Here is a 58,635-nt window from a genome sequence, read left to right as displayed (position 1 = left end):
TCTGCTGCCTGGGGTCAGCCCACCACAATGTCTCTTTCCTCAGTATCAAAAGCCCCTTGCTGAATGCAGTGGTCCAGTAATTAGTAAGTGTTTTGCACTGGGGAGTGAAGTGAGGGAGAGAGAGACAGTACAGGGCTCTTTTTGCATCTCAGTAATGAAGGCCTGATGACAACAAATGGCTTAATAAAACAGCTGTTTTTATAAGACAGAATAAGAAGAGGAATAGGAAGTAAATCTAGTGCCCCTTCAAATGCTGGGCACTATATGTTCATGCAGCATCAGATGGACCCTGGATGGATGTTCCCAAGGGATGCTGTGCAGTTCCTGTCCATAGAGAGAAGTTCCTTCTTTTTGGTCCTTCGAGCTATTAAATAATTCTCTTACAAGTGAACAACTCCATTCATAAAAGTTGTTTACGTGACAACTCCTTCCCGCACTGTTAGATAAAGGCAAGGCCACACAAGTGGAGTGGTCACCAGTGCCAAGTGGGGGCTGCCTGCTGGCTGCTCTGCCACCAGGAGCTGGCTGAGGTGATTCTGCAGTCAAGGGACGCAGCGACACAGCAAAGTGGAGCATGCCACCACTATGCGGAGTGAGAGGGAGATGGGCTTGTATGCCAGACACATGTTTTGTAGGTCTGCCCTAAAAATGGAGAGGAAATTCCTTGTCAAACCAGTGGGTGTTGCACCCACATTTATACTCACTGGTCTGTGGAGATTTTGGTCAGTTTACAAAGAACAGTGCAGAAGGAGGAAGAAAAGGTGGTGAAGATCAGCAATAAAACAGCCTCTCCCATTAATGTTAGTTTGATTCTTTCTATCAGTTGCAAAAACAGGGACTCACCTGTGCTTCAAATGGTCCAGGAGGCAGCTTCTGCCACCAGCTGCAACAGGGTTGCTTCAGAAAATCAAGTGTGAAGTGAAGAGGACAGCTGATTTAGTGATAATATATCTTGGTAGGAATGGTCAATTTCAATGTACTCATTTACTGGTTTTATGAACAGTACAGTGAATATTTCCTTTTAATCTCACTGTGACTCTATTTATAGGATGAGATAAAATGCGATAACTGAAGGGAATTTTGGCTACTGCAGGAATTCACATAACCCTTATGACAGCATTTATTGTGCAATGCATTCAAGGCTTGGACCTTATCTGCACTGTGTCTTTAGTCTGTCTTGCAGGGACTTCCTATGTTTGCTTCAGTGTAACATCATTTGTCTAATGTAGATTATAAAATAATTTCAATACTCATCTTTTAAAAAGAATTGTCAGAACGACAGACCAGGTAGAAGACTTGCAACAATCTGCTACTTTTGCTACTGCAATGATGACCTGTGAAGCACCCCCTCCCCACAGAAAACAAATAAACAAACAACCCCAAACTGCAGAGAAGTTGCCAAGGCTTCAGTCTGGAAACTGGTTGAACATGGATGGTTGATTCCTGTCTCCCAAGTGTCCCTGAAGGCCCTAGCATCCTTCTGCTGATAATATGGGTACATGGATCCAATTGTAGAAACAAGCCTCTTCTAACTCTCCTAATTCAGTAGACCTATTTACAAAGCAAAAAGCAAAACCTTATATAAGAATTTTCTACCTCTCCAATGTTAAAATCCATTTGAAAACATCCCATGTCTATTCAACACCTTCATCTTGCGTAAACTCTATCCAAAGACAGGACAATTCTGGATAGGTACCATCTCTGTCAGATTTCTTAGTTGGAATAAATCAAAGTTCAAGTTACCATTAGAAGTTTAGGTACCGTGCTGTTACCAAAATACTAACTGCTGGGAGCTAGTTTGTACCTAGGTGACTAAAGTTGCTCACATACTCAATTTCAATCCTCTTACAGCATGTTATCATAGAAGATTAATATTAGTCTTCAAAGACCTGGTGTGAAGCGTCCTGTCTGCTGTTGTTTTCTGACTGGGTAATACAGTTCTACCAAATGAAAGATACAGATAGTTAGAGATGTATATTCTGAAGGGGGAACTTTGCCAGTCCATAGGGAAAACTAAATACACCTCTTTTTGTCTGCAGTTCACTCGGATTGATTTCTGGCAGTGTAGCAGTACTGTTTCCATGGTAGGCTCTGCTTTTACACCAGGGCAGTGGTCCTTCTGAGCTCCCTCAAAGCTACTAACTATTGGACAAATAGAAAAGTAGTTTGATGTAAACCCTTATGAGGCTGAACACCTTCATCTGGCTGAACCCAGGCCTGTAGGCTGCTGAACTTTTCCTCGGTGAGGCAATGTTTAAAACCAGCTGTTATCTCCCAAGCTGTAGATTTTCTCTGCAGGACTCTCCTGTCAGAGCCTTGCTGGGACTGTTGTGGTGGGATACTCCGTGTGCCAGGCTGTATGTTGTGCTTAGCCAGGGAGCACCTTAGGTTGGCACTGCTGCCAGAAGACGTTCAGCTGCTTATTCTGACACCTGAGCAGTGCCCCCCTGTGCTGGCACAAGCTGTTGTGTGGCCGAGCAGCTTGAGGAGTTGAAGCCAACCTGTCATTGCACCTGTTACCCAGCCTGGCATCGGTAATCATTTTAGCTTACGTGACTAGATTAATTCCTGAACAACGAGGACCTTTTTAAGTGACCAGATCTGAGCTACGCTCAAGCAGCAACGTGTTGATGATTTATTATTTTTACCCTTACGTTTTCATCTTAAACGAACCTAAATGACTTTAAAACGCCCGGGATTTATTCTGGGAGCTAATATGGAGCACTGGAGCCAGCCTGTGCGGCTTCTTCTATAGGGATGAACCGTTGCTTCACAATACGTATTTCCTCAAAACGATTTCGCGGGGTTTCCTCAAAACACCGCTATTTACGTTAACAACAGCTGCCCTCCCAGGGCACCGGCGGGCAGCCCTCCCTCAGGCCCGGCCTCCCCTCACGGCGGCCGCAGCCCCGGCGGCCGCGCGCGCACGGGCGGCGGGGCGGCCTCGCCGCCCATTGGCGGAGGCGCTGCCGGTCCCCGCGGCGTCACGGGGCTCGCCGGGGCCCCGCCGCTGCCGCCGGCTCGCGGCCCGGTGCCGGGAGCGGAGGGGGCATGGCGGGGGCCGCAGCGCGGCGAGCAGGTCGGGGCCGGCGGCGTCGGGCGGGCGTGAGCCGGGGGGGAGCCGCCGGCCGGGGGCGGTTGGGGCGTGCGGGAGGGGCGGGGGAGGCCCCGCCCGAGAACCGGTCTGGCGGGGCTGCGGTCGGAGGGGCGCGGGGCGGGCAGGCGGCCCCGCTCCCCTTCGCCCGTCCTCGGTGCTGCGCTCACGCCTCCCGTCTCCCCCCCCCCCCCCCCGCCAGGTCCCGGCTGCCCGAGGGAGGCCGCGGTGGCGGCGGCGCCGCATCCCGGCGAGGCGCGTGGCTGAAAGCGACGGCGCCCCGGCGGCGGCCCGGCCCGCCTGCCCGCCCCCGCCATGGAGACGGACGGCCTGGAGTGGCTGCTGGTGCCCGTGCGGCAGCTGGTGGCGTGGGGCGCCGCGGGGGCCATGGTGTTCGGCGGCGTGGTGCCCTACATCCCGCAGTACAGGGACATCAGGCGGACGCAGAACGCCGAGGGCTTCTCCACCTACGTCTGCCTGGTGTTGCTGGTGGCAAACATCCTGCGGATACTCTTCTGGTGAGTGGGTTTTGCACGCACGGGCGTGGGTCTCCACGCTCTTAAGCCTTCGCGCTCGTATTCTGGCTTCCGAGCTCTGATTTAGAATATTCGAGGAAATAATACCATTTATGTACTTCTCTTCCCCTGTCTTCAACATCAAAAAACTGTTTTGCCCTTAGTGGCTGAATCTGCGCCGAGTGAAACGAACTGGGCACAGGAATGCTGCGTGTTGCCCTTGCCAGATCTGATCACTAGTCTTCTGGTGTTCCGAACACAACATTTTTTGACTCATTGGTAAATAAAAATGGTTTATTTTAAGTCAGACCTTTTTTCTTGCTCTTTTATCTTTCCCTTTCCCCCCAGCTCTGTTCTTTGAGTGAAGGCCCCGGTCCTGCGCGCTTGTTTTAACATCTAGTAGGTATTAAAGTTGCTGGGACGCTTGCCAGATGTTCCTGCATTTTCCTGAGATGCCAGCTGGCTTCAGAGGAGGTTCACTTCCGGAGCTCCACAGATGAAAGCATCGTAATTTGATAAGCAGGAAAATGGTGGGCTGTTTTTCAAAGCACATTCTTCCTGTTTCCAACATACTTTTCAATATTTAAAGGCACGTTTTTTTTTCATAGTTTGATCTTGTGCTGTTGAACAAAGAATGTTTTATTAGGGCGTGCGTGATTTCCGTGAATAAATTTTATTAACTTACATTCCTTGTTACTTCTAATAATGTAGGTGCTGCAGCATTGGTAACATATTTGAGAAACCAATGATGAGGAAGTCTGGGAAATGACTGCAACCAAGAACAGTTATTCTAAGAATATTTTGACTTAAAATAGTGCTTCGTAGCCTGCAAAGGACTGATAGATAACAAGCTACTTCCTTCTGTTGGTTTCCAGTTTCTTTTTAAAGCTTCGCTACTTTCTTAAGTATATGCAGCTTTCTGGATTCTTCTTCAGCAAAATCAGTATTACACTAGAGCAGGGAAAACAGTGGACCCTCTGAGACCATAGCTAGCAGTTGAACTGAGGAATCATCACTAGATCAGAGCTACTTGTTGCGTTGGAACTCTGTTTTCTTGGGGAGAAAGCATTTGCAAGAGAAGTGTATGGAATACATGTTGGAAAAAGCAAAAGGAGAGTAGAGGAGCTGACAGGAGGGGAGAAATTAAAGATTTTTTTTGTTTTGTTTTACTGAGGAAGCTGAAATATACAAATGATTTACAGCTGAATGGAGATGCTGGCAGTTCCTAGGTAACCCAAGAGAGTGCATCTGTTAAATGAGATACGGAGTACGGAAGAACTGAAAAATCTTATTTTGAGTTGATTTTAAGTATATCTCATTAAGAGTTGTGCACAGGAATAAATACTGTCAGTAGTGAAAAATTTTTTGATACTAACCTTAAAAGCTTTGTCAGCATTTGAAAAGAGAGAAAATGCAGTTACATTGGTTACGTGATTTATTTTTTTTTATGATTATTTTTTATTTTATTTTTTGCTGCGTGTATTTAAGCTATACGATAGTATTACTCCTTGACGCATAGTAGTTCTGTGTGCGCTCTGGTCATCTCAGAGCTCGTCAGTGACACTGAATGGCTTCATACATATACATAGACATATCTGGCATGGCTACAGCAGGAGCGTAAGGGATGCTGCTGGCTTGTGATACAGCCACTTCCACAGGGTTATACTGTAGGCATGAGCCTGCAGAAACATTTCTATCTATGCTTATAATGAAGTGTTTCTTTCTATTTCTGTTTAGCTAAAAGACAGGAAAGAAGACTTGCATAACGATAATTCAGTGTTCACGGAGAGAGAATATTTAGTTTCTCTACTTGTAAAGATTAGGCATCCCTACTAGTCCACAATAAACACCAGTAAGTCACAAATACAGTATTGAGGGTGGATATTGTCCTTGGCCATATGGTTGGTTAAAGTAAGATAGCAGAGCGAGAGCCTCAGATTTATTGGAACATGTTTTAAATGCACCTACAGAGCAACTTGGCAAAACGATTTTTCTGTTAATTGCTTAACGTCATCTATAGCTGATGATATTATGTACCTTATCTGGGATGCAGCACTCTAGGTAATGTGACATAAGCGTCAGAATTATTTTAATCATATATGTCATTGGAGGGAATTAGAAGGTTTTGGTATATTTGATTTTAAATTTATTGAATAATTTGATCCATTCTTGTGCTTGAACAGAGCTGTTTATTTTGTTTTGCATATAATTTTCCCCAATCTGACTTTCAAAGTACCAGTTGATAAGACTAGTCCTCTTTCTTTTTAGCAAATCAATCCAGACCTTAACACAGGTCTCTCTTTTGAAATCTTCAGTGACATTTGGCTGTTACTTGCAATTGTTTTTAGTTTCTCTTCATTACTTTGTTACCATGTATGTGCCAGATTCATCCTTCCTGACTTCCCCTCCACCCTGATCCAAAAATAAGTACTTAAAATGGTAGTCTTTAAAAACTCTCAGGTTCTAATTGTGTTGCTTTGCAGGCTCTAATTATTTCTTAGGATGGCTGTTTGTTTATTTTTTGACTTCAAAGACGTTTCTCTAACTTGCTGATTGTTTCTGTTGTTACTTTCAGATTTTCCTTAATTTCATATATTTTTCTTAAATACAAGGGTCACAGAGCTGAATGTCACATTTTTTCGACCCATCCACAACAGGAACAGACAGTTCCTGCCTTTTATGCCATGTTTACTATGTGTTTTCACTCTTCTGTGTGCTGGTCTTTCTGTATCTGTGTCAGTCATAACAGATGTCCAGGCATCCAGTCCCACCTCTCCCCTCTGGCTCTACTCTGCCTGTTCACTTAAGCTCTGGGACAATTCCCTCATTTCCTATTTGTGAATGGGCAGATTCCACGCGTTTCTAGAACTCTACTCCTCTCCCTCTGATGTTGTCATGGAGTTTGACCTCCTCTCCAAATAGAGTATTTATTTCCAGTTCTTGGCATATTTTTGTAGGTGGAGTGGTAGCACTGATGGTAGCTAATGAACAAAGCACTTCTGAGAGCAAAGATAATCCTGATTCCAGTTATCTCTTTTCAATTTCTTCTCCTCTGATTACACTGTTTCTAATGGTAAGCCATTTTTAAAGTCAGAGGACTTAGTACACTGCTTCTTCTCCTCATCTTCCACCCACCTAAGCCGTTAGTTTCGTGGCTTGTTCAAAGAGAAGAGTGTACGTTTGCTGATGTTGACAGTAACACGTTATCTACTAAACCACTTTTCATGCTTCTCTATTTCAGAGCATCTCAAAACTTCATCTTTAGAAAGAGTTCTGCTTTCACTTTGGTGTGTTTGGCCTTGTCTGTTCCAGTAGTGACCTTTATGCCAGACCTTCATGGAAAAGCAGTGGGAGAGGACTGGCCTGCAAAAATGAAAACCACACACGGATAGCAGTGTGCATGAGTCCGTTTCACTTTGTTTATGCATACATGGCTTTCATTTAGGAAAAAGAAAGTAGAAGTTTGGGCTTGCAAACTTTTTGTCTAATGTCTTGGCAGCCTGTTAAGTCTTTGTCCCTTTTAAAGAGGATTAAAAAAAAAATCAAAAATAGACAGTCTGTGCCCACAGCATCACACAGTGGGGTCTCCATTTGCTAATGTGAAAAGTAGATTTTGTGCTGTGGCTAGACATTATAAAGTTAGTTTTGGTTTCATAATAATAATCTATTGTTACACAGTTATATAATGCTTCAAATCAGTGCTTACTGTGGGTCGCCAGGGTAGCTGCTTGTTGCAATTGATTGTCAGTATCAGCTGCTTCTTTGCTCTTGTCCTCTGCCTTTGTCAGTCAGTGCTGCTTCTCCTATCTGTCTTCTTCAGACCCCATAGATCATCATTTCTGACTCTCCACTCAGTTCAGCTTCGGGGCTGGTTGGCTTGGAGAAGGTCTGCGCTGTGGATAAAGATGAAGAGGCAGTACAAAACTCACTGCCTTCCTAGTTCTGCTACACATAAAAACCTATGACAAGCTCCAAAAAGTCTGCTGTCAATTTATTTTCCTCTATATTTTTGATAAAGCACTTCAGTACCATTTTTGTTAGCTGATTCTTACTGTACTTGCTAGAGTTAGCTCTGATTTCTTGTTCTGGATCGGTTGGTAAAATATCCAAGGGATACGCGCTTTTACTGGTGCTTGAGCTTGGGGTGGTCAATGATCTGGTGAAGTTGTCTTATTCTGTTCTGAAGTTGAGGGCTGGCTGCCAGCTTCAGAGCTCACTGTGGCACTTGAACACGGTGGTGACAAAGATGAACGTGCCTGCTTGGTTCGTCTGCCCTTCAGTTTGCCAGCTGACTAGCTTTGAATTCCTGTGATCGAGAACAGGAATAAGAAGGTGAAGAGTTGTGTAATCAGTTGGGAGTGGAGCATGCAGAAGAATTTGCGAGAGTTCTCTCTCCCTGCCTTCATTGCCCCCTTCTTGTGTTTGAAACAGAGCTTATAATGAAATAGATTACCGTTTCTTATATTATTAAAACCAGAATAAATAAATAGCTGGAGGAAAAAGAACTACAGATTCCCTAGAAGTCAGCAGTAGGCATTTTAGTTGTATCTTGGGAAAGTTCAGCCAAAAGCTTCCTGCTGTTTCCAAGAGCTTCCTGCTGTTTCCAGAGGGCTTTGGACTTTTTTCGGTTGTGCAGTCAATAAAATGCTTCATGTAGTAGTATAACATAACTTGTATATTTTTTTAAGGAAGATGATCTTCTTTCCGTGAGTTTTGAGATGCAATTCTGTTGGCCAGTGGCCTAAGCCTCATGCAGTAACGTCAGAGAAATCCAAACAACAGAAAGTAACACAAAACCTTCCAATTTTTGAGTTGTTATTGCAAAAGTGTTGCCTTAAGGCAAACTCTGGAAACAAGTTCTGACAGCAAGGGAAAAGGCGGAAACTACCGAATTTTTTACTTTTGAGCAAAGGTGTCCCCCCCTTCCCGTTCCACATCAGTTCATCTGAAACAAACTCGGTTCTGAAAGCTAGTGCCAGTAGAATTGAGAGCTCTCTGCTGGAGTCTGTAGAATCAGCTTCCTGTTACTAACAGGCTTACTGAGACACGTATGCAGCTGGAGGTGATCTGTAGGAAGGTGTTGGACTTGCTTTTGGATGGGGTAGGCTCCTACATGTTTATTTTGCTGCAGCACCTACAGTGCCACTTGTGGATCAGGTCCTGATGTCGGGTGTTGCTTTGACTTCAGATAGTAGGCCAGTGGGGTCTGCAGGATGTACTGTGGGAAGGGGAAACTTTTAAGACTTCTGTTACTAAAACGAATACTGGTAGCTTTATCCATACGGGGAGGGTGAGATGATGCTGTAAATGTAACTTTGAGAGATTGCTTTACCTGTGGTCTGCTAGTGGAGTCTTGCTCAGCTGCTGAGAGCAAAAGTGCTATGCAATTCCTCCTCCTCCTTTTAAATGCCAAGTACAAAATGCACTGCTGTTCTGTACAGAGAGTAACGGTAAAGTAGGATTTTGTATGCCCAAGTGGGAAGCTTGTTTTGGGTGCTCTGTAATGTCCTGGAAGTTTACATGTCAAGGAGGAGCTCACATAAGGAAATCCTGTTTTTAAACAAGTTTCTTTCTTGAGCTTCTTGCTGATTACCTTCTGTGATTGTGTGGGCTGTCTTTTAAGATAGCTGTCATGCTGCTACCTTGGGCTATTTCCTGTGGCCCAGGTGGTGGCATGCAGTGTCCTGCACGCTTTCCATCTTGCTTAGAATCTTTTAACTTCCCAAAGAGTTGGAAAAGTTGATCCAGGGTGGTGAAGCCTGTGGTAGCTTTGGTTGCTTGGTGGTTTCTACTATCGTGGTGAGTAGAACTGCCTTTGTGAGCTACGGCAGTGCTGTGATGGCCCTGTGTAGGGGCACAGCACAAAGAGAAAGCCTTGCCCCAGGCTGGGCACTGCTGGGGATAGCAGCTGGAAGCTGGAATGGTGGCCGTGAGCATAGGAGGAAACAACGCGGTCGGGATAGTGGTGATCTGGCTGCACCAACAGCAGTCAATTTCTTTTTGAGAGATGTTTTAGGAAAAGAGATACTGTTTAATGTATTTTGGGCTTCTTTTTCACAGGACTTCATTAACAGGATTGTTGCAGTAGGATTGAGGCATACTGATGGAATTACGTAGTTTTCCCAATGACTAGTTAGTTTCTGCTGTGGCCTGAATGTCTCCTCCTCTTGTCTTCATCACCTGACCACGCATTAATTATTTTAAGGCTGTTGAAATACTAATGAAATGTAAGACCCTACCCTCTTCTTTATTTTGCACACATAACTAGTACTAGGTCTTCTTGTTGTTAACAGTATTTTTACAGTGAAAAACTTTGTCTCTACGTAATCCAACATTTGAAGTATGAGGTCTTTGAGTATTGCAAATGTCATGGTTGATTGCATCGTCACGTAACGCTGTAGTCGTAGGGTGAAAATGCAGAATAATGATGTCATCCCCAAGGCTTCAAAGGTGTTCTTTTCTATGAACCTCTTCTAGTATCCTAAGGCTCTCCATCTTTCTCTCTTAGTCTACTTCAGTGTTCCTCCCCTCCCAGCTTCTGCCTTGACAAAGGCAAGAATAACATCTGCTGGACAGAAAGGAAAGCATCCTGAGCAAACAGAACACGGGGACAGGTTGCTCTCCCAGCAGTGCTTGCATCTTGTAGTGCTCCTGGGTCAAGCTGGTTTGAGGAATCTTGCCTTGGCAGATCTTAATATCAGTGTGAAGTAGAGCAAGCAGCTTGGAGTGGTGTGTGTGTGTTTTTAATAAGAATCTTCACAGTTCTGGCTTACAGAACAGTTCTTGTGTGTTGAGGGTTTTGATGTGCTTTTTTAATTGTTAGAGATGATCTGCAGTAATACTTCCAGTCTCATTTACGTTAAGGCTGTAGTGATGGCAAATTGTTACAACGAGACAGCAGGTGGCCTTGCTTATGTGTGTTTGTAGTGGGTGGATGTTTGTACTCTAAGCCATGCATTTGTCACACAGCCATTACTGAATCACCGGTAGTCTCATCAGCAGGGAGAAAATAACCTTGCAGCAACCTGTGCTGGATTTACCATCAGAATAGTTTCTAGCTCATTGCACTGCTAGCTCGGCCCCTCTTAAATACCTTATGATTTTAAATGCAAGTGTATTTGTAATTGGAGAGGGTTTTTCTAAGCTTGGCATAAAAAGTTTTAACTGTGTGTGAATTTTAACTAAGTTTTAGCCAGTTTTTCCTCATTCCCTGAATAGGAGACAAATACAGCAGCAGTAAATTCCAGTGGTTCAGGGGACCTTGGCCACAGTCAGCAACAGAGGCTGCATGAGCTTTGGTATCGTGGGCATGGGACATAGTCTGGGCCAACTTTTGTTCCTTCTACCTTACATTTGTTCCCAGCGCAGTGAAAGCCAGAGCACTCTGTGCTTGCAGTTATACGTATCAGTTGTGTTCTTTACTTCCTTCCTCGTGAGGTCCTCCAAATGTGTTAAGATACTGGCTGCTGTGGCCCACCACAAATCCACTGATGGTAGAAGGAAGGGTCGGACTTCTATATACTAGTGAAGTATACGTCATTGTTACTCTTCCAGTGGCGTCTTTGACGATGGTGTGGAGGCTCAAGGCGTTGTAGTTTTCTGGCTGTGCCATTAGGCAGGGAATACTTAGTCATTTTCCTTGGTGTGGGCTGGTTGGCTGCTCTGTACAGGAAGATTTCCAAGGAAGCTGGTCTCCTGTCCCTTATCAGTTGGTTCATAACAAGAAAAAAAATATCTCTCTGTTGGAATGGTTGTAGTGTAAATTCAGTATCATGTAAGAGAGTGTGATGATGAACCTAACTTTTTTTTTTTACCAACAGAGCTCTGCCACTGAACTAGCCCAGGCATAAGAAATGATATTTTACCATAGAGCAGGCACCGTCCAGAGGCGGACATGGTTGCAGATGGCAGTGTAGCTGAGTTCTCTGGCAGCATGATGTGCTTGGAGAAAGGCGTTAGTAACTGCTGTCAGGGATCTTGGAAGGCCCGTGTAACATGGTGCAGGCTGAAGGAGCTGGGGAGTACAGCGATGTGTCTTCACCATTCTCAGCATCTCCGTCCTCAGAGCTGAGCAGAGAGAAGCAGCTCCGTGTGTTGTGTAGCCTTCCTGTTGTTAATCTAATACCTTAATCTAATAAGCGGAGACTGGCCACGATCCAAATTTTTCTTTTTGTGTTACGTTCAGGAAAGCTCAGTAGGCCCCACCACACATCATCTGTGAGCAAATGGAAATTGAATGTGCGGCTGGGGGGAAAGCGGAGAGGGCAAGAGAGGACAAAGTGTGAATGTTCAGTTCTAGTACCTTTTAGACTTCTTCCTTTCCCAAACCTTGGTCCAAATTAGATGTAACCTGATGAGTGAGTTGGTGTTTTTTGCTGACCTGCTGCTCAGATATCTGGAGGCAGACAGAGCATGAGGCTTATGTTTTTTTCCTTTTTCTATAGGAGGAAGTTATGTTAATCCTACTAAGCTAATAGCTGTGGGTATTTTTTTATAGGACAAATGTCCTCAACAATAAAAAATTGAGAGAGATAAGTTTTGCACGGATGTCCTTGTGAAATACGTCCTTGTGAAATCAATGGGCTATATACATGGAGAGAACATGTAGCTGATCTTAATGCAGCATAACTCTCCGGTCTCTGTGCTGTTTCAACTGCTGTTGAATCTGCTTGTCCTTTCAATATAATAGGTTTGCTGCTGGTTTGAGAAACAAAAACTTAAGCTTCTAGTTTCACAATTACTAGGATCAGTCCACAGGGAGGATGTTTTATCCAACAACCTTGTTACTCCTGTAAGGGGATTGTGACTCTGAGCCTGCTATATGGGCATCTAGATTTAGCTAGTGACTTTTTCTTCCTGGCCTTTCACACCTGTTTCAGTAAGGGTAGTTTAGGGTTTCCTTTTTCAGGTGCTTAGGGTGAAAGAATGAAAGTAACTGAATGCAACATTTGTGATCTTTGAGATGTTTTATATATTTTCCTTTCCTTTTTGTTTTTTGTTTTTGTTTTTTAGGTTTGGAAGGCGTTTTGAATCCCCTCTTTTGTGGCAAAGCATTATCATGATCATTACTATGTTACTGATGCTGAAACTGTGCACTGAAGTTCGTGTGTCCAACGACCTAAACATAAAACGCCGCTCTTTTGCAGGTTAGTGACAGGAACTAGTTGTTGCAGAATGAACCTTTTTGAAAGTGTATTGCACTTGTTTTGGACAAAAGTTCTGCCTGAATTGCAACCCAGTCTCCTTTCGTGATGAATCAGTGTAGTGCTACTTGAACTTTTTTTTTTTTTTTTTGAAACCACTTCCTTCCAGATGAATGTTTAACGTTTTAGCTTTATTTTAAACGGGTCTTGGTTCAGTCTGGAAGTAGGAGTTCTTAATGTTTCACGTCATGCCCTAGGATACAGAGCTGGCTGTCATGCAGTTATGCTAGCCTGGATATTTTTTAAGATCTTGTCCTGCATAAGAAATTTTCTTCTAGTATATTCTCTACTGTGTTCTTAGGTGGGAGTTAGATCCTGATCATATACTATTATCTGAGATCTTATTTTGCAGTTGCCAACACTTGCTTTTGCACAGAGTTTATTTTCTGCTTAATAAATTATTGGCTATCAAAACAGGAGGTGTTGTCATGTCTTAGATGCAGAACTGTCTTTTTGTATACCTTTTCCTTTTTTTTAATGTGGGAGTTACAGGAACTTTCACGTATATTTTTATATAGTTGTTTATTTAATTTTTAGGCATTGATACTTCCAGCTGGGACCAGAGTATTATCCTTTATGTAATCAAATATTCTTGCTCTGCAGAATGTCTTTGTTTTTCTCCCCTCCCCCGGATAATGACACGAAAGGGATAGTTTTTGTTTTTTATCTAGAGTGACTTTGACTTACAAAATTTTATTTCACAGCTTATTACCAACAAGATCAGAATTAATACTACCAGCTTTTTGGCAGTTGTTTTACCAGTATGGATGCATGATTTATTCTCTCCATCTGTTCTCTTCCTTCACTCCCTAAAAATCGAGGGTTTGATTTAGTTCCAGATATTCATGGCCTTCATTGGAAGGCAGTGGATACTGCCTGTGCAGTAGGGTAATATATCTCATAGCTGAGGAAACTACTTCCATCCCTGCTCACTGTGGAGTGTAGTGTGAAACTGTTCAGTTAAGTAAATTCATGTGGAAGGGGGGCTGCACTGCAGCTCCTGAACAAAAGCCAACGTGTCCTCTAGTATTGTTAGTCTGGCAGGATGAATGTTTTAAAAACTTAGTTTCATCCATATTTAGCAGCAATTAAATCCGGGGAGTATTTAGGAGGGATATGTATGCTTTCTGCCTCTCAATGCTTGCATTTCATGAACTGGCAGAAAGGTTTCTCTGTTTGCACTTTATGAGGTGAAATTATCCTTGTGCATGTTTATGCATGCTCTTGCAGGCTCCCTCAGTAACCTTTGGACAAAAAGGGAGGCTATTCAGTTTAGTATATAGCCTTCTTTAAACATCTCTTCCTGAAAGACATACATTTTTTTATACCAGGTAATGGAAACTCCTCAAGGTTGTGCTGTGTCATTTGATCCTTTTTCCTGAAACTCAGCTTGTTACGTGTTTTACTAGCTAGAGAGATTGATTTTTACTTGTGGACCTTAATCATTTCTTTTTGTTGGAATACTTGCATCCTCCCACGAACTTTGAGACCAGTTAAAATCCTTTTCTTATGTGTGATAATTTTTCATCACTTACTTAAAAATCAATCTCAAATGTCATCAGGCTGGACAAAACAGACACACTAAGGACATTGACCCTCTGCGAGCTGTAATGGGATGTCTCAGAATAAACATTTAATTGCATACTAAACTCCTTTCAAGTGAGGCAGAAGAGGGTTTGTATTTCAAGCATGTCGAGTGAGATCTGCATTTCTAATCCTACTTCTAATCTTATCTTAAGTTTTATGGTGATTCAGACAAGCTGATAAATCTGTGTACTTACTTTCTTTCCTCATAGTTTACCAGGTTAGTGGGAAGCTAGGTTTGAAGTCAGTGTTTTTCGTGAACATTTCAGAATCCTGAGTGGAAGGTGCAAGATTTCTGTATGATAGTGTAATTTATAATCCCTCATATGGCTGGTCTTCAATTTTAATCTTTTTCTTCTTTAATTTCTATCCTCCCTCTGAATGTTTCTACAAAATAATCCAAAATATTTAGAAAGTGAAGTTGTTCTTACTGCTTTCTTGTATTACTAGCAAATGCTGTGTTTCCTCCCTAGTCACATTAGTATATTTTTATCAGTGTATCTTGAACTATGTGGGAGTTACCTTTTCCTTTTCCTTTTTTTTTTGTTTTCATTATTCTCACGGTAAGGTCACTTAATAATAGTCCTGCAAAGAGAAAGCAAGTTGAAAGTGGCAGAGCGCGTCTTGTGCTGCTGCTGTCTTCTCTGTCTTTTTGTTCTGGATATGTAAATTTAGCCTTAAACTGCACGTACTGATTGGAAAGAGAATAAGCCCTCTTTATATGTCCAATTGTTGTATTACTTTTTTACACTTGACTGTATAGCCTGTTTTTAACTGTTCTGGATTGAAAGAAAATAAAAAAAAAAGCATCAAGAGAACAACCAAAACTTTATTTTAAACCCTGTAATGATAGGGCAGTTTTCTCTTCTGCCTGTGACTACTACCTATGAAAGGTAGTGTTTATGTGAAGAAGTCCTCAGATGAAGTCAACAGGCATGAATAATAGCTTACCGTCTTTTATCCTTTATTCAACACCATTTTAATTCAAACTTGAGTGTTTTACATGTAGATTTCCAGGCACCAATGTTGTGGTAACAGTTTCCCTTATTCATTGCTGGTGTTTAAATTGGTGTCTGTCCAGCTGTATTTATGCTGTCTTGTTGACTCAGTACGGAAAGGCTCAAGGTTCAGTGCTGGTTTATTTTGTTAAAGTTGGTTTTGTTCAAAATGCTGTATTATTTCTGGGTCATAATGATGCTACCATGCTAGAGAGCTACATACTGAAAAACAAAATCCACGTGCCTAACTCATGTCTCAACTCCAGAATCAAGGCCTTTTCAGGAGGCTGAAGCAAGTTGCTCACAAATACAGACTGCTAAAAGCATCTAGTCACTCTTGGAAATGTTGACAGGCCAGGACAGAGACTTTATATGCTTGGAGTGACACTCTACTAAGGGTCTTCCTTTTCTTCCCCAATATAAACCTTTACCCTCTTCTCGACAAAGATTCAGTTGCAGTTATGCCTAAGGCACTGTGCCAGATGTCAAGCACCCTGAGTATATGAACTCTGCTGAAAACCAGTGGGCAACTTTTGTTAAAAACAGGTTCTTAGACATCTCTTTTTCTTACAGGATAGTGAAGGCTCCTTAAGTAGAACTTGTGGTTGTCTGGTCTTATGCAAAGATGATTTTGTCTGGTCATTTGTCCAGTTTTATCTTCCTTCAGGCTGCTTATTTTCTTAACCTGCTTTATAACTTGTATCTTATTATAGCATCTTGATCTCTTGAGGAGCTCTGATTGTGTCACTGGAAAGCACTCTTGCACAATACATGGTTTTCAACTGGCAGGAAAAGGAGAATTAAAAATTTTAGTATGCAGAATGATTGCAGATGGGGTCTACTTTGTCCTTGTTGATATGAGTAGCTTGAGCTGAGGCTTTTTGAAACCATTTTAGAGCAGCATTTTTCCAGGAGGTAATGCAACTGTACTGTATTAACTGATTATATACGTGTGTATATATTCAATGTTTTTGGGCTAACAACTTGTTTTCTCTGATTGTGAGAAATATATGAAGTGAGAGTTAAGCTTTTTGTTCCACTGTTTTTAAGTCTTAATTTTCTCCCCCTGAGCAAATTGCTGTTGGGGATGTTCACTGAGACTGTTCTGGGCCTTCCTGCTGCTCGACCCTATCTTAGTATCACTGGGTGGGAGCATTAGAGAAAGCATGGAGACTAAAATTTCTGTCACATTTTGTTTTGTCTTTTATTTTTTATAAGCAAAATATACTAACTGACTAAACTTGAACTAAAAGACCCACTGTTTCATTTAATCATACAAGTCTATTTTGTCTTTCCTTCCTTTTTTTCCCCCCTCAACTTTTTTTTTTATGTAGCTGCAGATAGTAAGGATGAAGAAATTAAAGCACCTCCCAAGAGATCCTATCTGGGTATGTACTGTCCAAACTCACTCTGCATGAAGTTGCCTTTTCAACTACCTATTTCATGCTTTGCCATTTTTTGTAACCATTTTTAAAAACACTTGCATGATCACTTCTATATTAAATGTTTGCATTACGTTTTTGTGACATACTAAAGCCTGGTGCATGGTTTCGTTTTAATTTTCCCTTCCTCACTCTTAACCTACATAGCGGAAAACATGCTTACAGTTCTGCTTCAGAAATCAGTTTTGAAGGCAGTTGAATTCACTCCATTGTGTGTTTCAATAATACCTTTCTCTTTTTCCTTCCCTAAGGTAGAAAAGCAAAATACTGTGTGATACAGGGATCCATATCTTCATAGTCATATTCCTCCTCTTCTAGCCCTGCCTCTGGAGGAAACAATGGAAAATACAAGAGTATCTTTCAGCATTGTTCAGAATGCTAGATGAGAAATTTCCCACATCTGATGTTCAGCAAAATGCCTGCATCTTTGCGACTTATTTTTTTTTTCCTTGACTTGTTCCTCTCTTATAGAGTAGCCTCAAGATTGTTTCTTGGTAATTAGTAACACTCTAAACTGAGAGCTTCCAATTGTTTTCAGTTTCAGAATTGGAATCTACGTTCTTTTAATTTGCCTAAGAGGAAATATTAGGTGCAAGCTAGCCTTGTAGTGTTTTCAGCTCTCAGTAGCTAGGGAGACAGTTTTTGTCAAGCCATGGTGGTCTTTATTTATTTTTTTAAAACTAGTTGGGGGTATCATGTTAAGGTAGTTGGACCAGCCACAGACACAAAAGCTGCCCAAAGTCAACTTTTATATTGGTTTAAAATGAATTGATGTAGAATCTCGCACTGATACTAGTTATTCTCTGTTGCAATTCTCAAGCTAATAAGGGATCAATTAAAGATATACAGGGTAAAGAAAAGTATTCCTGGTGCAAAAGAGTCTCTACTTCTATATCAACAGTTAATTAAACTTGAGCAAGCTTTGAGAAACACAAAGAGAAGCATTAACCTGAGTACTGTCTTGAAACTGTAAGACGAAACCTGTAAGGGTTAAATAGACTCTTTCATTAATCTTCTGGACCTCTCCTTTCAGATTTAGGGGCAAAATGCATCTTAAACTGGTTTGATGGCAGTATTTTGCAAAGTGCCTTTTCTGTTTGTGCTTTCAAAACATTTTTTCTGGACTTCTTATGAAACTGTTTTATTTTGCTGTTTTCTAGTTTGTGGTGGTTTTCACTAGCTTGCAACACTAACCAATGGAATGTAAACTTTAAACAATTCTATTGTTTTTGCACCTATCTTCCTGTTGTCTTTTACTGATACTCAGAAATGTTTTATTTACAGTGGCAGAGCTAGAATCAGCTGCCTCTGCTCTTAGATACAATTGAGTGGGTTATTTCAAAATGCTTCATGTGGTTAAAATTAAACAGAAAAAAGTAACTTAATGTGACCTTTTATTCTTTTTTTTTTTTTTGTTAAAAATTATTGCTTGGTGATTCAAGTGCTTAAAAAGGTTGACATTTGTAGGAAAAAAAAACCAACTTTAATCTTAGTCTAACTGATTTAAATCTGAAACATTTGGTTAATAAATGGTGACTGAAGGTCATTTTGGAACTGCTTAGCAAAATAATGAGATGAATCACATTATCACTAAGGAAAAGAGTAGTCTCATGCTCAGAGGTTTAATGATAGGTTGACAAGTCTGTTCTCTGTTCAAATGGCATAATTCTTACTGGTGCAAACAAAGTAAGAAATGTTTTGAGGTGTTTGTGTATAGTATACATGCAAAAGTAAGCCCAAGCGGCTGTGCAAGTGGGCTATACAGTGCTTTACATCACAGCATAAGTCATACTTTGACTGGCAGAGGGTTATTAAACTGAGTGAGCTATGTCCTGAGGTGCTGTTTGCTACAGCTTTGGAAAGCTCACTCAGAGTAGTTAAGGGGAGTATTTGCTGTATTCTCAAGTGGTATGAGGACATTCTCACAATGTCTTTTAATGAGTTTTAAGGAAAATTTTGTTCAAGGAGGAGAGATTGGCTTCTTCCTTTTCCCTGTTTATTTTGGTTTTCTGAAAATATTCTTCAATATGCTTTTAGACTCCAGAGATCATTGTATTACTTTCTTTTTCTTGTTATGTAGTAAACATTCTGCCTATTCTTTTTGGCTATCCATGAAAACTATTATTGTAGATGTTGAAGCATTAATCTGAGAATTTACTGTGAAAGTTAAGGACACGATTTATTTATTTTTTCTTGATGAGGTGCTTTAGAACAAATCATAGAATCGTTGAATGATTTGAGATGGAAGGGTCCTCTAAAATCATCTGGTTTGTGGATAAATGTCTTAATCTGTTTCACTGAAATGCAGTAAAATAAGAGTTAGAGGTTGTCACAGGAGTAGCAAAACACTAAACAAGACATTGCTCCAAAGATGTATTGTTTGAAACTGTTTCAAAGGGTCTCATTGACATGGCAGACGAGTCCCAAAGTGAATGTGATTTGTTTGATTTTCCAAGTAAATATTTAAACGCTTTGAAGGACGCTTCCAGTAGATGACAAGAGTTTTCCTCCCTTATGTGAAGCTGGTTTTAAAACTTTCTGTGCTGTTGAACCCTGAACCTTGCTTTTTGCCCAAACAGAAAGTTATCCAAGTAACAATAAGTTTTAAAGCAACAGTAATAAGATAACTAAAATGCAGATGATCTGCCTGTTGCATTAATATTTAAAATGACTTATTTTCTTTGGGTGAAAAATGTAAAATGTCTGTGCAGGTAAGTTCAGAATTAGAACCTGCGTAGTGATGAAGACAAAAGAGCAATGTTAATGAAGTAGGCACAGTCATCTGCTACTCTCTGCCGTTTCCGCAGTGTCCTGGTTTCATCTGGGATAAAATTAATTTTGTTCCCAGTAGCTGGTATGGTGCTGTGTTTTGAATTTAGGATGAGAATAATGCAAATAACACACTGATGTTTTCAGTTGCTTACAGGAAGCAGTGCTTAGACTCAGACAGGGATTTTTCAGCTTCTCATGCTGCCCTGCCCGCGAGGAGGCTGGGGGTGGGTGCAGAAGGAGCTGGGAGGGGACACAGCCAGGACCGCTGACCCACGTTGGCCAAAGGGATACTCCGTAATACCCGATGTCATGCTGAAAAGTAAAACTGGGGGGGTTGGCCAGGGAGCAGGTTGGCTGCTGTTTGGGGACTGGCTGGGCATCAATCAGCAGGTGGTGAGCAATTGCGCTGTACGTCAATTGCTTTGTATATTATTTGATCATAATAATAATAATAATAATTTTCCCTTCCACTTCCTTTTAAACTGTCTTTATTTCAACCCATGAGTTTTACCATTTTTCCATTCTCTCGCCCATCCCACGTCAGGGGGGAACGACTGGCTGTGTGGTGCTGAGCTCCCTGCTGAGTTAAACCACTACACAGTCATCGTGACAGCCCTGTAAATAACTTAGGTGTTCACCTCTTCTTTTGTCCCTTAACTTTACTCAGGGGATTGGTTGGCTCGTGATAAATTGGGAGTTGGCACGCTCTGGGACGCAGCTGATACGTCGCGTGCGCCGTAAAGGCTGTAAGCTTTTTTCAGTCAGCTCTCTGGCTCCCTCTGGTCGTAATATTCAATTTGTCTGGGTCGAACAGGAGCATCCCGCTGGCAGACAAGCAGATGTGCGATGTGGTTGTCTGCGGGTGCTTACAGCGCGCTTCTCTGTCCAGGCCTCGCTAGCCTGAGCAGAGCCACAGACGGTGGAGAGGCACAGTTTCTCTTTGCTAGTTACGTGGGCTTTGCATTGGTTTCACTGAAAGTATGTCTTTCACACCATAGTTTGTAGTTACTGAATTCCCTTTACAACTGTGGGGCAATTAAATACATAACAAAAACACAGTTGTTGCTGGCATGCAGCTGTCACAGCCTCTGTCCCTGCGTAACTGCAAATAGGAGGGGAGTTAAATACCTTCTTGCCAGGAGTACACATTCCCTTGTTAGACTCATGTTAAAGTGCTTTTTTTGGTCTTTTAGGAAGGGAGTCTCGGAGAGGGGTTTGTAACAGTGTCTCTGTGTGAAACTAGGATGCCTTTTTTTTTTTTTTTTTTTCCTTTTCCTTAAAATAGACTTTTAGCTGTTGAGGAATACAGATCTGCTTTGCCTGGTGGAACGACATCCAGCTGCATCGGCAGTTTGGTTGTGGTTCTGTGTGTGGTGGGAACAGTTACTCCCCCCTTCTTTCTCTGCAGTAGTATTTAATCCTTTTCAGAAGACATTGAAAATAAAAATCAGAAATGGAGAGTCTAAGGATAAAGTGGCAATTTTGAACTTGATATAAAAAAATTCTTATGTTGAAAACTATAGAATCTTATTTAAAATATATAGTTTTGGTTACTTCTTAGTTATGTTGCAGTTGAACAAATAGACATCTAGAAAATAATTTCTCTACCCAGTTATGGGTCTGTGCTGGAGACCTAAGATACTGCTTCGGCATTTCATTTTGTATGGCTGGGGAGTTAAACCTGTGAATAAAGTTTAAATTTTGCTTTGCTGTATGTATTTTAACTGGAGGAAGAAAAGCTCATAGCAGCATCCAGCCACATGAGGGTGCTCTCGGGTTTCCCAGACTTGAGCAGAGCCACTCACCTGGAACCTGTGAGGGACTGATCCTGCTTTCAGGCCTGTTGTGCTACCTATAGAAATAGTGAATAAACAGATTTTGAAAAATCTTCTTTCAGGGTGAGTTCCGGACTAATTGATTTAAGCTTACAGTTTCAAAATGAAACATCTAAATGTTCAAATGCAATCCGTTCGTCTGCTGATCCTGCAGATTAGGGAACATCTGTGCAGCAAAGCTCCTGCTTCAGTTGATAGAGAGATGTGAGAAGCTTTTCCAGGTGCTTACGTCTTGAGCGTGTCACATGCCTTTACATGCTTGATCACATCTAAATCAGAATGGTTAGACTTGTTCTTTAAACAAGGGTCATGGAATAATTTGACGTGGAAGGAACCTCTGTGGTTATCTGATACAGCTCCCTGCTTGAAGCTGGTCCAATGGGATGAGGTTGCTCACTTTTGTCCAGGTGAGTGCTGAGTGTGTCCACAGATGGAGATTTCGCAACCTTTCTGGCACCTGTGCCGGTGTGACTGTCCTTGTTGTGATGGAAGTTTTTCTTCCATCTAACTGGAATTTTCCCTGTTGCAACGCATGTCTTCAACCTCCTGTCACCATGTGCCTCTAAGAAGAGCCTGCCTCTGTCTTCTCTGTAATCTGTCATTAAATAGTGGTAGGCAGCAAGAAGCCTTGTCTTCTGGAGGCTGAAAAAAATCAGTTCTCTTAGTCTCTTCATGTATGCCATGTACCTTAGCCCGTTAGTCATCTTGGTGACCCACTTCTGAGCTCATTCCAGTACAGCGATGTCTGTCTTGCACCTGGGGGCACAAAACTGAACACAGTATTCCAAACAGGGGCTCCAGGGTGTTGAATAGAGAGGAATAAACACTTCCTTCCACCTGCTGGCCGCACACTTACTCAACTGTATAGTTCAGTATGCAATTGGCTGCCTTTGCCACAAGGGCATACCACTGACGCATGTTCAGTTTGCCAGGCTCCCCTCCACTTTTCCACAAGCCTCCTCTCTAGTAAGGCAGCCCCCTATAGCCGTACTGTGGCATTTGTTATCACTCCCCAGGTGTGCAGCTGCACTGAACTTCGTGGTATTCCTGTCAGCTCGTATCTCTATCCCTTTGAATACCAGTCTATCAAACGCTCTCCATAACTTGGTATCATTCATGAACTTCTTATCCAGGTTGCTAATAAAACATTAGGGAGTATTGGCCCTAGTATTGATTGTTTAGTAGGTTGCCTTGTAACCGATCATCAATTGTATGTTTTTCCATTGAGAGGAAAAATTCCTAGAGCCTGGTGACTCAAGACAATTTTCTGCACTCTTTAGTGTCCACTTACCAGTTGATATCTTGCTAATAAGCGTATTGTAGGAGACTGTCAACTGCTTTGCTAAAGGCAATAAAAACAATATCCAATCCTCTCTTCTTTCCCTTAAAGTCAGTCATCTCCTAACACAAGGTAATCACATAGTTCTAATGCAGTTTGCCCTTTGTAAATCTGTGCTGTCTGTTACTAGTTGCCTTTTTGTCCTTCCTGTGCTTTGAAATGGATTGGAGGAATCATTTTCTTCCATATTTCTTCCATAATCCTCCTAGCGATAAGGTTAGGGTGACTGGCATGTTGGTTCCACAGATACTCTTCATTGTAGATGGGTGTGATTTTTATTTTATTTTTTCTTTTTCTCCTTTTCCTTTTTCCTGTCATTGAGAACCCATCCCAATCACCATGAACTTCCAGAGGTGACTGAAAACATCCTTGCAAAGATATAAGCCTTTCACTTTCACATCCTTAGATGCTTGCCATCGGGATCCCATGACATGTATAAATCCATTGGCATAAGTGCTTCCAAACTCATACCTTCATCATCTGTGGGTAATGCTTCACACACACAACCCTGTTAGTAGGGTTCAGGAACTGTAGAGGGCAGACCTTGCCAATGAAAGTGCATCAAAGCACAGCTATATTAATGCAAGAAAGCAGAATGTAAGTTTAAATCCAAGAGAATTAGTTGTCTAGCTTTCGTGATATCTTGCTTTGCTGCCTGTCTCATGTCTTTCAGTTCTAAGCAGAGCAGCCGGGTGAGAAGAAACCAGGGTTTTCTATATGATGGCCAAGTTGACGGACACTAATCTCCCTGCAGACTTCCAAAAAATCTTCCAAGTTGAAGTACTTTTAGTTCTTAGTACAGATATGTTGGTAGCACTGTTTTTTCAGTGGTTTGTAACACAGGATGACAAGAAGTACGCTTAAAGAAGTGTTGTTACCCAACTTTGTTCAGACATAATGGATTGGCTAGACAGCTTGCTAGGCAAAAAAATCTGGCTGCAGCACACTTTTAGGATCTTGTTATAGATCCTGGCACATCTATATTATATAGATTTCATGTGTTTCTAAAGAACGTTGTCTTTGCATTTATATAAGTGATTTAGAATCAGCAGTTCAACACCTCAACAGGGTCAATTCATCAACAGTTCTGTCCTGTACAAGAGATGGGGGGATGGCTTGCACTCAATTTCTGCTGATGATTCTTGTAAATAGACTCGATATGAAAGGCAGACATGCTGTCACTCTGGAAAGCTGCTCATTTGATACATGCTCAGGACTCCTACTTCCATTTACAATTTGTCTTAGTCTGTTGGAAATAAGTCCGCCGAGATAACCCTACCCCCTGCAGTATATGGAGTGGGAGCAATGGTCAAGGAGGTGACCCAAAGTCTGGTACTTAGAAGTGCTGAGCTAGGTGGCAGCTCTCACTTGGTCCCAACTGCAGTGATGTTACAGGGGGCTCATGTGACAGTCGGATGTCAGAGCTGGCATAATGCACTTTATGAACTGAGCTGTATGTGGAGCTGATGGTAAAGGACCATCCATATTGTTGCAGTCAGCCTGATTTATTTTTTCCACTGCATTTTGTGTCCTTTACGTTTTATTAACCTTCTGTCATTTAAAGTGCGCTGGGAATGTAAAATTAGTAGTTTCTGCTAAGCTAGAAATAGGGAACACATTTACTAAGACTGCTTTTCAGAAGGTCTTATATATAAATAAAGGTGTTAATACGGCATTTCCTTATGCTGGATATTGAAAGGCATGTATCACTGCAGCATTGTTGCTGTTTCACGGGGGGGAAAAAGAAAAAATGACCTTTTCTATTTAAACCCAAGTGTCATGTTTTTAACTTGTAATGCACTACACTGACTATACTTGAATGAAAACGATTAGGGATAACTTTATTTTACTGAAAGATTCCCACCTTCACGCCCTACGCACTCCCACTTTACAAACAGTGATTTCCCAAAGATACATTTACTAGAAAAGGATTTACAAGCCCTAGGTAGATTTTTCAAGTAAGAAAGAAGCAAAATCTTTGGTACACTCCAGTTAGCCGGTATCCCTGGGCTGTAAGCTTTTGTGAGAAGATGCAGGAAATTCCATTTTATGCCTGAGGTCTGAAACCAGAAAACTAAGCAGTGGATTAGACTTTATCTAGATCGCTCAGGTTTGGTGAGATGAATACTGACTGTGCTCTGTGGTACTGAGGATCAGCATTGCATTGCATAAAACTCCCCCCTCTCTGTTACTGAGTTTTGCTAACTAATTATTCTTTTAAGACAATGAGTTCACAGTTGTCTTTATTAATGTTTATTTTTTGTGTTATTTTTTATGAACCTGCAGGCCCAAGGCATACTGAAGAGCAAAAGGCAAACAAGCACCCCTCTGGTACAAGTACCAAATTGTCACTTTTGATGCTGGCAAAAATTAACAGGTTGTCCGAAGAGCAACTTACAAATGCTGGCAAGAAGAAACTTGTTTAGGAATTATTCCTAGGCTCTGTTCCCGAATGCTGGGGAGATAGGCATCGTTAAGGAAAACAGCATAGAGCTAGGTGTTCAGCGCAATGGCTGTTTGATGGGAACGCTGCAGTAGCACAGACTTGGCTGACACGTAGAAGCTGATAGCTAAACTCTTGGTTTGTCGTACTTTGGATAATGTAAGAAATCTATTTCTTCTGAATGTAGTGAATTTAGAAGAAATATCTTCTTCCTATGCCTGTACTCTGTCTCACCATGACAGTCAACTTCTGAAGAAATGCAGTACATTATCATCTCCCTTCCCTCCCTCCTGGCATGATACATTTTATTGTTACATGCACCCTAAACAAATGATTTTAGAAGAGATAATTGCAGCAGATGTTAGGACAAATGGTTTAGACATGTAGCAATGAGTATTTTTAAGAGGCATGTTTAAAAAAAAAAAAGTTAAAATGAACGTTAAAGTTGAGACATACAAATTAATAGCACTGTGATGTGTCTGGAAAGAAGAACTTGCCCATCTCTTGCATAATGAAATAAACACAAGTTTTTGCCTGTGCTGTGACAAATTACATTTTTTTTATCATGTTAGAAATACATTAGATGTTCATGCATTAGATTGCTTTTACTTGCAACTTATGTCAAACAGTTTTTGTTTAAAAACTGATTTCAATTGAACTGCAGAATAACTTATTTAAATTAAAAAAATTGTAAATAAGCTACAGTATATTGCATGTTTATTTTGTGGGAACATACTTTTTTAAAAAAAGATTGTATTTTTTTAAAATCTATTTTTTGATAAATTTTCAGTAAAATTCATTTGCCCATCTTTTTTCTTACCTCATTCTTTTAACTCTCAGTCATTCTTCAAAGACAGAGAGGGAAGCATGTGTTCATTCAGTTCCCAACCATCGTTCCCCATTATTTGAATAAATAAGGTATTTTTATGGAAAAATCTTAAAAAAATAATTGTTCTTGCAGAAGCAAACAAAGCTTTCTGAGGTCTGGTTCCAGTGAAATAGTTGGTAATTATTTAGATTTAGTATTTGACTCTTTAAAGCTATGCAGTAGATGCACAGTGATTTAAGTAATATAATAAATTGGTAATCACAGGCCTCAGTTAATGTTTGTAATCATATTTTTAATTTTTAGATAGTTCTGTTCTTCAGAGTAAATGTTATAAACGTTAAAATTTCATTTTATCTTGTTACTGGAACGATTATATACACTCTGTCTGTGTGAGAAGATGACAATGCTGAGTGAGGTTGGGGAAGAAAGAATGTAACCTAGCAGTTGGTGAGAAGGTGCTTCCTGTATCCTCTTGAATCAGTAACAGATAAGGTAGCTTTTTTTCTGCAAATCATGAATTTATGGTGAGAGTCAGAGCATATGCAGTCTCCATTCAAATGCTTTGATGGCTAGTAATAAGCATGTTTTACTCCTTGTGGAGGAAAGCATACCACCAGTAATCCTGAAGTTCTTCATGTCTCCTTTCATATGCATTTATTATGTGCCCTAATTTCTCTTTGCTCTGCTCTGTGATCAGTATGCATTACACATATTGCATCAGGATCCTATGTTCCTTCCCATGGGTAGGGGAAAAATCCAAAACCCAGAATTCAGTTCTGACAGATTTATTTTTACTTGCACTGTAGATTAAAAAAAAAGGGGGGGGGGTGTCTTGTTCAACCTGAATGGATTCCTTGGAGGCATAGGAACTAGAGAAATGAAGACAGATCCTGATTATTTCAGGGAAACATTTTTTATTTTTAATAGCTGCTTAAAGCTGTCTTTTTTACTATTACTTATTGCAGCTCAAAAGCCTGATGAGAGCTTTGGCGATTAAACATTTTAAATATTCAAAATATCTCTGTCTTCAATGAAGATTTATGAGTTTTAGGATTTTTTTCCCCCCATCAGAATCAGGACCAATGTAGCTGTTTCTAAACTAGAAAGACTGCTTTGTTTTTATATACACTAGCTTTTGTGGGTTTCCCTCCCTCTGTGTGTTACTTACTTATTTACACCTACAGCCCCCACCTACCCCACCTTTAAAACTTGAAGAAAAAGGATTTTCTCCTTATCTCCAATTTTTATTGCCTTTGGAAAACAAAAACAAAAACTGTTGCTGTTTTTGGAAAATCTCTACTTTCTTTCACACTTTTTTTTTTGGTCCATTTATACAAACCACCAAAACTGGGAATGACTCCTCGCCTACTCTGAATTTTTACATTGCTGCGCTTTCTTTAGTCTTTTCACCCTTTGGCTTGTAAAAAATCAAAGCAGTTATTTCAGAAAACTTAATTTGCTTTAAATTCCTTACTTTGTCTTCAGAGACACTATTTATTCTCTTATGCCTTACTTCTCACTCCCTGTTGGGAGTAGGATGTAGTAGAACATGTAACTGTGCACTGAGGGAAAACAGCAAACTTAATATCAAAATGACTTAAGATAATCTTTATCTACGAGTTCCTTGTTAAATTTCTGTGTGCAGTGGCTGTCAAAGAACAGCCTTTGACAGCCACTGCACACAGAAATTTAACGAGGAACTTGTGGGTAAGACTGTTGTTCAGCAGTTAATTATTTATGGTTCATCAGCTGTCATTTCTGCATCCCCTGCACTCCTGAGTAAGGGATGCGTAAAGGACGTAGCAAAGGAAGGCAAATTACTGCATCGCTTGGTCAGGAGAACAAGGACTGTAACCTGTGGTGACAGAGTCATCTAGCTGGTAGACACTGACAGCGTACTGTCTTCTGTTTGCTTTGGTTTTTTTGTTGTTGTCATTTTAAAAACTAATTATATTTATAATGGGGCATAACAGCCAAAGGCTTTTGCCTCCAGCAGTGGCTGGTTGCCAAACCGTTTGGCAGCAATGCCCGCCTAAGATAGTCCTGATCCTCCTCCTCCCCTCCTGATACTCACTCCCCCTCCTGCTCATCCCAACCTCCTCGCCCCCACTTTTTTGCTCTCGCAGTGGTACTGAGAAAACTGCTCCTGGGATTACATTTTGAACCAAATAAAGAACAGATCTGGCTGATGATGCAAGCTTTTTTTTAAAAAATTTAATTTAAAAAAAAGTCCACATTCTTCATCTTCAATAAGACCTAGCTGCTTCAGGAAACTAAACAGTTGTCCTATTGTAGCTTGAGGGGGATGAGAGGGGCTTAAACTTCTGCTTGGAAATGTGAACAGTTTGTGAGTGCATTACCTGCATTGCAACCAAACTCATCTTAAATCTACTACTGCTACCTTTCTTTCCAAATCTTGAAGACACCTTGACTAATGGAACATTAAACTGTAGACACGAGGCGTTCAGAAACCCTGTGGTATTCAAAAATGCATCTTGCTTAACAATCACTGCTCCTGTCAAAGCAGGGATTTATCTGTGGTCAAACTAAACAGCTGGGAAGTTGAAGGGGAAATTCTGTTTCAGGGTAGCTCTGTTTCACTTGGCTCCTCCAGTTACAAGTGCTGTAATCAGTAAAGCAGTCTGCAGGCACTCAAGTGAAACTCTGTATGGGTCTCCCTCCCTGTAAATTCCTCCTGCTAATGTAATGAAGTCATTTGTATGGAAATTTCTCCTGTTTGGTCACCGTATACAGTAATGTAGATCTCTGCAGACATGTGGTAAATAGAATAAGTTTTGGTTTAAAGGTTGTAAGAGAACACTGCAGGCTATGTAGGTTCTGGAAAACTTACTGCTGCCAGAAGGCCCTTTTTTTCCTTTCCTTAAAAAATCATATGGAGAATAAAATTATTTCCAACTTCATCTACCTGAAAAGCATTTTTTTTCAAAATGGATGATTTTCCATCGTTAGTACTAAAAGTGCTGGTATGCTTACCTGATGTTTATGCTAGCAAATGAGAAATTATATTTGAGATTTTTCTGCTAGTGCTGGCCAGAAATTTGTGAATTGATTGTTGGGGATAAAGGTTGTCACTGGTGGATGATCACACGTTCACAAACACACGCATAAATGATTTCAAGGAATTTGTTTGATCGCAGTTGCTCATCTGTAAAGGGTAGGATTTATGCTGAGACAAGATGCTTTCTGACCTGAATAGGTCTAGTGACTGGGTGGTCCCTTAGGATGTAGAAAACCTGTGCTGAAGGTCCTTATTTCAAACCAGAGAGGGTAAAAATTTGAATCTATTTCCCAAATCCCATCTGTATGTTTGCTTCTCTTCCTCTTCACACAGGCTTTCAAAGTCTTTTGTTCCGGTATACAGCAAAAATCAAGCAATGTCAGTTTATTTTTTCAAAACAGAAATCTTGGTCACCACCCTCCCCTTTTGTTCTTATCTGCAATTGATATTTAAAAGGATACCCTATGAAACGGAGTAGATTGTGCAGTCACTTTGAGGTACTAGTATCTTTGTAATGCAGGTCTGATTATTAAAGAGCATGTCTCATGTTGTTGTTATACGTGAGTCAGAGACTGGGCAGAAGGAGAGAAGCACGTGAAAAAAAAAAAAAAAGATCCGAAAGCTTTCTACAACTTCGTACGTGCATCTGAGGATTCTGAGGTGTTAAACTACTGATACCGAAAATGGGTCATTCTGAGGTTAATTTAGGCAATTGCCAGGAGATGTTTCGCAGGCCACATGACATACGTTAGCAAAGGAGGCAGCTGCACAATGCATTACTTTGTTTGGGTACTAAATTAGTAGGGCCAGTTTGGGGGTTAGAATTCATCTTCCCTGGTGGTGGGTTACCTAGGAAACAAGGACTAAACTTTCAAAAAAAGATCCTAAATGAAGAGAGGAGTTTATATATTTAGGAAGACTGTTTAGCTTTGTGTTGTATACACGCTTGCAAATGCATGCCTGACTTCAGTTTCTGAAAAAAATAAAAATAAAATCACACAAATGCTTTCTTTCTGCAGTGTCTTCACAACAGAGGAAATAGGGCCTCAGGTACGTCAGCTCAGGATTAATTAAAAGAGAGAGAGATCATTTCTCTTTATGCAAGTAGGTGGCTATTTAGTGTTTTCCCCAGAGACATACAGTTCAAAAGGGGGGTGTGTTGCTGTCTGACAGTCACTTCCAGAGTTTCTGGGGGTAACTTGCTGTTATATATGTTATATGTTATATATATATATATGTTATATATGTGCAACCTGGCATTGTAATCTCTGGCACTGTGGTACCTGAGACAGCCTGCATCTAGGCTAATGAACAGCTTGTTTTGTAATATTTAGAAGAATTTTTATTCATCCCTGTAAGTCTAATTGTAGTCTTGAAATGGACTATGACGAGTACACATTGTTTCTAGCACTGTAGTAGGCTTGATATCTTTTGAGAATTAGACTCACTATAGTAGGCTTAATATGTTTTGAGAATTAGACTTTGCTAATTAGACACTAAATTAGCTTTGGTACTATTCAAAATAAATTAAACAGTTTCCAATAGAGTTAATAACTCCAGCTGCAAGAACTTGGAGCCAAGGCAGCCTGCTCTGCAGTACCTAACTGATTGCCTCTTAGAAAGAAGTCTTTTGTCTGGGGACCTTTGTGTACTGCCAGATAGGGCTGTGGGTGATCACTTAGAAAAACCATGCTGAGGACAGTGTAAAATGCTGTTGAAATGATTGTAAAAATAGTAACTTGGTGCTATACGTTCTTGCTGTGACATCCGCATCATCCCTGTGTAGCTAGCTGATTAAAAAAGAAGCTGATTTCTATAGTTAGCGTAGCATCTAGCCAAAAGAAGAATTTAGCTCTAATCTGCTGCCTCCATCATTAGTGTCATTTGGAGTGAAGGCCTGACTTCAGGGCTGTCCTTGTGGGCAAAGGGTTGGGGATTTGTTTGTTTAGTTTGACTTACTGTGATTCTGTGGTACTTTGGGATTTGTGATGCTCTTGGCAGGAGGTGAGCAGGATCGGGGATGTTTGCCTCCTGTAGTTACCAAAATTCCTTCTTCTGGGTTGCTCCCTGGCCTTGCCATTCCTCTTCTTCCCTTGCTGCTCCTTGAGAGATGCTCCTCCTGAAGTCCACGCTAGCTCTGTCTCATGTGGTTTATAAAGCTGTTCATGCTGCTTTCACTCCAGCTTTCAAATGCATGGTTTGTTTTCCATAGCGCTAATTCCTTTGGGTCACAGCTACCACATTTCAGTGGCTTTCCTAGCTCCATTATCTGCCTAATTATTAAGCTGTTCTCCTTCATCAGTCATCTTGTAGGTCAGATAATAGCTGCTTTTTCCAGCAGTTGAGATGATCTCATAGAGACAGTGAGTAAGAAGAATGGTCAGTGCATTGGAGTAGAAAGAGAGAGCCTTTTTCTGCTCTGCACAGGCCAAAGTAGCAGTATCATGGTAGATAATTTCTGTGTTAATGTTACTGAGAAGGCCAGTCTTCACAGAGGAAATGCAGTCCTATTTTTCTTATTCATTTTGGTATATCTAGGGTAAATTTAAGTGCCTTGCCCTAGTAGCAATGTTGGTATGTATCTGTGGTACTGGGTCTCTCTTTTTTCTTCTGATCGGACTGACCTGCTGTAGGAGTACAGACTTGGCGTTTTCCCTCAGCTGGAATTGGGGGGAAAAGAGAGTTTGGATGCATATGCTTCACAAGGTAACTTGGTAGGGTGTTGCAAGAATACCCTCTGCAAGATTGCCTTGAAAACATCTGCCATCTGTATTAAAACAAAAAGTCTTTCTTCTCCTCTGCTTGCTTCATAATTTTGCTTTCTCTTCAATGCTTATAAAATTAGCAGTACTGCCATGAGGAATATAGATGTATGTATGTGTGTGCAAGTGTATGTATGTGTATATATAAAAACACACATGCAAATTTAAACAGAGGCTGGTTGTTGAGCACCATAAGTGATGTAAACAATTTTGCATCTTTTTGTAAAAACAGCATAAAATGCTGAAGATGAGTTAAATGTAGTTTCAGGGACTTGTTTTTTTAAATTTAATTTTGTGGGCTTATATAACTGCATTTTTCTCTAGAATGCTTTTTCTTCTTTTTAGTGTGAGCCTCCCATAAACTTAAGCTTGTGTACAAAGCAAATTACACTGTTAGCACAGCAAAGGCTGTCTGTCAGCTGCCCAGGAGGTGCCCAGGGAAAGAGTATTTTGGTTTGGGTTTTCATTCTTAGTTGTCTTATGTATTGTTAGCAGCAGGGGGTGAAATTTTCAGACTAAATGTAACTTTTAAATTGCTGTTCCTTAAGGTTCACAGAATAGTCAATAAAGCTGTTACTGCTAATTATCTCTGGTAAAGACCACTGTGCTAAGTGGTATTCAAAGGTTTCCCTTAAGCCAAAGGCCATAAAATCAGGAAAAGAGCAAAATAATGGGAAAGGTGGGGTGTTACAAAATAGAGTGTGGGTTGTGCGACTTTTTAATATATACCAGTTCATTTGCGTGTTTGTTATTGTTGTTGTTTTTAAGTAACTAATGTGTTTTCTAACCTTGCAATTATTAATTTCCTTTGGTGAGGTGGTGGAGTGGACCTTAGAGAAACTGGAGGAGGACAACAGAACAATTGCTGATGCTTAGAGCTGTGCTGAGGAACTGTATGGAATATGAGTGTAAAACTCTGAGGTGGGGACAGTGCTGGAAAAAAATGACGTAGATGTCACCCCACTCCTGTATAGTTTTGTTGAGAAGGAGGAAGAAGAGTGGGTGACAACCTGATAGTGGGGAAGAAATGAATTTGATGTGACAAAGCAGAGAGCTAGTATAAGAGACTATAAAAGCTGATGACAACACATAAAATGAGGCAAAGAAAAATAAGCCAAGTATGCGCCTTCAAAAGATATCAAAAATGGATTTCATTAAATGACAAAAATTTGTTTTGTATAGGCTGGGTTGATATTTTCAGAAGGTTTAGGACTTTCTGGATTATTTTGCTTCCATCCTAGAAGTGCTAGAGAAGAAGCAGAGACAGTGTTTACTACCAAGTGTGAAGGCCAGATAGCAAGAATCTGTAGGACAGGAACGTTGTAAGATAGATACAGGGAGACGCTTGCGTACTGTGGTAGCAGGGCTGTCAGATACTTAAGAGTAAACAGACGCAGAAATTCCTAGGTCACAAGCCTGAAGGAATGGCGATACAGAGGGTGTTGATAGTAGCATCTTCATCTGTGCAAGATGAAGGATTCCTTAATTTTTTTTTTCTAAACAAGAGGTGTTTGGATCAGAGCCAGAAGTTCTTGGTGCTAAACTCTCATTTCTTCTCTTGTACCCTGAGTGAAACATAGCAAGTACCTCTTCAGTCCCAGAAAGTGTAAAAGAAATTCTGGCTTCACACAGCATGTTGCAGGTTTCCATCACTTTCTCAAAAAAATGAAGAAAAAAATCCTAAACATACCAGAACTCACTGTATGTCTCTTACGCTGCTTCCTTTCTTCTTGCTGAAAGAAAAGAAGTGTCTAGCTGGATGCATTGCTGATGAGTATGAGAGAATTGGTTATGGATCACCTAGGAAGAGTCATGCGAAGCCTTCCAGCTCTTGTAACCCCAGTTATTTCTTGGGTGCCCAATACTCAGGAATTTCAGAATGGGGGATTGGAGAAACCTGCCTGCTGACTGGGGAGCTGTTGAGAATGAACGAGATGGGAAGTACATCTAAATGGCCTATCTTGACTAATGCCAACCACGGCTATTCGCAGTAGTGTATCTGCCTGGTTAACATTTTTCATATCTAACCTGTAATATGCCTCTCAAAGGAGTATTTTAATCTCATCTTTCTTCGCCCTCAACCTATGTAGACTTTTCTGCAGCTGCCTTTCCCCTCAGCATCAATAGGATTTTCAAACATAAAGAGGAGGAGGGGGAGCTAGTGAGAGGAGTGAACACTGCAAACCGCGCTTTCCTATTTCAGGGAATAAAAAGGTATGCATCTGGGCTTAACTAGGACAGATTTAGAGATGCTTGATGGAAATAAATTGTGCTGCAGTGGAATTTCCTGTTTCATCCTTTTAAAGAAAAAGGGTGGTGTTTGCAGGGGGGCAGAAGTGCCAGTATTTTCTTTATCATTCGTGATTTTCTTCAGATGTAAGTATTTTCAAAAATAATTTATAACCTTGGTTATAAACTAGAAATTTACTCATAAATTTCAGAAACTAGAATTTGCTCATAACTTAATACAGCAAAATGGACACTATATCGCATGATAGTTTTGGGCAAAAGATGAAACAAAAGAATCTCAGTCTCTTTCCTTGTTTAGTAATTAATTGCTTCAGCTGAAGTCCTGTTTTACACAACGGTTTTCTCATCTGTGTGTGTTATTATAATAGAAATAATACTTAACGTTTTCGGATAAAGGATGATGGCTAAATTACTGCCATTACCGGATTTCCTGTCTGCCTAATACTGGGTTCGGAGATGTATTTACGTGAATGGAAATGAACTTCAGTGTAGCAATACTGAAAAGGCACATGAACAGCTGACAAAGTAGGAGGTAATCGTGTTCAAGTGCTTGCACGAGGCCATGGATCTTGTAGCTGGCCTCACGGTAGCTGTATGAACATTGACTTCTTTTGTTTCACGAAGTTCTGAACCTTCCGCACCTCCCTGGAGATTTGCTTTGTTCATTTCTGTTATGACAATGGATTTAGGGAAGTAAAAATCTGGTGTACAGTGATGGTTATCTTAAAAAGGGTCTTTGAGCATGTGGAGAATGCAGGAGGAAAAACACAATGTATGCAGAGCAACTGTGGCAGCTCTGTGAGGGTTTAGTAAGTGAGGGGCCAAGGGTCCTGATGCTGTGCAAGCAAGATCCAAACGAAGCTGTTGAGTCCATGATTCGAGGTGTAATAACTATATGGCCAGCTTGAGAGCCAAGAGGACCTCTTCTAGGGCTGGAGGAGTGTGGCCCATGTGCTCTTGTCTGTGGCTGCCACTGGTTACTAATTTTCTGGTGGTGGTCTGAGTCAGTTATCTGTTGAACACTGTATAAAGTTGAATGACCCGTGCACGCAGGTTTTCCACCCAATGTGTTTGAATGTAAGAGGTCTGAATTATAATAAAACGATTGCCTCTTTAAGGGATGAAAGCCAGTGCTTGAGTTGTCCGTAAAAAAAACAAACAAACAAAAAAAACAACTGAAGTCTCTTAGAGAACATCTCAGAACCAGGGTTTAAAGAAATAATCTGGTAAAAGTAGCTATTATGTCTTAATCCAAAGCCATTAGTAGCTCTCCTCTTCTAGAATGGAGGTTGCTTTTTAAAACGATCCATAGCCTTGCCAGATTTCCTCTCTGTACACTTTCTTCTGCTGCTCGTTATTCTGTCCCCATTGTAAGCCCAAATGCCTCTGTCCCAGAGAGTCTCTTGCTATTTTAACAGTTGCATAGTGTCAGGTCTCTTGTTGGGTCAGGCCATTTGCTTGGTATTGCTCAAGAAGCTGAGTGCATAGTGGGAAAATTAGAGTGATTTTACTCTGTTCTCCCTCTTGCTAATTAGCGTTAGAATAAGGATAGCGTAGGATGGAATAGTTCAGTTGGAAGGGGCTTACAGTGTTTATTGATTCCAACTGCCTGGCGGCTTCAGGGCTAGCCAAAAGTTAAGCCATATTAATGAGGACATTGTCCAAACATCTTTTGAACACTGACAGGCATGGGGCATCAACCGCCACGCAGGGAAACCTGTTCCAGAGTTTAACCACTCTCATGATAAAGAAATTTTTCCTAATGTCCAGGCTGAACCTCCCCTGGCATAGCTGTGTGCCATTCCCACGTGTGCTTTCATTGATTACCAGGGGGAGGAGATGGGCACCTCCCTCTCCACTGCCCCTCCTCGGGAAGTGGTAAAGAGCAATGTGTTTGCCTCTCAGCCTCCTTTTCTCCAAACTCTAGAAACCAAATGTCCTCAGCCTCTCCTCACGAGACATGCCTTCCAGCCCTTTTACCAGCTTTGTTGCCATCCTCTGGATGCTTTCAAGTACCTTAACGTTCACTTCACATTGCGGAGCCCAGAACTGTACACAGTATTCAAGGCGAGGCCACGCCACCACTAAATACAGTGGGACAATCACCTCTTTTGACCAGCTGGCTATGCTGTGCTTAATGTGGTAAAGTAAAATGAATAATGTATTTCCTGCCTTGGTGGTTATGGCTGTCTTGTGATGTCCTTTTTCTTCTGCTTTCTGTTTTGTTCTTCCTTCACCTCCACAAAAGCCTTCACAGAGCTCCAGAAGTGCGTGCGTGATGCTCGCATGCTGGGTTGGCTGTGCCAGCACTAGCACTACCTTTTATTTAGTCTTATGTCCCTGCAAGTGAACTCTGAGGCTGAGGAGCCACTGCCATAAAATACTGAAGGTCAACGTTACATTGACAGTGGCTCTGCCAGTGTAATGTAATGATTATTTAATGTAGTGTAGTTCACGCAGGTGATGGCTGACGTACAAAAATGCGTTATGCTACAGGTTGGGTATGGCTTCTGGCTGGTTTTGCCTTTTTCTTTGTATAGCAAAGAAAGGATTTAACTGGGTGCAGTAGTTGTCTTGAGGCATGGTTTTGCCGAGTACTAAAAAAGGGAGACTAGTTAATAAAGAGCGTCCACCAGGCTAACAGCTTTTTTAACTTAAAGTGCTCTTAGAAAGCAAGACACGAACAGCAGCTGCAAATGAACAGTTATTTCAGAATTTTTATTATTGGAAATTAAGCTGTTGTTTTTCTATACTGTCAGTGACTATGGGTTTGTATATTTTATTATTCATCAATAAAATAAATGTGTATCTTCCAGTGGTACATTGTTCGTGTAAGCAAATATCACACTCGGTTTGTTCTTTGTCTTATTTTTTCTTGAGAGAGAGCATTGTGTTTCGTGGCATAGTGTTCTCATAGGTGTAAAAATGAATGTAAACCCTACACTCACTTGTGCTGGCAAAGTACAAATGTGAAAAAGTACATTTTGCCCTTGGAGAGGAAAATGGTGATGTCTGTGGGAGGTCTTGTTCCGGGTTGGATTCTCTTCACAGTTTTGCATCTTCCTCAGTAAACCTGTACTGCCTGTGCATCGCAGCTTGCCCTTTGCTGCAGGCAGCAGTACCACACCAAGGTACAGAGCTGTGGGCTTCGAGTGACCTTCTATCAGCCTGGATTCAGGCAATTTGAAGCTAAAGATAATGGTACTAAATGAAAGCACGCTTGCATTGATGTGCTTGGGACCCATGTTTGGTATTGTGAAGTTTTTTATGTGGAGCACTTCCTATGCCAACTCTGTCAGATTCATCTCCAGAGTTTGTTTCATACCTGAAGGTCAAAGGTTTGTCTTAAAAAAAAATAATTTTTGTGAAGTAATATTTAAATTAAAAATAAAGCTTTTGCAAATCTTTGTTTTATTGTTTCCTTATTGAACACCCCCACCAAAAAATGTTTTGCAAATCAAGTTTTCTATTTTTTATTTTTCATTTTATTTTTTCTATTTATATATATGTGTTGATTTTTAATGTATTTATCTATTTATTTATTTATTTTTAAATCCCTTTCCTCTTATTTCTGCTTCTCCCCATCCCCAAAGGCTGACAGTGTCTTGCTTGTGCTTATCGGTTCTCAATTCCTGTTCTGTTGCAGATTTTGACTTGAACTATTTTTGGCATTGGAGCAAGTTTACAGACTACGTGCAGTGTGTCCTGACCTTCACTGGCGTCACCGGTTACATCACTTACCTCTGGCTTGACTCATCTCTGTTCGTGGAAACACTGGGCTTCCTTGCAGTGTTCACCGAGGCTATGTTAGGTGTTCCCCAGCTCTACCGTAACTACCAGAATAGGTCTACAGAAGGAATGAGGTATGGTGTTTGTCTTAAATAAAACAAGTAAGTGTGTGCATGTGTGTGTAGGCAAACTTTTGTATTGTGTGGGTATAATACTTTCTGTGTGGGACGACGTCATCTTTTTAAATTTTGCTTGAAAATACAGCAGTTGTTGGAGTAGGTCCTCTGTCAGCACAAGCTGGTGCTGCACTGCTGAAGGCAGTGAGACCTCATTTACACCGCTGAGGTCGGACCCGTTGTTCAAGTCCAGCTGGGCAGTTCAAAGGTGGAATGTGTTTTATTAAAATAAATGTGTAAAACTACTGCTTTTGCCATTAGCAACATATTGTAGTTCAACTCAAGCTGTGCCACGCTTCTGATTAGGAATGGACTAAAGAGAAAGTATTTTGAGTCTGCAGCTTGTGACTGTCAAGAGTAACTCACATATTTGCTCATCACTATTTCTCACAAATTTATTTATCACTTTTACGTAATAAATGATTAGTGTATTTAAAAATACTGATATTTGAAAAAGCTCAAACAAGAGAATTTTACAGTCACGTAAACAAGTGTGGGACGGAAAATTTTCATCTTGTGCCCACTGTTGAGGCATTAAACTAGATTATTGTTTCATACTGTTTATTGGATATGTCAGTGTTAACACGAAGGTTTCCAAATTGCAAAGGCAACTTGTAAAACCTTTAAGAGAGGAAAGATTCACTGTGGTGCATCAGTGGACAGGTCTGTAGAAACAGTTCAGCAGCAAATTCAATTCACTAAGTGCTTTGGTCATTTGTGATTGACTTCTCCTTCACTGTTTTGAAATACTTTCTCTTTCATTGATTTTAAGCTTGCTAGCCTAATTTTTACTTTGGTCACAACACACAACCACCCCTCACCTCTCTCAGCTCAAAGTAATTATGTCCTTTGTGTGTTGATATTGTTTCCCTTGCTTGTTTGGCTTGGAAACACTTGTGTTAGCTACTTAAGTTCTTTTCCAGCTTGAAATGTTTTTGAGGGAATGTTTAGAAATCTGCTTTGATGCTCAAGGCATTTTTTGAATGGGAGTTCATTTGGCACAGAGTCAGGATTTTCTTCCAAAACATTTGATTATTTTGCATGCACACAATGCCTTGGAATTGTCTGTACCCATGATATCCAGAAGACAATTTACCTGCTAGACCTTGTTTATGCGCTGGTTTGATTTTTCCTTGTATGTTTTTTATCTATGAGTTGTAATGACATAATGCCATATTATAATAGCTGCTGCCAGGTAGTGTTTTGCTTTTCCTTAGTTCCTCTCTGGAGATCTGAGCTTTAGTTTTCCAGTCTCCTGTATATGCTATTTCGTAAAAGGAGGAAAAAAAATCTTTGTGTTTCCATGTAAAGCATTAAGCAAAGATTTGCAGAATTCTCATCTAAAACTGCTTCAGAGAAGAGTGCTGTGTTTAGTCAAGAGAAAACAGCATAAAAGCTCTCATTCCCTTGCCATCAAACAGAACTAGGTCCAAAGGTAGCCACCCTCCTTATCAGCTGTGCCAATGGGTTTCCCCTGGGTTCTACTCCCAAAGCAGTACTTTGCATGACATCGGACACTGATGGGCCTGGGTACTGATGAGACCGTTTACCACTTATTGTACACGTACTTATGTTCGTGCCAATGCAGATGTTCATCTTTCTTTTCTCGGGTTATACTGTAGTTTTATGTATGTTGCCAGAACCACTTATACTTTCTAGCAGTATGCAATACTGAGTTGTCTTAATGGTAAGCATTACCAGGCTCTTCCTACTGTTAGAATGCCTTCTGCTAGAGTTTTAACACCTCTTGAAGGAGCTGTTAGAAATTTTTCTTCTGAACTTCCCTTCCTGTGCCTGCTTCTCTGTCTAAAAGCATGTCAGAGAAGATACACCAGTTCTGGAAGGACAGAACTGAGCATGCAGCAGTCCAGTCAGGCTACTCATAGGGCTGAATTTATGAACTTGCTGATGCCCGCAGGGATTTATTTACCAGTCCATGCAGAAATAGTGTGCATGTGGATGTTTACACCGTCAAAAGCAATTGAGCTGGTGAGCCTTTGCCTGTCAGTTGGGCCATAATGGCTGGCTGCCAGGTATTCTCGTAGCAGTCCTCAGTGGCGAAGTAAAATACATGAGTTTCAAGTATCTTTGTGGCTTTAAACTTAATGGGGAGGGCGATGAGAATTTAGCTGCTCTGTTTAGTCTATTTAGTGACCTTCTGGACAATTATGTCTTGGTTAGAGGTGATAACTTTTTAAACCACAGCAATTTTGTCACCTGCGTTGCGCAAGTGGAGCCCATGTCCCTGATGTGCATCACAAAATTTACTGGGGTATGAGAAGGGGTTCCTTGAACGTCCTCATGGCTTGGCTGAGGAAAACAGCAACATGCATCTGTCACTGAATTAGGGTAGAATAGGACAGAGCAGCTGATATGTTGAGTCCTTTTCTACTTCAGCAAACAATTACTTTCCTAAGTGTAAACCAACAAAATAGAGGCAGAGATGCCAACTCTGCTACAGTTGCGATCAGATGCTCCTGGTATTACTCAATGCTTTTGCTTTGGGACAAAAGCCATACAGACAAGAATTTCCCCGCTTTTTTATCTTTGTGTCCCCTCTCCTGAGATACTTGACTTATAGTTGCTTTCCCCTTCTAATATGCTGCATTTTAGAGAAAAGGCCGTGTTCAGTGTGAGGCACCGGAGGAGGACGTTGTAGATCTAGCACTGCTGCACACAAAGGTAGGGACCTCCCGATCAGTTCACTGAGAGAATCCTATCCTTATGGGGAAAGCAGCTTTTGCAGAACTTCTGCAGTTGGAGTCGTGTGCTTTTTGGTGGGAAGAATCTCATCTCTGTGGAGGCTCAGGCACATGCAGGCACTGGTGTTGTTATGCACCCTTCATAATCCCATTAGACCTGCCTGTACCGAAGGAGGAGTGTGGAGGTTGTGCCTCTTTGTATGCTATGAAAAAGCTGTAGATGTGCTGTCCTACGTAGGGATGTGTTAACCCTGGTACTGCACAGGGGGTGGGTTTGCTTCAGGGCAGCCTTTTTTTTTTTCTTTTTTTCTTTTTTTGCATTCCTGTCCACTGTCCTGCCTTGTCTGGGACAATAATTGACCATCATTGAAGGTTTTTCACAAAAGCTCATCAAAATCACTTGGCAGTGACCATCTTTGCCTGTCAACTTACCCAGCTGCACCCAAAGCAAGAGGCAGCACAGCAAAAGTGCTGTGCCTGGCTCAGGGCCACGTGTGTGGCTGCAGGGTTACAGGCACAGAACCAGGGAAGGGCTGTGGTGGTCCTCTGTTCCCCAGGTCTCCCTCTTCTTGCCAGTTTTCAGTCTGCCTGAGAGGAACCACCTTTCTGCACATCTTCTGCCAAGTTTGGCCAACACTGGGTAGAAGGCTCAAACCTTTGACACACAGAGACAGCTGGCACAATCGATTAGCCTGCTGTTCTGTTCATATCAATCTGTCTTGAGAAGGCTGACCTGAAAAGGCTGAACGAGGAAAAACTCGGTATGGCGTTCAATCAGATAATGGTGCGATGTAGGTCACTGTGATTAGCAAGTTTAAAAAAAATACAAGTTGATATTTATTAGGGAGATAAAATTTTGTTGTAGGCTGCTTTTACTCAGTACTGCTCTATAGCTTTTTCCTTTATGACACGTGCAGCTCTACATCATATTTAAGGAAAGCTTTTGGCTTCTGAGGAAGTCTTTTCTTTGGGTTGTCCCAAAGACAAGTCCTCACTTTATCCAAATTCCATTAAGGTTAAGGAAAGCTGCTAGACTTTTCTGCTTGCATTAGGTGAGTCAGGTGCCACGATAAACACATGTAGAAGGCTTTATTTAGGAATGGCTAACCAGTATCTGGTCACCTACACTAGTGAGATTTTGCATTTAAGCATATTGGGCAAGTGCTCTAAAAATGGTACTGCTGAGTTAGGTTGAGGGAATTTTTGAACAGCAAGTAGGTAAAACAACTCAAGCGAGTTCTTATCTTTGGAGTTCTGGTGTTTAAAAGGAAACATAAACCCTACATTAGAGAGAACTGGCAAGAGTTGTGGATGTTTCCACTAAGGCACGAACTATACATTAGCTTCTTAACTAATAAATAAATTTAGTTCCATTGAAAAGAGATGTTAGATGCAATCAACATCTGTTACAGCAATTTTGTTAATATCTGTGGTTCTTTGGGGAAGTTCAGTAAAGGAGGAAGAGAAATAAACTGGAAAAGGATTTAAAAAGTGCTGAAAAGAAGGAAAATGAAGAGAGGAGAATGCAGTCAGTGGCAGTATTGTGGTTTGTTTGTTAGTTTTTATCCCAGCTCTTGTTTCTCATTGCCAGAACTTGCATGGATGCAAGCAAAATCAAAAAGAATAGGAGTGTAGGAATAAAGGATGCCTGTATCAAAATTCTAAAGTAGACATTGTCAAATGTGATGGTTACCTGAGTTGGTAATGCATTGTGTCTCATCCGGGACTTTAACCAATGAAAGCACTGAAGAGAGTTAATTGTTTAAGAGAGTCTTTCTAATTGTAGGCGCAGAAGAGAAAGCAGTTTTCCAGAGAATAATTAGGAATAAAAAGGTAGATGTGGGACCGAGGCAAATGGAAAAATCAAGGTCTTTAGCGTGAGCCAGAAAGATGTTGGGTAAATGCGAAATCAGCAGCACTTCTTAAAAGTGGTTTGTGTTTAGCTTAACGCTGTATAGGCCATTCTGTAGTTTCACTGCCTTTCCTGTTGTATGAAGTTAATCAAAACTGTCTGTCAGTGTACTTACAAACTGGTTGTTTTAAGCTGTTCTTATAATTTGCTGTAGTTCTGTGGTAGTATTCTTTTTCCTAGATACTCTTTCTTTCTAGTCAGATATTTAGTTTTCTCCATGTGTCTGCTAAAATCATTGTCATTGCTTCTGAGGCTCCAAACAGCATTCATACGATTTTTCTGGGGAAGTTTTAGTTCTTTCATCATTTTGCTTTGCTGACTTTCCTTCTTTCACTACTATAGCACCAATTAGCGGGTTACCATTGTCCTTTATAGTGACCTTTATCAAAAATATTCTTTGGGGATTATCGCTTTTGGTCTTTGTATATACATCCAGGTTTGCAAAAATTCATGGAGTAGCCAGTAAAGAGTTTTCATGACAAGATGGACAAGATTTTGGAAGGCTTAGCACTTCTCTCTTTACCTCTTCTATCTTCACCTTTTCATTTGAGGTTCTAATGAATACCAGAAACATCAGATTCCCTTTCTGAATCTGTCTTCTTTAGAGTTAAGTGGGTAAAGCAAGTGTAAGTCCTCAGAAGATTTCTAGCTTCTTCTAAGAGCTACTACATCAGGAAAATAAACAGGCTTGGTCTCTCTTTAGTGCACTCAGAATGGCATGGAGTCCTCTCTCAGCATGTAAACAGATAGTTTGAAAACCATTTTGTTCCAATCCCTGGAAGCAAACAGCTTCTCTCCTCTTTTCAGTTCCAGCAAACCTGTGATTTCTCTGCCCTTGGTCCATTGTCCTTTCCTTTCCCTGTTCTGTTCCTCAGTGTCCACAGACTTTCTGTGGACACGTTGCCTGCAGATTGCTGTGCTGGGGCCAGCACCATGTTCACCTCTGTTCTTGCCTTGCATATCTCCCCAGAGCTGTTCTCTCGAGACTTGCAGTCACACAGAGACGGTTCTTTGTGCCCTGTGTACTCAACATGTAAGAATTTCAGGAACTGAAGGAAGAGGCGGGTTGAAAAAAAACACAGGAGGGAGTGTGAGACCTTCCTTCCCTCGCCCTTCCAGCACTTCTGACAGTGTATGAGCAGCAGTATCAGCTTCCTTACGCATCATCCTGATTGTAGCATGGTATGGATTGCTAAAGCTCTTGTACATATTGAACCTCTTTTCTCTTTTCTCTTCCCTGGCACCTAATCCTATCAGCTCAAAAAGCAAATTCAAAGAAAATGACTTCAAACCAAAAGCATTCATCTTTTACAAATAGTTCAAGGCTTCATCACATTAAAGGGAATAAAGCACTGCCTGCGTGTCTAAGCAATGCTCTCTTCAGTTGGTGCTTTCTTCTGTGTCCTGAAAATTTGAAATACAAGAGAAAATTTTTTGTACTTCTGTAACAAAAGCATTCCATTAAGTCTGGTCACACTGTTTTCTGCTGGCGAGGAAGTTTCATGCAAGTTATTTTGCATAATTAAGGCCAGGTCTTGCCAAATCACATAAGGTCAGAGTTGGTCTTATTAGAGGAACCTGAGAGAGGAAACTTTTCTAAAAAATATATTGTTCCTTTGCTACCTAACAAATTTGAGAGAAAAATGCTTTGATTCTTGAAATTCCAGCACCTGGATTATTCTGCTATTGTTCACAGCAGCCAGTTGTATAAGAAGGATGATTTGTCTGCTTACGTGGCTACAGAGTTACCCCCCTCCATGCAGTAGGACCAAGCGAGATAAGGGAACTGGAATGGAAGTAGAACGAGATTCTGCTTGGGACAAATGTAAATTGAGATGTGAGGATGCAAATATCCAGAGTGGTGATATTGAATGTGATGAAGACTTGTAAAGTGAACACAGTAGTGAGAGATTTAAGTGGTAAATAGTTGAAGTAGAATAGCAGGAAAAATGGGTTAGTGGAATTTAGGCTGGGAAGTGACTTTGCAGAATAGTGCAGGAAGATGGGATTTTCTGTTTCAAGTTGACCTGCAATGGTGCATCTGGTCCCTGCTCCTCAGATACAGAGGGAAAAACAAAGAGAAGAAGAGCAGGCAGTGCTGTGTCTGCTGTGCTGGATGGTCTGCCCAAAAGCTAAAAGAGGGAAAGAAGTGCTTGTAACATTCATGAGTGGGATGATGAAAGAAATGAAACTTGCTGTCAAAAAAAAGCTGTTTCAATGATGCTCAAAGGTAGGGTTATAATTTGTTGCAGGGAGGATGGCTGGAAATGGTATATGTGAACATAAGGGAATGGAATCAAATGACAAGAAAGGCGTCCTGGCATTTTCATGTAAGCTTTCACAGTAGTGGTGGAAGAACTGTCCCTTCAGATACTAAATCCTGTGCTAGAGAATTTCCTAAAACAGGATTCATACTGGGCGAAGGAGGAGATGGGAAAGAGTTTGGTGATGAAGTTAGCCTAGGGGATGTCTGTCCCTTTTGGATTGCATTTGGATTTTATCCCTCTTCAAATTGATTGTGTCCCAACACTAGTATAAAATGAAAGACTCTAATGGGCATTACACACAGACATTGCTCCCCTGTTCCTAGCAGCAGCCCTGTGGATAGCAGCAGCTGTGTCCCTCTTGCAAGCAGGCAGGCTGCAGCACTTCTGTGCAGGGGGCTGATTTGCTTTGCTGGGAAATGTGACGTGGGGGTACAGGGCGGCCCTTGAGGTGCCACAGCGGGCAGTGTGCGGCCCTGGGGATGGCAAGTGTGCTCATTCAGCTGGCTGTGCCAAACTGCTGGAGATGGGCTGCGTGAGAGCATCAACAGCAGCATGAGCCAGCAGCTGTGCCCACAGCTCCATTGATTACAGTGTCTTGAGGGGGAGTGAGAGAGAGGTAAAGGGGACAAATGCTCCAGAACAAATTCATGAGGGAGATCCTAAAGGATGCTGTAATTCAGGTGTGCTGTAGACCATCTCCACTAAACTGATGCTACTGGGCTCTGTGGTGGTGGCAGACAGTGCTGCAGACTGTACTGTGAGCAGTGCAAGGTGTGGTTTGTTTCCCAGCCCCTTTACCTGAGGAAAGCAGTTCCCTGTCTTGACAGTTCTTGCAACTTCCAAACCCATCGGGAGCAGAAACTCAGAGTCTTTCTGATACATCTTTGTGCCAGTTGTCTGAGCAGACCTGGGCTTCGCAGTCTGGCCAGCGTCCATTTCTCCATTTCCTGGAAGGAGGGCACTGGTGTGAGATGTGGTTCAAGTCTTTCCTCTGATCCACAGGAGAGGTTTACTTTAACACCTGCTGTGCAGACTGAGGGTGTTTGAGGCTGTTAAGATCTGCTGCCCTTCTTCCTGCAGCATCTTGTAGCCAAAGGCTGTAACGCATTAGAAATGCTTTGTGGACGTTAAGGATTACCAGTCAGGGATCCTTACAGACTAATCTTTAGGCATAGCTGCTTGAAATCGCCAGAGCAGTGATCTTGGACCATCCACAGTCCCCATGTTGCATGTCTTGTAGCTTCCTCTTAACTCTCCTTTGGTAGATCTATTCTGACAAACACTGGCTTCTGAGTGTGTGTGCTAAGCAGTGTCAAAATGCCTGACGTCCTGCTGCTCTTGGGAGTTTAGGAAACAGGTGTTCATGAGGAGAAATAACTGACAAATATCTGCTTACCTTTTTTTTTTATATATAACACTTTTTTTATTTGTGTGCCTGGAATAAAATGCATGTATTAAAAAAAAGCTACCAACAAACATTCACTACATCTTTCTGCGTTTATCTGCCTCATGGTGTTCCAGAATGAAATCTTCCATTCCATCTTCCCTAAGTGAAGTGTTACAGTCCTTGCAAGTTACGGGAGCTTTCACATAGTTTGCTCTTGTGTTTAGCCTTCTGTGGTATCCATTACTTACGGATGAGGCTTCAACTCAGCTCCAGAGACCCAGAATAAATGCCGCATCTCTCTTGCTGCATTCTTCTCAAGTCTGCTAGCAGTGTGGGGCTGGACAAGTGGCTCCCTCTGGAGACTGTCAGTGCTGCTCCAGCTTTGGAGGGATTGTTGAAAAGTGAGGTAAGGAGCTCTCTTGAAGACAGGGCATGTAGGACTGGTAGACAGTTTCATGCTTGGATTCCTAGCTGGCTGTGCAATATTTAAAACGCAAGATCTATGCTTGCTTACCCAGAAGGACCTGGAGACACATTTAGTTCCCAGATTTTCGAACTTCAGCCTCTGTATATCTGATCCCAAAGCTGCTCCCCCCCACTCCCGCCAATAACTTTTGGCATGCTGTGTGATTAGCTTAGCATCAGGAAAGCTCCTTCTTTGTTAAGCCTTTTGTTTGTTTGTTTTGTTAGGAACAAATGCTCTGTTTACTGATTTTTGTTTGTTTTGTACAGTGTTAAAAATACCATGCCATTAGGGTTTCATGTTTTCCGGTTTTGCATTTCACTGTTGAAGGCAGGCCAGCCTCTGATTGAAATGCAGTGTTTGGGATACTTGTTGTCTTCTCTAAGTAGCTTATTTTGGAGCTGCAGATGGGAGCTGAAAGTTTTCCAGAGTCAGGGTATTGTAACAGAATCTGCTTTCTCTTCCAAACATTCCCATGCAAATGGCTTGGGGGAGGTAACGGCTTAAAAGGTTGCAAGAGAGAGACTTTCTGTCCCCTCTTCCTCACTTCCCAAGAGCAAATGCAGTGTTCAGAACATGCATTGGAAAGCTATTTTCATGTGGACCTTATCCCCAAAAGGGGATACTTGCTTGTCAGCTCTGAAATGACTTTATTCTGCTTTTATATCCCAAGAACTGTTGCATTTTTTAACATATATGGAAGCCAGCTGCCAGTATATGAATAAATGCCGGAAATTGTGGCAATCTAAAAAAATCAGACTTTGAATCCAGCATTGCCTGTGTCTTGGTCTAACTCTTGGCTGTGATTTGGAGAAACTGTGGTCACCTTCCACTAAGTCTTCAATGAAAGGAATCTAAGCTAATTCTCCTTTTTTTAAGGTCCACTTGCCTGAGACAGAAGGAAAAGAACAACTTGTGAAGTATATGAAGATCAATAAATCATATTCATTTCTCTGTTATTGAATGTAACTGTTAAGATTTTTGTGATCATTGACTGTCTGAGCACAGTAGGCACCAAGTTTGTGGCAGTCGCAGGATGCAATTACATCAGGGCAACACGTACCTCCTGTTGCTATTTATGCCGGTATGTCTGGTCAAACCACTACAGAATTTCTCAGCAGAAGTCACTGTCTAATGTCTGATTCTCTTTGTGCAGGGTATTTTTGGGTTTGTGTGTTAAGATACAAATACGCAGTCATAACATTGATGTGAGAAAATCTACAGAGCAAACAGGAAGCGAGCGCTGCCGTGTTTCTGTTTTTGTGTAGGTTGGTGCCAAGTAGCAGCCCGTGTTCTGCAAACTGCTGTTCTGCAGCTCTGCTAATGTGTCACAGTTTGTAAGTTATTTCGATAGGTGGTTGCAAGTAGTCTTTAAGACGGAGTGGTTTAGTAGGGAGGGGAGGGAGGAGGCTTCTTGTGTAGTTTTTTCTACAAGATCTTCTTTGCAATTTTGCTCTTCCAGATGAAGACAGAAGAAAGGTGTAACGACCAAGAAGTGGCTAGTGTTGAGCAGAGTATGCTCAACAGACTCCAGCAGAAAATCAAAGATCTGAGATGGTGACAGGCAGGTTTTGAGCAGAAGGAATGAAAAAACTGAAAAGCTTTGATTCCAGCAGAATGAGTCCTGGATAATGGGGCCGGGATGGGTGTTGAGCCTAAATATCTGGCTAGTCTCACTGTTGTGTAAATTACACAGACTTTTGTACAGTTACTCACAGAGAAGAAACACGTGTTTTTTTTTTTTAATACACTTTTCAAACTCTTTCTACACATGAATAATTTGGTGAGTATTCTTTAAAAATTATGATTCATTGGCTGACTGTAGATAGTGACGTACTCAGACATTATCTCTAGTTGCTGTCACCTCAGAATTAATACACAAAGGACAAGGAACCTGAATGAGGCAAGTTCATTTCTTGAGAAAAATGAATGCTGTTTTCCAGCATGCCATTTATTTGTTTAGAAAATGATATTGGTACAGTGTCCTTATGAAATGTACTCAGTGGCACAGAATAGAAGCACTGTAGGGCATTTTTATATTACCATATTAAAAAATAGAATTTAGCAACGCACCCCTAGTCGTCATCAGAAATGATGATCTAAGGAAGGTGCTTGCTTTTAGGTTTGTTGTCATTGGGCACTGCAGTACTTACTACTTTTACATTATATTACATTACTGGTAAGTGCTATTTTTGCTTCACGTCTGTTTTGGCCTCTGGCTATACCATCTATTTCTGTGCAGTTCCTTCCTCCTGCCCCTCTAGTTGGCATTTCTGTTAATACAGAACCAAATGCTACCATTTGTTTCTTTCTGCCTCTTCAAACTGCTCTGTGGCTCTGCACACCTGTAACCCACTCACTCGTTTGTGCCAAGAGCAGAATGGACACTGTGCTCTCCTAATGACTGTATCCTTCATATCAACAAGGTGAACATTTCCTGCCTTCCATGCCTCTCCAGTGTGGCTCTACGCTATTACTGGAGGGATACGAATTTATTTACTCCTAAATCCTGCTTTGCTGTGTACCTGGTGCTGCACAGAACAGCAAAGCTGAGCTCACTTGTGCAGCTTTGCAGGTGTCAGGAAGATCAAGTGTGAAGTTAGACTTTGTGAGACAGGTTGGGAAGTCTGCTGTGTGCAGCTTCCATGTGCTGAGCTGTCCAGTGCTGGGCAGTGGTGACAGTGGGGCCTGCCTGCCTCTTCCAGCAAAGCTCATCTGCGTTAACAGCGCAGCAGCTCCTCTTGCACTGTGATGCTGTGATCTGGCAGCTGGTGGCACCTGGTGCATGGTGTTTTGGAGATGCAGAGCCAGGCAGAAGGCTTGCTTACCGCTGTTGACAGCCTGCACTAGAGCCGCTGCTGCATCATGTGGCTCTGTGTAACAGTTCAGGCTGTTATTGTGATCCTGCACATGGCATGCAGAATCCTGCAGGGAAAGAAAGCTGAGGGACTTGTGAGTTGTCCCCTTTGGCATATTGGTGGCTTTTTAAAATCGAGCCCCACACATCTTACAGGAAGGGACTGGAGCTTCATTCAGCAAGTGGAAGTTACAGCAGAGCAGTGGAAGAAAGGCTCAGGTATGCTCTCCTCTTTTTCTTGTTCCTTCCCCACAACCAACTGAAAAAAAATATTTATTTGGTCAACAAAACCACGTTTCTGCACAGACACTCTGCTCTTTTTTCTTCCGAGGCAGGTAAGATGGCAGCTGATCTGACTAGGGTTTGTTGCTTTCTTTGTTTTCTACTCCAAAAGTAAGAAAAAAATCACGAATAACTTCCCTTTCCCGAGCAAGTGGGCAATATTGAGAAGCTGCAGATAAAAACTGGCTTTTCTGTACAGCGTGGCATCTGGAAGTGAAACAGTAGGTGGAGATAGGAGAGCAGTGATGGTATAACCACGCAGTTGGTCGTGCAGAATCATGCACGCACCTTTGCATTACTGTGAATGGTGTATGCAGCTAGGACAAAGCAACTGCACAGCCTAAGTATGGGGGCAGGACCATTACTATTGCATTCTTCCCAAGGACTTGTACCACAAGTTTGCACTTCTCTTCCATTTCCTGTCATCCCCTGCACTGTTGTAGCCTCTTTTTCCCCTTCTCATCCAACCAGCCTCTGGTACCTTACCAGCTTTCCTCCAGGGCTTTTCATCTCCTCTCACTTCTTGTTTGTCCCTGTTTCCTTGCCAAGCTGTTTTTGGCTACCCCACACACCTTCAGATCTGTGCTGTACGTGCTCCTGTCATCCAGACCAAGTCTCTACTCGAGGGAAGCAGAGGAGAGTGAGCAGCTGGCACTCCCCGTCACTGTTCTGCGTTAACCCTGGGTTCTGGCAAGCTAGGTGCAGCTGCAATACGGAATGTTTGTGGAACACCTAGAATTTTGTGTGTTTTTATTTTGTATTCTTATAGTCCTTTGGTGATTTGCAGGTTTCGTTCAAGCTATTCAACAGAGGAAGGACGTATGTTTTTTGATTGCTGTTGTTAGATTTTTAAACTGTCCATGATGTTTCTAAAATAATTTTTGAAAAGGACAAATTGAGATGTTCTTATGTATAGAGCATTTTGCCAGATCCCAGTGAACACCTCAGGCATGTTGCTGCTTTCCTTGAGCATCTGATATACCAGCTGAAGAGAGGGACTCGAGAACATGCAAAGGCTCGTGAAATATGTACCAAGTTACCCAGTTGGTACTGCAAGCTGCTGAGTTTACAGGTGGCTTTCTAGCAAAACCCTGAGTTTGCTTTAGTAAACTCTGGTGATTTAACACTGATGGCTAGCTCAGCACCACCACAACATGCTCTCACTCCCCCTCAAAAAGACGGGGAGAAAAGGATGAAAAAAGCTCATGGGTTGAGATAAGGACAGTGAGATCGCTCGCCAGTAATCATTATGGGCAAAACAGATTCAGCATAAGGAAAATTAATGTAATTTATTGCCTACTGATAACAGGCTAGAGTAGTGAGAACCATAACCAAACCAAAAACACCTTCCCCCCATCCACCCTCTTCTACCTCCCCCAGGTGGCTGCGGTCAGTCCCTAATGCTTCGTCTCTGCCGCTCCCTCACGGTCACTCCCTGCCCCTGCTCCCCGTGGGGTCCCTCCCACGGGATGCCGTCCTGCCCGAACTGAGCCTGCGGGGGCTGCCCACAGGCAGCAGCTCTTCAAGCACTGCTCCCACATGGCTCCGTACCACGGGGTCCATCCATCCCCCAGGAGCAAACTGCTCCAGCACGGGTCCCCCACGGGCGGCAGCTCCCCCCAGACCCCCTGCTCCTGCGTGGGCTCCTCTCCACGGGCTGCAGCTCCGGCCCGGGGCCTGCTCCTGCGGGGGCTCTCCATGGGCCGCAGCCTCCTCCAGGCCACATCCACCTGCTCCACCGGGGGCTCCTCCACGGGGGGGCTGCAGCGTGGAGATCTGCTCCGTGTGGGACCCATGGGCTGCAGGGGGACAGCCTGCTCCACCAGGGGCCTCTCCACAGGCCGCAGGGGAACTGCTGCTGCGTGCCTGGAGCACCTCCTGCCCTCCTGCTGCACTGACCTTGGGGGCTGCAGGGCTGCTTCTCTTCAGATTTTCTCACTCCTCTCAGCTGCTGTTGTGTAGCATATTTTAGCCTTTCTTAAACGTGCTCTCAAAGAGGTGAAGCCAGCATTGCTCATTGCCTCAGCTCTGGCCAGGGGCAGGTCCCTTTCGGAGCCAGCTGTAGCTGCCTCTCATCTAACATGGGGCAACTTCTGGACTCTTCTCATGGAAGCCCCCCCTGCAGCCCCCTCAGCTAACAAACCCTTTCCATGTAAGCCTAATACAGAACTCAGCACAATGTGTGACACAACCAGAAGAAGTGTGTATCTAGAGTTCAGTTCCTAAGGCACTGCTGAACTGCAGGTATCCATAAGGTTTCACCCAGTGATTATTCCTTCTTTGGGTGTTGAAACTGTTAAAACTATAAACCTCCTGACAATGTGCATTTTCTCCACGTCTTCACTGCACTGTGGGGTCATTTTTAAAACCTGGCTAGCTTTCTCCATGTGGAATATATGACAAACAGCCCACGTGTGTTAAATTCCTATTCAGATCTTTGGTGGCATGCCTAAATTAACTTTATGTTGATGACATACAGTTTGTCTGGCCTGACAAGGTTAGCATGTACTGCACCTCTAGTGCCGGTCCCCAGCCACGCTTTTAAATTGTGATCAGCTGCCCAGCAAACACTGACAAGCTTAAAATCAGAGGAGGAGGAATCTTGGCTGCCTGCAAGCAAAGTGGCAGTTTTCTTACCCTCACAGTTCACCATTCTCCCCAGTTAAAATCCCACACAATCTCCACCACCCCCTACACATGTAAACCTCCTGTAAGTGGGACGTAACGCGATCTGTTGAGACTGGGGATGGATGCAAGGCAGGTAGCGCAAGCTATTTGCGCTGAGCACAGATGATGCTGTGGGTTCAGCAGTTGCTTTCCTTCTTCTCTGATTATTTATTTAAATTTTTAGAATTACCTTGAGTGGGGAGTGACTGCTCACTCAGCCCCATGTCCTTCCTTGCACTTCCACACAAAGCCTCTCTTTGGAAGGTCTGTAACATTGTAGACTTGTTGTTTTATGCTGTCAGTGGGGTGACATGAGTTACAAAAGCTTATGTTTCTGTAGTGCACTCAGTCAATATAAACTGATGCTCTTGACCACCATCTGGGGAGAGAGCGGGCTGCAGCATTTGGCTTGCAAAACAGCATTGTGTACTTGTGTCCAAAACAAAAATTGTGCTAGCTCCCTGACCGAATGTTTGGGAAACGAATGTTGTCCTAACCTGCTGCGTGTGCGTGACTGCATTTGCTGAATTGAAGTCAGTGCTGGCAAAACATAATTGTTCATAATTACAACAAATCATGCACAATGCTCATACTGAGAACTACAAAGCTTTTGTCTACTGCCGCTTATCCAGCTGCTCTGTAAATTCTCTGGTTAAAGCACATTAACCTCAGAAACAGCCTTCAGGAACTAGCTGTGCATGTTTTGTTGAAGGCATAGAAGAAAACTGGTTTGTGTGAAGTTTGAAGAACTTGCTTCTGTTCCCCTGAGCTTCTTCTGATGCAGGAGAGCAGGAGCTGGGTTGCAGGACAGGAGGTGTCTCGGTGATACAGCAAGATAAAAGCAAAGATGGCTAATTAAAAGGAAGTCTGGGTGGGCATTGTTCTTATACTGTGTCCTTGATGAAAATCCCTGGTGATATTCAGCCTTCTGGTAAACAGCTGCAGACACGTGATTTCCCCTCTTTCCCTGTTACTGGACAGTCTGTCTTTCTGGTTTTTAGATTTTTATTTTCTTCAATAAGAAAAGATTTCTTGTATCTATCAGAAACGTGTGTTTCTACATGATGGTAAAATAACATGATGCTATTGTGTTTCTACAAGATGCTAAAAAAGTGTGCGTGCATGAGGGAGCAGGTGTATCTTGTTACTTGACATGGTGTGAGCACAAAATTGTACACACAAGAAGAAGCTGGGATTAACTGATTTTTTTGCATGCACTGGATTACTTTGTTTCATGGTCAGTGCTGTCAGCGTGTGTCAGTCATGTTTACAGAGCACTTCTGAGTCAAATATCCTAGCTGGGCATTTTAAAATGTTGGATGTCTAAAATGTACCTTCATAGCCACGGCATTTGAAGCTGTAATTGCTGAGGTAAGAGCACCGGAGGTTGTGGGGTGGAGAATTTCCAAGTACAGCGCCACACCTCATGGCTAGGCTAAGCTGTGTGTCCTAGCAGAGAGGAATCTCAACCCACTGTAGAGTATAAACCCTTGCTGATGTAGGTGGATCCTCTGGTACAGCTGATCTAATCACATGCTGAGTTCTTCCTTGCAATAAACACCATTACCCTTCTTTTCTGTCTTTTAGTGTCAAGATGGTGCTGATGTGGACGAGCGGGGACACCTTCAAGACTGTTTACTTTATCTTGAATCAGGCCCCTTTACAGTTCTCCATCTGTGGACTCCTGCAGGTCTTTGTGGACATCGCTATCCTGCTGCAGGTTTACTTGTACAGCTCCTACCCTCAGAAGCCCACCTCCCACACGGCGCACCCTGCCAGCACCAAGGCCCTGTGAGGCGCTCGGCAGGACAGGCTGCAGGTCAGTGGCGCTGCAGGGTCAGCCATGGCACCTCCTCTTCCACTTGTAAATACTCCTGCATTGCTGAGCTGAAAGCAGATAAGAGAACAAGGATCGAAAGCCTGGTTGCACTTCCAGCTCTGGGGTTTTTATTTAAAATAACTTGCTCTCTCTGTTCTCAGGCTTTGCTGTACAGAACTGGTTCCTGGTGGGGGGAGGGACACTTTATTTTTGCATATGTACCTATGAGCCTTATTGATTCACATAGGTTTGTATATTAATCACAAGGGCTGGATGTTTTGTGTTTTTAATGCTATTTAAAAATGTTACACCACAGAAATGATAGGATATTTTGTCTGAGACTTTTACCTATTTATATAATATGAAGTCTGTATATTGGCAGGAAGGTTGTGGCATATGTTAGCATTCAGTATCTCCATGACGTAGGAAGAAGTATTGAAGAGCAAATGTTGGAGCTTTCTCTTTTTTGTTGAAGAAGGGTAAGCAGAAAGGGAGGGAAGCCCTGCAAAGAGGCGAACAACTGAAAGTGAGCAAGTCATACACAGTATGAAGTGTCAGCATGCCGAAGAGTGAACTGTAACACGCGCCTGCTGCAGTATCAGTGCAGCAGGCAGAAGTGTCAGCGTGAGGAATGGTGGCTGAGTACAGGCAATGCTGTGCCACGTGTAGAGCAGGCACAGTCAATCAAATGGTCAGTCAAAAGGAGAAGCGAACAGGAGATTGCGTGAGGGGCTCTAACAGAGCCTTGCTCAGTGGGATTTGGGAACAGACTGACTGCTGCAGCCATGCACAGGATAGGACTGGGCTGGAAGATGCCTGTCCCAGGAGCCAGTAGATGTGCATTGCCATTGAAAGTGAGTCCACTTTCATTGCCCTAGAGGGAGAAGTGAAAAAGTTTGAGACAAAGTCGTGTCCTATGGAATAGGACTAGCATCTGACCACTTGATTTGTTGAGGCTGAGAGTCACGTTCACGCTGTTTAATGCCAAACAAGAACCAGTTTGTATTCGGGAGTGTTTCTTGCACTGACCCAAAAAGGAAGGAGTCCACATTTTTCCTTTTTTTTTTGTTGCTTAAGATCTTCCAAGCTCTTTGGAGAATCAACAGTCTGTAGTTAGACAGAGGGACTGAGAAAACAGATAGGACAGAGAGTTTATTTATAAACACAGATGTTGTCTGTACTGGCTGCTTGCCAGCATAGGTCATTGCGCCCTTTCTGAGCACTGCACATGTCTAGCAGCTGCAGGTGGTGTGGGACCCTCAGGGGGCTGTGCCCAAGCCCACGGGCTTCTGCCAGTTGCCATAAGGAAACCACTGTGGTTGGGCTGAAACAACTACTGCAAGATGCAGAGCCCCAGGAGCATTTGTGCCTGTGCTGCTTTCTTCTTTGTGAAACTCCCTCCCTGCTGCGGGATGAGCCCCGTGTGACTGCAGGCAAGGCATTAGAGCTAGGATAGATTTCTGAGAATCATTTTTTTTTTCTCCAAGATCAGCACAAGAGCTTGTGTTTCGTTATCAACGGGAGCAAGTCTGAGGTTTAATAACTTCAGTGAGTAAATCAGGTACTTTCCCTATCCTATTTTACTTGGGAATCTCATGACCTGAGTCTGGACTGTCTTCACTGGTGGCAAACCCTCCTCTGTTGGGAAAGCAGCAGCAGGCCACAGCAGCAGTTGCATGACGCCTGGTTGGGAATGTCCCTTGTAGGACAGGGGGGAGTGGGCTGGCCCCGTGGTCTGTGCTGCTTTGCAGACCCGTGCCTCTGCCACTCCCCAGGCAGCCCAGGCTGACATCGGGGCTCACGCCGCACGTGCCATGTGGTTTTGGCACTGCCATGTTGGTGGCGGAGCGCCGAGCCCCAAACCTGTGAGCAGAGGTTTGGGCCATCCTTCCCTTCCGTGGGGCACTGCTGGAGGTGGAGGTAAGGGGCATCCTCACAAAGTCCCTCCTGCCCAGGCAGATCCAGCAGACCAGAACAGAGGACAGCTGCTCTTTCTGAGGGGTGGGCAGAGATGCTCTGCCTGGGCACTGCCTCCACGCTCCTTGTTCGATACCCTTCTTTTTTAGGCCTGAAGTGACCTTACAATGACAATGTACCCGGCATGGCAGACTATGAATGTTTTGTTCCTCTCTTTTTTTTTCCAATGTTCTGGTTATGTTAAATGAACATCTGGGCTTTTGTCTTTTTTAATTGAAGACTTATTTAACAACTGGCTTCTCTGGTATGCTGCTTTAATGAGGATTGTATTTCTACTGTATGCAAATGAACACTTTCCTGTGTGTTTTAATGGTCTGATTTTTTTAATACCTTGTAATGATAAGATTTTTGTATATGGTGGTCTTTTCTAATCTATGAAAAGGGGATAATAAATTTAAATGGCTGTTAAGAAATATGCTTCTGTATGTTACAGCTTCACCTGGGAGTGCACACTTTTGGCCACCTCTTTGGCTTTAAACTACAGGTATTACTGATAAAATAACTGTTGTTTTTTCCTTATGGGACTCTCCCCGGGCAGTTTCTTGAGCCTGCCACCAGTACCCAAACCAGTGTGCAGTCTCATTCACACTAGAGGTGCAAATATTGGAAGAGAAGCCAGTGAAAACACATCTAAAGTCATCTTCTATATGTGGCATTTAATAAGGTAGGACTCTTGGCTGGGAACTGTTGAACATCACCTTGCAAGATACTTTACAGAGAAAATGTTACAGAACTTTGTTCTTAGTTGTCATGAAGTATCTGTATCAATGATCACCTCGGAGAATAATAAATCAATTACTTTAAATAACTCTTTGAATGTATGGCACATTTCATGAGTTTATTTTCTGTCAGTTGTAATGCTTTTTAAATAAAAGAAACCTGTTATACATAAACTGCAGCATTGCTGTGTTTTGTTTGGATATAAGATACGTGTTTCTTAAATGCTACTGTAGTTCATCCTGTACAGAGCATCATCCATAGAAATAATCAGCAGTATTTTTCCTCCTGATGGGTGGGTAAGCACAAGGTGTGGTTTGTCGTGAGGTCATGATAGAGGATGACAGGAATTGTGGATATCTGTCCTCAGCTCTTTCATACATTCTGGGGCGAACTTACACTCGCCGTCTTTTTAACCTACTCTCTTGTATGCTTGTGATGGTCACGGTAAAAACAAATTACTAAGAGATTACTATGTAGCTTTAAGAAAAGCAAGCAAACAAAACCATGTCAGGCAAACTGCACAAGGAGGTCAAAGACAGGACACAGCTGAGGGACAAGCAGGGGGACATGAGGGACATGCTCCTCACAGCCTCAGCACAGAAGATGAGGAAAACAGGTGTGACATCTCATGGTCAACCACTGTGTCAAGGAGTGCTCACCTTCTTCACTGTTGGTAACAGAAAGAATTCAACAGTATACCAATAAATAAACATACTGTCCGAATACCTGTGATAACAGCAACGAATAAAAGAAGCGGACTAGAACAAAATGTGAGGCACGCACAGAAACAGTGGACACATCTCCATATGAAAGCCTTGTAAAGTAACCAGGTCCCAAGCAGAAAGCAGTATTTGGAAGTGCCCCGATGGACAACTTGTGACTTCCAGACCCCCATCCTGCCCCTTCTGTGTCCCAGTTTACTTGGATTTGACTCTCATGGGTACTGTCCTACCTGTGCTAAGCTGAAACTGAGGGGTTTTGCTCAGCCTCAGACGGGCCAGCAGAACCACACAGGATTTCTTTACTCCCTTCATCTGCCTCTTCCCTCTTCTGCTCCAGTGCTTCACACTCTCTTAAGGCTGTAGTTAGTAGGGGCGAGGTGCTGTGAGCGCTATGGATATTTTGCCCCCTGTGAAGCAACTGCTGTGAGGCTGCCACAGGTTATGCCTGTTCTGGCCCTGTTGATGTGAGACAGCAACCTTTGTCTGGGTGACCACTGAGGAGCGTGTTATGACTGTCATGGTTTTATGATTGTAATTTTTCTTAATTAAGGTTGCTCTGAGGTGGAAGATGGCTGTACGTGTGCCATACCAGCAGCAGGAATTGTCTGACTTTGTGCCGCTCCCTCTAACACTGTCCCTTTACAAGCCTGTTACCACATTTTGAGCTCTCAAACACGCAATGAGTCTCAGTCCCATGCCAGAGAGGACATTTCTTTTTCTTTGATGCAAACAGAATGTGCTACAACCATGAAGTGCTAGATTGTGCTTCACAAGAAGTATATATAACTATCTACTGGCACTGGCATGCATGCAGGCAGTAGTACAGCATTTTTTCTAGTTAGTGATAAATGGCCCTAAATCATTCGTGTG

The 58,635-nt window shown here is 42.2% G+C and overlaps 1 protein-coding gene across 2 annotated transcripts; it reads left to right on the top strand.

The window, feature by feature from the left end:
- The first annotated feature begins 2,942 nt into the window (after positions 1 to 2,942).
- SLC66A2 (solute carrier family 66 member 2) lies at positions 2,943 to 57,216 on the top strand. Of its 2 annotated transcripts, XM_083824473.1 has the most exons (6): positions 2,943 to 3,079; positions 3,297 to 3,612; positions 12,622 to 12,755; positions 16,729 to 16,782; positions 37,732 to 37,948; positions 54,115 to 57,216. In XM_083824473.1, exons 2-6 carry the CDS (start codon positions 3,410 to 3,412, stop codon positions 54,320 to 54,322), a joined length of 816 nt encoding a protein of 271 aa, XP_083680599.1. In that variant the 5' UTR covers positions 2,943 to 3,079; positions 3,297 to 3,409; the 3' UTR covers positions 54,323 to 57,216. The 2 variants fall into 2 exon arrangements, with proteins under 2 accessions (XP_083680599.1, XP_083680600.1); XM_083824474.1 differs by lacking the exon at positions 16,729 to 16,782.
- The last annotated feature ends 1,419 nt before the right edge of the window (positions 57,217 to 58,635 follow it).

This window comes from Anser anser (assembly GCF_964211835.1).
Source record: "Anser anser genome assembly, chromosome: 2".
Classification (NCBI taxonomy): domain Eukaryota; kingdom Metazoa; phylum Chordata; class Aves; order Anseriformes; family Anatidae; genus Anser; species Anser anser.
Note: the sequence above shows the minus strand (reverse complement) of the source record. Positions and strands in the feature narration are given on the sequence as shown.

What these genes read in the sequence shown, in the direction of transcription:
- SLC66A2 (XM_083824473.1), top strand. Translation starts at nt 3,410, where the DNA reads ATGGAGACGGACGGCCTGGAGTGGCTGCTGGTGCCCGTGCGGCAGCTG. An exon ending in AAAACGCCGCTCTTTTGCAG is followed by an intron (nt 12,756 to 16,728) that starts GTTAGTGACAGG and finishes TTTTTTATGTAG; the next exon opens with CTGCAGATAGTAAGGATGAA. An exon ending in TCCCAAGAGATCCTATCTGG is followed by an intron (nt 16,783 to 37,731) that starts GTATGTACTGTC and finishes GTTCTGTTGCAG; the next exon opens with ATTTTGACTTGAACTATTTT.